Consider the following 72089-nt stretch of genomic DNA (forward strand, 5'->3'; position numbering starts at 1 on the left):
AGCTTCACATTGATGGTAAACTGCTTATAACAATGGATTAAATTCTCACTGTGGTTTGGAAAATGGTAGAAAGAACAAAAAGGCAGCTAGATAGGCTGCTATTCCATGCTTTGAATGTATTTTTGTGATCCAGCTTTCTGGAAGACACTTCCTGACAATTTTATGGGCAAAGAAAAGATCATATCTTTGGCTAATGGTTATTTGTCACAGCAAAGTCAGATGCCTTCCTTCACTAAGAGAGCATTAGGGAAAAGGCTGAACATTCACTTGTCTTGATCCAGTTCAGAATATTTATCCTAGTATACAAGATCTCTGCAGAAATCAGACCTTAAAAATCTTATTCTACTACCCATGGAGTGTGGCTCTATGTGTACTGAAAGTATACGTCTGCTTACAGCTCTCATGCTGCTTCAGAGAAAAAATGAGTCACGCTATTGAGAAATCACATTCTGCATGTCTGAATACAACAACTGAAAGACATTTTTTAAAAAAAGATGCTTATGAATTGGCTTGATAACACATACATTATGGAAAAGGAACATTTGCAGCATGCCCTTAGAATTCCATCAGTAGATTGGGCATAATCTCAACCCTGATTTTCTCCATCATAAGAACATAAGATAGCCCCACTGGATTAGGCCATAGGCCCATCTAGTCCAGCTTCCTGTATCTCACAACAGCCCACCAAATGCCCCAGGGAGCACACCAGATAACAAGACACCTGCATCCTGGTGCCCTCCCTTGCATCTGGCATTCTGACATAGCCCATTTCTAAAATCAGGAGGTTGCACATATACATCATGGCTTGTAACCCATAATGGATTTTTCCTCCAGAAACTTGTCCAATCCCCTTTTAAAGGCGTCCAGGCCAGATGCCATCACCACATCCTGCAGCAAGGAGTTCCACAGACTGACCACACACTGAGTAAAGTAATATTGTCTTTTGTCTGTCCTAATCCTCCAACACTCCAATTTTAGTGGATGTCCCCTGGTTCTGGTGTTATGTGTGAGTGTAAAGAGCATCCCTCTATCCACTTTATCCTTCCCATGCATAATTTTGTATGTCTCAATCATGTCCTCCCTCCTGCATCTCTTTTCTAGGCTGATGAGGCCCAAACACTGTAGCCTTTCCTCATAAGGAAGGTGCCCCAGCCCCGTAATCATCTTAGTCACTCTCTTTTGCACCTTTTCCATTTCCACTATGTCCTTTTTGAGATGTGGCGATCAGGTGTGGCCTTACCATCAATCTGTACAACGGCATAATAATATTAGCCCTTTTGTTCTCAATACCTTTTCTAATGATCCCAAGTGTAGAACTGTCCTTCTTTACTGCCGCTGCACATTGGGTCGACACTTTCATCAACCTGTCCACCACCACTCCAAGATCTCTCTCCTGATCAAAACATGCCTCATGTTGCACAAGTGTAACATGGCAGACAGATAATTCTGCTTGCAAAGATCATGTGATGTATCCCCAAATTGGGTATTTTCAAGTTCACCATATTTGTTATAATTATCTAGCAACCCAAATATAAAATACAATGGAATGGAAACGTTCAAGACACTTCCTTTCTGCAGTCGCTCAGACTGAAACGAACATATTAGCTTTCTGCACAAACTCAAAACACCCACAATAGTGTTTTCATAACAGTGGCTGGAGAGTCTTGTAGCCCACAAGGAGAGGGCAGAGAGGTCACAAGGCTGCTTCAACTACAAAGATTCCTGGGAAAAAAGCTATCTTCCTGAAGGATAAAAATAGATTTGAGGCAGATTTCAAGGCTCTTGGGGAAAGGGAAGCTTGTGTCACAACAGTCCTAGCACAATATTAGTAAGATGGCAGTTTTTTAAAAGAACGATGGTCAGGAAACTTACTGGTTTTCAAGTAACGGGGCTTGATGGAAGCATTCCCCTTCTTTGCCTGGAGCCCAGACATTTTCAAAACTCTTCATCTGGATCGTTTAATCCAGAATTTAATGGTTATCAGGATGTAGCAGACTGACCTGATAGAAATAGTACTGTAAACAGTCTTTGCCCTCAAGAAATGGTTTTGTAATAGAAATATGTGGAGCCCTTTAGCGAAAGGTATTCAGGTGTGATGTTCTAACAATGTGAGATGATAACAGGCAACCTAGTGTCATTTTGTGGCCTTTAATCACTCAAGAGAAGTATGGGTTAGGCAAGGCTGTAAATTGCATCCTAGTGCTCAGGTGGTCTTGGGGGAGAGGGGAGGAGAATGTATATGTGGTGTCTGAGGTGGCAAATGTGCAGAGATCATCACACCTAATCTCTGGCGCAATGATGAAGTTCAGCCACTCAATAACTGGTGTCTATTAGTCAGTGGTATTCTAAGGCTGCTTTCCTATTTGCCCTTACCTGGGAATAAGAGCCATTGTCCTCAGTGAAGCATGCTTCTCAGTAGCCGTGCATAAAAATACTATGTAAATTACATCCTAGTCCTATTCTCCTCTCCTCCTCCAATGCAGTGATGCCAAAATGGATCTGCATCCTGCGGGGGAGGGGGGGAGGCTGGAAAAGTCTCCTCTGGATCTTGATTACAAATATGATGTCCCTTGAACAATCTTTGAGTTTTTGAATGTAAATAACAACTTACACTGCAAAGCAGGAATATTTCAAACTTAGAGCAACATTATGGAAATTCTTCCCCTTTGAGAAGTACTTTCTCAATGAAGACTGGTTATTTAATGCAGGGTGGTTCATGCATGCATCTGTACTACTGAATGCTCCACCATATTAACTGCCTAACGTGCTTTTATGAATAAGAAATTTGATGTCATGCCCATTTCACAGCACAGTGATGGGATAGCGACAATGAGGGCATCTGCAAGTCATGCAGTAAAATATTGAGTGGAAGAAGAGCACGAGCCTTCTCTGGCACAGAACCACATGCCTTCACCTAAGTTGTGTCTTTGATCTTGCAAGGTCAGTTTTAACCAGATTCACATTTTGTGGTGCACATTTTAAGTGCTGCTGTAGACAGACTGTCTAGCCACAGGATCATCTGCAGTGTTCACTCATGACATAGTTGCAACCACTTTTCAAGATTAGATGGTTGCAGAATTTAATGTCCAATAAATCCATATCTGTGCTGAACTGCCGTGGCAAACATATTGCTGCTAGTGTTACAACAACATTGTGCTGTAGCAACAGTTTCATATGACTCTTACTAATGTATTCTTACTCAATAACACAGGCCTACAAAATTGAGGTCAGAAAAGTTTTCCCCAAACTTTATGGTGGTTTGATATGAATTTGGGGTGCTGATTCTAAAAATGACATCCATTTTGCCCTATCACATCTAGTTTTGGAGATATAGCATAGCCTCATTAGTGAATGGTTCAAGCAGCTTTCTCATGAAGAAGCCATGGTGTAGGCTTCCTCATGAGACAGCTGCTTGAACCATTCACTAAAGAGGCTATACTATATCTCCAAAATGTGATAGGACAAAATGGATGCCATTTTTGGAATCAGCACCCCAAATATACCCAGGAATTGGTGTAACGTTTAAGGAAGCAAAATGTGTTTGGCCTGTGTAATCAAAAACACAGATTTATAGGTAGTCAGGATCAAAAGCAGGAAAATATCTTATGATATGTTTTTAAAATGTTATGCCCTTGGATGAAATTAGATTCAACTGCTACTTATTATAGCCTTTGGTCTTAAGTGATGTATTTGGGCATGGATGTATTGCCTGTATCATTGGTTTCAATCCTAGGGAGACATGGCTGATGAGATGTTAGGACACCCTTGTGTGCAATTTATTTTTAATGGAACCTATATATTTGTTCTTTGGGGTGAAAGAGCTGCAACATGAAGCTATATCATGACTTCTAACAGCTGAGTATTTGCTGCAGAGAAAAGGAGAGTCATCTGTATTATAAAACTAGAGGCTTCCAGTCAAAGATTTGGCTGTTAGTGTCAAATCAATACATAAAGCTCTGTCTTCCTCATCTCTCTTGGCTACGAGAAACTCTCACTGCTGGCCATCCTCTCTCCCTGTTTTCCTTCTCCTCCCATTGGCCTTTTTCTTTCCCTCTTCTGACTTTCCATTTGTAATCCATCCATTTCTGTTGGCTTTCATAGGAACTTGCTTCTTTGACCCATTCCTTCCCCAGACCATTCTGCCTCCTCTGCTGCTCAAGGATCAGAAACTCATCCAACTGCAGCCTTTGTACGTTCCTTTCTTCTCTGGTTATAGGGCAGTACAGCTAGTCACTGCACAGCACTTATGAAGGCTAGATGATGGAGAGTTAAAGATATGTCATACTGAGAAATGGAACAAAAAATAGCACACCCATTCATACTATGTATAGATTCTTTAGAATATCATGCACTCCCATGTACCATTCCTTATAACAGCTTCCTCCACCTTAATACCATCTTCCATCTATGATTATGCTTTTCCTACTTACCTTTTTGTGTGTCTCTTAACTTGAAGAGTTTCCAGTGCTGCCTCCTGCTTATTTCATCTTCCTCCATACATTCTTCTCCTGTCAATCCTCTAAGCATCACATTTCCACACGTTATCTGCAGATTTCATGCATTTCCCCCATATTACTGGGATGCCCTCTCTCTAACGTATGTGCCACACTCATCATTACCTTCAGGATGAGATTAACAGCTCAATCCTGTGCTTTCCAGCACCCACAGCTGCAGCAGCACCTAATGGCTACTACTGCATCCCATGGGGCTGGGAACAAGTGCCAGGGCTACTCAGAATAAGGGAGCTTACATTCCCTAACCCTGTTTATTTTTTTTATTATTATTTTTATTATATTTTTCAAAAACAACTATAAACAAATACACAGAACACAAAAAACATAACACACTTCACTACACAAAAAACACAAAGGGTGCAGGAAATCACACATCATTATCATATACCACTAAAACTAATAAATCATTACATATCTTGATCAATTCCTCTTCTAAATTTACCTCTTAATATTCTTTTTGCATTCATCATACATGTATCATATCAAAGATAATATATATGTAATACAGTCATCTAAATGCCCTATCATATATTTCTAAAACTTCATTTTCAACCAAGCGGGGTTTTTTCCCTTGTTCAAATTGTGTCGGTTTTCGTTGTTAATTCAAAACTTCTAAAAGTCTGACCATTTCCGTCACATTCATTATTTTCTCTATTAATTCATTTTTCATTAATATTTTAGAATCCTTTCAATATCTAACATATAAGATCCTCACTATAGTTAAAATCATAATAACTAGGTATACATCGTTTTCTTTATCTTTAATGTCTAAAATAATATAAAATTTATTGCTTATACTTCCAGATCTATTCCCATTGATCTATTGTGATTTTCATCCGACTCCATTTCTGGTCTATATTCTTCTAATTCTTTTCTTCTTGATTTCTCTTCCTCCTTTTCTTCCTTTCTTATCTCATCTTTCATCACTGTACTCAAGACGTTTTCTACTTTCATTGTTGAATTTATATTATATCTCTGTGTCTGATACTGAAAAAACATACCTTCCGGAGAAAGTCATCTGTATGGTATTTGCCTTTTTCTTAAAAATTTTGTCAGGTTTTCTTATTCTTTTCTTCCTTACTCTCTATGGAACATGTCTCAAAATGTTGACTTTGTTATCATCTACTGCCCATTCCTTTTCCTGTGAGTCTTTCAGTAATTTATCTCTGTAAAAGGTTCTGATAAATTTCACATGGATTTCTCTTGGTAATTCGTGTTTTCTCAGATAAGAAATGCTCACTCTTCTCACTGAGTCCAACTCTTTAGATATCTCCTCCATTGGTGTATCAATCCATTCTGATATTAATCTGACAATCTGTCACGATGTATCTTCTCCTTTCTCCTCTGGTTTATTTTGTATCCTCACCACTCGAGCTGCACTATCCATCTGAATTTCCATTAACGTTGTCTCTGCATGGGGCTGATTTTCTTCTGTTTCCAATATTTTAACTTGATCTTTTCTTATCTTTTGTCGCAATCTCTCAATCTTTTGTTTATTTTCTTCTGATGTAATTTTCACCTCCATCAGTTGTCCAGTAAGATCATCTAATCATTTCGTTAAAGCATCCACACTAGCTTGAGTTTGTATAGATTGGTTTGTTAGTTGCTGTACCATCACCAACAGTGTTTCTATGTTGTCTTGCACAGTCTGTTTCCAGTCTTTCCCTTTCGGTTCCTCTTGTACTAATTTTCCAAGTCCTATCTCTGACGCTGGCAAGCCTCAGACTTTCAGTTTTGCCCGCCATCTTCATTCTTCCTTCTTCTGCTCACAATGTTCTTTAAGGTCACTAGATGTCCTCAGTGTATTATCTTCCTTGCTTCAATTATAAACACAAATCCAATTCTTGCAATGTCTTTTAAAATCCATTAGATCTCACTGGTGCACTGTTGTTTTATTTATATTTCTCTTATCTTGTTTAGACTTGTAACCTTGGCAATGCAGGAATGTCCGACCGCAGAAATGTCAAAACATCCAGTGGTCCTTCAGGAAATCCCAAACAATAGTAACAAACCAAGGCAATAAATGCTCCAATACACAAACTTTCCAAGAACAGTTAATTTGTAATCCACCGAAATTCAAAGTTGTAAAGTTATAATTATATTTTCATATATCCATAGCAAGCTTGGTAAATTTCCTCTATGATTTCTCCTCACACTGATAAATAGCGGGGGGGGGAACCTTCCCCCCTCCTCCTCTTCTCACAGCAAAAAAACAAATCAGGCAATCAAATTACTCAGTCCACGCCAGGCATACACAAACGGAGTAACACTTACTAAGTCTTTCAACGTCTTTCCCTGCAGGGGCCTTCAGCTTGATTCAAAATGAATTCTTCACTATTGCTGCCAAGACGGCAGAATCTCCTGGGAAAGCCCCCCTGGCCAGGCTTTATCTCCTCGGGAATCGTGCCATCACATGGAGGAGTTTGTCTCTCCTGACAAACAATCCTCGGATCTCCTCAGATCTGCAGTTTTTGGGGAAAAACAGAATGCCTTTCAAGAGCCCGAGAGGCATTCGGCTGCTGGCTGGTCCCTCCCCCCTTGTTGGAATCTCATTCCCTTACCCTGTTTAATGGCCAGGTGACCCCAATGGGTCTCCTTGGATCTGCACCTGCTATTGAGCAGGTGCAGATTTGAGGAAACCCATGTCGGGCTGGGAGACAGGTTAGGATATGACATCTCTGCCGCCATCTCTGCCACCTCCTGCTCCCACCCGCCTTCCCCCCACCCCAGAACACCTCCCTCTTGCCCAGACTTACCATTCCCCCACCCGGTGCTTGCCAGGAACTCCAGGCAGCGATCCTCTGTCCTCCGCCCAGCACCGGCTCAGCACAGGCTTGCACTAAGCCAGCAAGGGCACCAGGCCGGCAGAAGCCTGATAGGATCGGGCCCTAAAGGCTCTTCTCCACACAGCCTTCTCTCCTCAGGTCTTCCCATATGATTTGCTTCCTCTACCACTTCCATTTCCTTGACCCTTTCTTTCTGAGTCACGTCTGCAGGTGGATACACAGGTATTATTTCTAATCTCTGTTAGGCACTTAACAAAGCCTCTTTTCAGGCCCTGATTAAAAATAAAAATTACCTTTAGTTCATCACTTGTTCTTTATTGTGGCACACTGTACAAATATCACTGAAATGAGGCAAGTTGCAGATGGAAGGGATTTTGCTGCAAAATGCTGTCAGATTGTGAGGTTCTTGTGGTTCACATTTCTTTCCCCTGAGGAGAAAGTTAATAATGCATCCCTACATATTACAGCAATAAAATTCCTACATTACGTAGGTCTATTACAAGCAATTTGTCTCATACATCGTCCGTGTTAATTATAACGTGTAACCCATGTTACAGCGTTTCTGTGTTATGTTAATTATATAGACTGAAAACCTTAAATAAAGAGAGCATTTTTTTTTAAGAATTGTCAAATTAAAAATGGAAAAAGAGAAGGAAGACTGGCACATTAGGGCCACCATATTAAACAGATCTCCCTCTTACACACTAAGAATATGGGGAGGGGGGGACATTAGAACATAAGAAGCTGCCTTATACTGTGTTAGACCCTTTGCCCATCCAGCTCAGTATTGTTGACAATCTGGGGTTTGAGACAGAAAGTTTTCATTACCTAGCCGGAGACGGCATTGGATCTGGAACATTCTGCGCTCTGCCACTGAGTTACAGCTCCTCCTGTCTATGAGCCTGATCATGATCATCATTCCCTGTCATGAGCATCTATTTTGTAGGTACTTGTCTTTACATTGCTGAAAATTCAAAACATTGATGTACCTATCACTCCAGAACTTAATAGCAAAATACATATCTAAAATTCTTCCATCCCTGTAATTAGCAAGCTTTATCATGTATTTCATGACTCTTGATTGTACAGCTGACCTGAATTTACATGCCTAAATTTACATATTTAAAGAGGATGAATTGTTTTTCTGTAGTTTTTTTGTCTACAAATCCTTCACACATACACTAATCATAGCTCTATAATTGCTGTGCAAAAAGTTCCCAAAGGTTTGTTTTTATAATGCTATCCAACTGCAGTCCCTAAACCACACACAGGGAACAACTCAAGGAAACTTTGAGGGAGCTGTGCCATCTCTGAACTTGTTTGCCTAAGGACACAATCCTAACAGTGCCCTTTGCAGGTCCAAGTCCCTTGGGCCAGCCTGGGAGGGTCGCAAACATGCCGTAAAGCACATTTGCGCCTCCTCGGGAGGAAGCAAGGCCGGCGCAAGAAGCAAGAAGCGCCGGCCTGCGGAGGCTGACAGAAGCCTCCACACCAGCTTCCCCCCAGCTCCTTGTGTTGGCTCATCTGAGCCAACACAAGGACTAAATGTAGGCATGGGGGGCGGGTAGGAAGAGAGAGGGAGGTGTTCCTGGCTGGGGAGAGGGAGGGCAATGGGCAGCCCTGGGGGCTGGTGGGTGGGGAGCAGGAGGCGGGGCTGGGATCCAGCAGTTATGTCAGCTCCCAATCCCTGTCCCTGGGGAGAATGGAGCAGCTTTAAACCGCTCTGCTCTCGTCGGACTTGTGCCACCTCAGGAGGTGGCGCAAGTTTGAGGAGACTCATAGGCACCAGCAGCCCTTACCCAGGGGTAAGGGGAAAAGTTTCCCCTTGCCTCTGGCTAAGCTGCTGCTGGCCACAATCTTGCACTGGATACAGTGCAAGCCTCCTGGCTTGCCTGTTCCAGCGCAAGGTAGGATTGCACCCTAAGTTCAGGATAGCTTCCCAACCTGCTAGAGCAAAATCTTATGCCCATTCCTGTAAATCTGCTTTCTTCATCCCAGTGAGTACAGGCAGAGTGGAGCAGGGTTCTTCCCAGTCACATGGATTGGGAGAAAGACTTGCAGATAATATAAAGGGACTTTGCTCATGCACATTTGACTTGAGGAGCTTCATTCAGCTGTCAGAGTCAAGAATTGTATCTCTTTGCTTCCAAATGTGGGAAATGTCCCTGATCTGTTCTGTTCTCTATAGATGTGCAAACCAAATTTGGAGGGCTAAGTACACCTCTTTGGCCTCTAGGACTTAGATAGAAAACTCAAGGAAGCGTGTATGGTTTGTTTTTTTTAGAATAAATAACAAAAGTGAAAATAAAACTTTTAAAAAGAAAAAAAATGTTGCCTTTTAATCTATATCAAACTTCCTTGAGTACAGGGATCTGCCTTTTTTAAATTAGGAAATGTTATACAGAGCCATGTACATTGATTACACAGTATAAATCATCATCATCACCTATAACTCCCTCTGAGATTAATTTGAGCTCTGCAGTCACGAAAAACCATAGTGGGATTGCATCCTAATTACTCACTGAATATTCTGCCCTCCTTACGTGCATCTGATGAACTCTTGCTTCAGATCATTCTGAATAGCTAATGGCCTTCACTGGTTAATGTCTACTCCGTTTACACTTTACCGTAATCATCTAGATTAATTTGTATATGTTTGTTCTCCAAAATTGGAGCAAGGACTACTCTTTAGCAGTTCATGTAAATTATTCTGGCTTTATACTATGTGCTAGAACAGTGATTTTCAATCTTTTTCATCTCATGGCACACTGGCAAGACACTAAAATGGTCAAGGCACACCATCTGTTTTTAGACCACTGACAAGGCACACTGTGCTGTCAGTGGGGGGCTCACATCCCCCAATGGCCCTATTAATAAGTGACCCTCTTCCAAATTCCTGTGGCACACCTAGGGATCATTCGTGGCACACTGGTGTGCCACGGCACAGTGGTTGAAAATGGCTGCGTTAGAATCTTGGTGTGTCCATTTGCTCCTTAACCTGGTTCTTGTAGACCTAATTCATAATCCTACTAGAATGATTACTATTAAGAGCACTGAGCAGCTTGTCCCTATGGCTAGTAATAATGCCAAGTCAGCATTCTATGGCTTGCTACCAAGCTTGGCAGTGCATTCATGCTAAAGCTTGTTATCTCACTAATACAGTGTGTTGAAGCTGCCTGCATACATTTGCAAGTAAATACAGGTGCCAAACATGTCTGTCTACAGAAGGAAAACAATCTACCTTTTATATCTGATAAACTGAAAGGAAATAAGCTGGTCCTTTTGAAGGCTTCTCCAAACTCATTTCCTGTGCCTCATTATAAATCCCTTCTCCCTTTCATATTTTCCTGTGTCTTCACAGAAGCGAGCTTTCCTGCAGCAGCTCAAATGGCAATATGATCCCCTCTCCCTTGTCTCCATGCTATCTGGGTAGCACTGAGACATTCCATCTGTGTAGAGATGATATGTTTAATCATAATTCTTTATGCTTTTAGGCAAAAGCAGCCAAGGTATCTTATTTCAGGAGCATAAGCATCCATCTTTTATGGGCCACTGCTTCCTCATAGTAGTTTGTTCTTGAAACAGCACATCCAGGAGCAATGCTCAGGCTGCAGGACTGCAGTCAGCGATGTGTGCCATCTGCAGTGTTATTAGAGAACGGAGTCACCTGCAGCCAACGAAGGCAGGCATCTCCAGAGCAGTTTTTCCCCACTGCTCTAATGGAGTTCTATTCTACAGCTAAAGCTGCTGACTATCATCCATGGCTTTAAATGTCTTATGGAAGAAATTAACTCTAGTTCCTTTTCCTTCCCCTTTTCGCTTAACTTGGATATTTGTGTTGCCTACAAATGAATCCATTGCACATGCCATCATACAGAAATTTCACCCATCACTTTCTGCAATCAACAACTACTGGTCCAATTGTATATAGACCATAGATCTGGAAGGTAACTGTCAGCCCAATCTTGAGCTGCCCCAGGCCCCCAGGCTCGGCGGCACCAAGAATGGCTGCTGCCAGATCCTGCGCGCCCCAGGCTACCGTGGGAGGTACCTCGGGAGAAGGGGACTTTTGTCTCCTCCCGGGTAAGGTAAGCAGCCCCGCAAAGGGGGTAAAGGCACTTGTGTAGGGCGCGGAGCCCTCCCCGAGTGCCTTGGATCCTGCAGAGCAGAGCTCCACAGACCCAACCTCCCTCCCTCCCCCCGGCACGCCTCCAGCCCCCCCTCCCCATGTCATACCTCCCCATCACGCCTCCCCTGCCCTCTTTCTACCCCAACAGGCTCCCCCCTCCCTGGAACGTCTCTTCTTCTCCCTGTCCCTGCCCCACCTACCATGCCGCAGCTCAGGAGACCGCCGAGCTGTGGAAGCTTGGCGACCGCCCCATGCTAGCCCAGCACCAGTGACAGAGCCATGCCACAGAGCACAAGATTGGGCTCTGTATTAGGTTTTTGGGGCTGCCATACAGGCTGCGTGGATTGGTTTTCATGCTTTAGATACCATGTATACCAGATAACATTGGCTTTCAGGGTAGAATTTATCCACAGTCGATGGGCCACAGCTAATTTGCACATTTAATTGACATAAGTAAAAATATTGACATTATGGAGATTGTGACAAGCCCTGTCTCTTTAGCTGAGTCTTCCAACAGGAGTCTTCTTCCCAGCCCCAAATACTCAAAAAGAGGACTAGTGTGGTGGACTTTGAATTTGACTTCTAGTTTCTGAGTGCTAAGGATTCATTGCCATTATTTTTCAAATCTTTTTATTGCAACGTATGAAAGTTATAGCCATGTTTTCATTAAAATTCAGATTCCCGTCTGAATAAGAGTTCCCAGTCAAGACAAAATTATGCATCAAGCATAATTTCTCACCCTTGCATCAAACAATTCTAAATAATCTCTTACAGATCTGAAGTCCCAACCCCATGTTTGACAATCATTAAAACTACTTCCCAAACAGTTTTATAACATATATGACACTAAGGGCACAATCCTGTCTTGCACTAGAACAGGCAAGCCAAGAGGCTTGGGCTGTATCCAGCACAGGATGGGTGCTCAAAGTGGCTCAGCCAGAGGTAAGGGGAAACTCTTCCCCTCACCTCTGAGTAAGCCACTGCAGCCCCTATGGGTCTCCTTGGAGTTGCACCACTTCCTGAGGTGGCGCAAGTCTGAGGAGAGCGAAGAGGCTTCAAGCCGCTCTGTGCTGCTCAAGAATGGGGGATCCCAACCCCCATTCTCTTCAAGCCGCTCCGTTCTCTTTGGACTTGTGCCATCTCACCTCAACCCCACCTCCCACTCCCCCTGCCCACCCTCTCCCCGCCCCAGAACTCCTCCCTCCCACCTCCTCCCCATCCCCCTGTATCAGCTGAGCTCAGCCAATGCAACTTACCTGGGGAAAGCTGCCACAGAGGCTGGATGCAGCCTCCATGCGCCTGCGCAGCTTCCTCCTGAAGAGGTGCAAATGTGCAAAACCAGCCTAACATGCAGTTAGGATTGTGCTTAGGGCCCAATCGTATCCCCGCCACCCCATAGCAAGTAGAGCTGCTAGTTATTTAGTTAGCATGTCTAAGGAATCTCATAGGGACAGAAGGACGCAGAAAAAAATGTTGCAGCTGCATCATTTCAAAGGAACAGAGCTGATCTCCAGTTTGCAATTTGGTAACTTTTGTCCTAAACCAATGTTTTTCAATGTTTGTCCTCCTCCGTACCACTTCACGTGATCCACCTGTTTGAAGTACCACAGGAAGTAGCTGACATCATCATCATCCTCAGTTACTTCTGGATTGGGAAGCCAGATGTGACAATCAGCAGCAGTAACAGGTTCAGGGTGGATTGGAGGGCTTTTCTGTGTCATGTGGTTTTGCTGCTGGGCAGCAGGTTCCCAGGGATCCTGCAAGTACCACCAGACACCACCTCAAGTACCACTGGTAGTTTCCATGCCAGTGGTTGAGAAACAGTGTCCTAAACCAATATTAGTATATTGAGGCATGTCAGGAAATATGTAGGAAACCACACCCAGAGAGGACAAGAAAAGCATTCAATTGGTGTCTGCCTCCCTTCTTCTCCTCCTTCCCCATTCTTTTGTATTCTGTGCAGCTCATGTAGCCACCCTCCAGCAAGTTCCTTCAATCACATGGACAGATGGCTTGAAATCAAGATGACAGAAAAATTGCTCTGGTCCTGAAAATGGTTGTAAACTGTGGCTGGGTTCTACTTAATCACAGATCTGCTTTTAATTTCTAGTTAAGCTATTAATTGGTTAAACACAATTACTGATGCTAAATGAAACACAGCTGAAACTGAGGAATGACATCCTAAGGCCATTATGTAAATGACAAAACTCTGATTGACAAAGTTTTTCTATCCCCAGGAAACTGGAAGTCATATTTATTTGGGCTGAGGGGTCCCCCTAGATTTGTCAGGCGGATTCATTCACCAGATTCTTAACTGCCAAAGCAAACCTGCCCTGAGTTCAAGGAGATCACATAATACGTAAAGAGAAAAGTTTCATAGATGCTGTGAACATGTTATGATTATATTGCTGAGATTAGATCAAAAGAACATTGAAAGTTATAATTTCATTTGTGACACAAACAGCCCAGTTCTATCCTTTCCTCTCCCCACTTGTGCAGCTGGGCCAAAAACAGGCATGCTGTATCCAGCTTGGGGGGGGGGGGATGGATCGGGAAGCTTCAGAGAGCTAAACCGGTGTAAATCCCCTTCCAACCCCATAAGCCTCCCACTCCAGCAGTTTCACTGGCATAAATCCAAGGAGTGAAGGTTGACGAGAAGGCTGCTGCTGGAGGGAATAGAATCTGGCAAGCACCATCACTGCCAGATCCACCATTCCCGCACCTTCCCTGCCCCCATTCTTCCCCCTGCCTGGTTTCACCTCTTCCCACCCTGTTCTTTCCTCCTCCAGCAGATGGCCAGGAATCCCCTGCTAGTGCTGGGACAGCACACTACTCTGCATACTGCTGGAGCCCCTTTACAGCTGCTTTGCAACAGTCACCACCAGTGGAATGTATGTTCCACTCATGGCTGGGCCAAATAGGATTGGGTCATAAATATTGCTACTGAATGAAAATATGGATCCCTTTCAAAAGCTTATGTGCTTTTCCAGGCATCAGCAATGCTGTGTGTTTTTTTTCTTGTTTTTTTTTTAATTATGAGGAGTAAAATTTAGGCTATTGCTCATGCAGCACTGTGTGCTATAATGTTCTGTTCTGAACTGTATAATGGGAGGAGCTTAGTTTTCCTGTGGCATGATATTCTGCCAGTCATACCTCTTGGGAGAAGTAAGTGCTGTTCTTGGGAACCCCTGTGCATTAGGAATAAAACTTTCCTTCTAATTCTAAGACCTCGTTGTCCAACCTTATCATTGGTAGGTGCAATATATGTCAGTATGGCAGTGTGTCTTGTTTCATCCTGATGTCCTTGCAATAAAAGCCAGCAAAACTGGGAAACATACTTGGGACTCGGTGTTATGAATTATTATCCTTTTCTGCTTCTGGATCGAGGTCACAGTACTGTCTTTACTTTGTGTGGCAAAACAGAATTAACAAATGTCACGCCTTCTTATTTCTCACAGGACTACCCTGGTAGCTGCCGAGGGAATCTTTAGGAACGTCACACAGTAGGTGCTGAGAATACTTGGATGGAAAGACATCAAAAATGGCCGTTCCTATTTGAAAAAAGATTCTCACGCACAGACTTGCAGTAGCCAGCAGCCATGTCAAAAAAAGGACGCAGCAAGGCTGAAAAGCCAGAGGCACTGATTATGTCCTTACAAGCTGCCAATGAAGATCTCAGGACCAAGCTAACAGACATTCAGATTGAACTTCATCAGGAGAAGTCTAAGGTGAGTAGAGAATTGGTGGTAAAGGAGAAGTGATTAAAAAGAAGACAGTCAAATTGCAAATGGCAAAAGATGCCTTTTAGCCCCTCCTGTGGGCTGAAGATTTGCTCCTGATTTAGTCTAAGTCTAAATTTAAAAGAGTATTTAGACAAAGAATTGCAGGTTGCCCCTTTTCTCTTGAATAAATTCCAGGTGTTTTCTCAATATACTCTTTTCACTGTGGCTGGACGTAGCACCCCTCATCTCAAGCTAGATGAGGCAGCTAGTAGTTTTTAAAGAGAGTTGGAAGCAATTTGAGCATTGCTTTTCATGGTGCACACATAGACATTTCTTCTGTTTTGTTGCCTCAGGTCAAATAGGTTTTGCAGGGGTTTGGAAAATACTAAAAGCCCATTGCTGGAGCTGGAAGCAGGCTAGTGTATGCACCCAGAAGAAGCAGTCTTCATCTATCTTCAGCCTACTATATATGCTACTTGCATTGTAAAATTCCACCAACAAGAAAGCTGCATGCCAGATGAAAAGTTTCCAATATATGCAGATATATCCAATATAAACATTTTCTGTACACAACCTTTGGAGGGAAAGATGCCAACATTTATACCACTTATGCCCCAGAAGGATCCTTCATTCTAAAGGATATTTCCAAGATGAGGTCAGTTACTACTAGTGCCTGAGGTGGTGGTGTGCAACTGCCACCTGGCAGCATGGCAGGGGCCTCCTCCACTTTTTCTCCTCCACTCACTCTTTGACTTCACAAAGGGAATACAGTAAAAGAGGAGGGCTGAAGCATTAAAGACACTCAGCACTTTTGGTCTTTCTGGCCTACTCTGTACCAGAATGAGGGAAAGGTGAGTAGATGGAGAGCCCCATTCAGAGATGAGATCTGCCTCCTGCCCTCACTGTGGCTGGGGCACTGCTGCCACTGCCCCTGATGGGTATGTTTGGTTGAAGTGGGAAGCGGGGAGGAGCTTGGGAGATCAGAGGACTGGTGAGAATCAGTTTGGGGACTCGGTGGGTGAGCTGGGACTTATGCCCCAGTTTGGATACAAGTTGGGTTGAAAACCAAACATGTTTTCGCCATGCTATCCCTTTCATGGAGGCAACCATTATGAGCACACAAAGCTTATTTCTCAGTCCAAGCCTGGTGATCTTTGCCAGTATTTCTAGTAATGAGACAAAAGTGGACTGTACCACTTTCGACTTCAGGTGGAGAACCACATTTTTTAGTAGTTCCCTATGTAAAAAACCTTCCTGCATGGAGAAAACTGGCAGAGAGGTGGCTGGGTAGAACCTGTTTCCCAGTTGTGTTGCAATACTTTTCTAAAACTTTTTTTTCTACCTGCAATAATTGTATTTATTGTATGAACAATAAATTGTTCATTTATATGAAGGGAGTATTCAAAAATGGTTTCCCCTGCCTACAATATGAAGGGGCCTCATTCTGCCTTAAGGGTATATGCCACACCAACAGTTTCACAAGGTGGTCCTTCGCCGCCGCCTCCTCCTCCTCCTCTCTCTCTCTCTCTCTCTCTCTCTCTCTCTCTCTCTCTCTCTCTCTCTCCAGATAGCTGTACTTAATGCCTGTGACCCAGACTTTTTAATTCTTCCACTATGAACATTGCCTTGGGCAAAACAAATCTCGGCTGCCACTACATTCCATAATTAAGCAGCCGTGTTTTAATTTACATGCAGTCATTCTTCATGAAAACTTTTCTGGGTTGTCCATACATCAAGGTTTCTATTAACCCCAGAGGACAATCAAATCAACCAACTCTGTGAACATCAGTTTCTTTAATTGCAGGATGGCTGGGATGAAAGAAAGACTTCTGTACTGCGTTATTATCTGGTAGGGTAGCGGACTCTGGAGAGTTTCTCCTCACACACTCCAGTGAGATTTATAGGCATTAAGTTGCAGTCAATCTGAACAGAGAAGAATTTTGAATGAAAGAAAAGCAATGCAGTCTTTCCTTGGCTGCAGTCCTGCCCGCAAGTATTGCACAGAAGTCCTACTCAGGTTAATGGGACTTACCCATGTGTAACGGTAGGCAGAATTCCAGCTTTCATTTTTCAATTCAGCATATGTAGTACTGCCATTTTTCAGTCATGAAAGGCAGCATTTTCTTTTTAAGTGTTTGTCACTGATGCTTAAACACTCAGACAAAAATTAGCAGTTTAGTTCACTTAGGAATTGTGGGCTAATTGCCAAAAACCTGGAAGATAAGGGGAGTTGCCCTGACAATTGCCACTTCATTTTCTCTCTCTCTCTCTTTCTCTCTCTCTCTCTTTCTTTGCTGCAGGCTACTTAAGATTGCGTTGTTAAAGAAAGAACCAAACATATTTTCTTCTCCGGCAAGCTTTGCACATAAGAGGGAGAAATTTCAGGTTTCAGCAGCAGAGGCCAAAGAGATTTTAAGGGAGACAAGATTGACAATCTTTGCTGGCACTACTTTTTATTCTGCATAATAGTGGGAATGTGGTTGCTTCTGGGTAGTAATTGCATGTGGTTGAAAACAGGGGCTGGTGACAGTCCCTCTGTCCTCACTATATGGCACTACTGCATTCTGTAAAATATTTTCATAGCAGAGGCGAGGAGTAGAACATCCTCAAGAACAGAATCCTGGCTAAAGTCACCCATTAAAGGGTTATTACAAAACAGGGGTGCATATAAGGAAATATTATATCCTCTTTTTTCCCCTATTGCTACAGTGCATGAATGTACAATACAACCATTGTCAGTTTAAATGTTTCATTATTACTGTTGTGGATATGCAGCACTCATCAATGGTATGGTGCCATAGTAAATTTTGAAGCTTGTCATGAAATATCCCCACAGATACAGATTATATAACAAAAAAAATTAACAAAATTTCTTTATTAGAGTTTTCTTCTTGCTACTTGTTTCTGCTTTGAAACATATTATACTTCATTGAAGCCATTTCTGCCCAACGTTGCATATTCACAACAGGGATCAAATGTGTACATCTATGGGCCGGGCAGAAATGGATTAAAGATGTTGATCATTTCAATCCAAAATCTTGAAATGGGTTGCAATACCGGGCTTTATGGTTGATTTTATTGTACGCTGCCTTGGGCAGATTTTAACTGGAAAGGTGGGGTATAAAATAAATAATATTTATTAGAGAGAGAGAGAGAGAGAGAGAGAGAGAGAGAGAGAGAGAGAGAGAGAGAGAGAGAATGACCTGTCCAAAGTCACTCTCTGAACTTCATGATTGAGTCAGTGAATTGAACCAAGTTCTCCCCCATTTAAGTCCAGCAATGTATCCACTATACACACTGGTTCACATCATGTACCTGGAATAGGAAGGAAACTGACCACCAATCCTGTTCTTCCCCTCCAGCCCTGCCAATACAGTGATGGCAAAAGACTACCTCTGCATACTGTGGGGAGTTGCAGAGGTCTTTTCTGGAGTATGCCTCTGCTATGCAGGGAGGTCTACTCATACCTGTGCTAGCAAATTCACTGGCACAGGTCTGCATGGACTCATGCTGCAGGATGAGGTCTGGGAAGGGGGCTAGGGTTTGGTTGCTGCCACACCAAATCCACCCCCTTCCCTGACCTGGTTTCATACCCCCTCATCCTCATTACCACCTCATTCTGCTTTTCCCCATCTTGTCCCATCTCCACCACCATCCTACTTGTCTCGGTGGGTCCTCCAAGATCCACTGATGCACATGAGAAAGCTCCAGCCTTCCCAGCAGTGCTCATGCAGTGCGCTATTCTACGCACTTCCAGAGTGCCTTTTAGGACTGCCATAAGGCAGATGCCGCCAGTGGAACATATGTTGGCAGCTGGGCCCAATAAGATTGGGCCCTAAAAGAGGACTTCCATTTGGAAGAATTGCGCTGAGCTCATTTTTAGGATGTATTTTGTCCCCCTGTCCCCAAAAGCCATATGAAATATGAAAATAACTGTGAAAATAACTCTTGCCCAAGGAAAGATACTGATCAATTTTAGTTTTGATGAAAAGGCTTTGAAGACTTTTCCATCTCTTAGCAAGATTCTGGTTTAAAGATATGTTTGATATGCCTTGAGCAAGGGACAAAAACAGGGAGGAAAGATGTTCATTGCTGTAATTTCTATCTTTCCAATGAAGTATGACTGCAAGCCGTAGTAACCTGGCAGCCAAAGTTTGGGCTGGTAAACTGTGGCCAATCCATAGAATTCAGTGCCTGCTCCTATTTCCTAGACTCAAACAATTCTTTGGGTTCCCTAATGCTCCATTTCCAAAATATCCTGAACAGTTCCACCACACCATACTAACCCTAAACCTAAATAATTCTTCCTTTTTCTGCACGTGTACAACGGTGGTTTCCAAACCTTTTAGCATTGGGACCCAAATAGCAGGTTGTTTAACCTTCACACACATAACCTAATCTGCCCTATCAGTTCTGCGAACCACCAAAAATTGGGTCGCAACCCACTGGTGGATCCCAGATTCTGCTGATGTAGGATATTTGCTTTCAGTTTCACTTTCTCACCAGACATCAACATATTGCCTCTTTCATTCAAGCCACATATTTCATTAAGTCCTTTCTTTCACAGTACACAAGAGACTCATATTTTCCACTTTTCGCATTTCAAATACCACAAAACTACACATTGAGGCCTATTTTGTACTACAGGCCAGGACTGTTTCCCTCCAAAGAAAAGGCAATTCCAGGTTTTTCTCGCACCTCCCTTCTTTCTAAGCTATTTGACTTTTTTATTTTTGACAAGTACACACTATAGTATGATTTTTTTTAATGTTAAAAGTGGTGTGGCATTTGAAATATTCCTTTACTCTCAGGTTTTTTTGTTTTTGTAATTTTACTGTAGTTGCCAGTAAAAGAACTGGATAAATAATTTTTGTATGTATTTAATGAAAGCCTCTTCCTAGCCATCACTGAACACTGACATTCCCTAATTTTAACATTAAACCAAAATTGCTTTTTCTATCCAAGTGTTTTCCTTCATTGAATTGCATTAGTTATTGTCAGGTTGCTCTTAAGGTCCGCTATCGTGAGGTTTCTGAAAGCAGCTGATCTTGCGGAAAGACTATTACTGTATTACTCAAGAAACAGTGAAATATTTATAGAGCCAAGTGCTAAGTTCCTTACGTAGCTGATATTCAGAAAAAAAATTCTTATAAAATAAGACAAGGGGGTAATTTAAGTGTTAATTTTAGGAGGTGATTCACACAGATTTCAGGGATTTGATTTCAGGAAAATCACATAGTTTTTGGGTAATAATGCAGATAAATTAAGAGCCCCCCCCCCCACAAACTGGTAAAGCTGTGCCTCAAAAGAGCACACTGTATCCAGTGGGGAGGGGGATGGAACTGAAGGCTTCAGAGGGGAAAGCCTCCGTAAGCCTCCCACTCTGTGATGGGTCTCCTTGGACCTGCATCACCTCTTTAGCTGGTGCAAGTCTGAGAAGAAAAGGGAGGTAGCAAGGTTGCAGAAAAGGGAAATAGGATCCAGCGCCTTCCATTGCCACCAGATCCACCCCTACCTGCAGTCTCCCTGCCCTTATTCCTCCTCCTTTCCCATCAGGTTTTGCCCCTCCCCACTTCTCCTTGCCCATTTCACCCTTTCCCCACCCCTTCCATTCTCCACCTGCAACCAACTTGCAACCGCAGAAGAGTCTTCCACTGTCACCAAACCCTCCTGCACGTATGTGTAGCAATGTACGTACCTTTCAGTTTGCTGGTAGCAGTATGCACAACATTGTGTGTACTGTCCACATGATAAAATACTATATAAATGTTTGCACCCAGAAAAGCAAAAAAGCAGAGTTTTGTTGCTGGCACAAATATGCAAATGACATAATCTACATATATCTACATGTTTCAGACTATTTATTCTATTTCTACTAATCTAGCAGTCTAATCGATATTAGCAGTCTGCTCCCTGCCAAAAGGACATTGGGACCCCACCATCAGGCACTGGAAATTCTGCTTAGCTGGCCCCAGTAGCATAGCTAGAGGGGGGCAAAATGGTATGTACTGCAGGCACCACAATGCGCTGTGTAAGCGGCCCTTCCCACCCGTCGTTAGAGCCATGCCATGCCATGATGGCAACACATGCAGGCACTCGCTGAACCCAATTGTGTCTCCTGTGTGTTGCTGTCACTTCCTGGAATGGCTCTGATGGTGAGTGGGAGAGGCCGCTCACATGGCACATTGTGGCACCTGCAGTACTTCCCATTTTGTCCCCCTCTAGCTATGCTGCTGGCCTCCTACCTTTCTAAATTCCACCAATTGCCTATACATTTCCAATTTTCACAGTCATTGGAACTAAATATTAAGGATGCTTAATATTTCTTAAAGGATGCTGAGATTCTCAGGATAATGAAATTTAGGAAGCTGTTTTATGCTGAGTCAGGCCATTGCTCCATCTGACTCAGCTTTGTCTGCACTGACTGGCAGTGGCTTCCAGGGTTTCAGGCTTTTCTTAGCCCTGCCTGGAGAGATAACAGACAGAACCTTGAATCTCCTGCATGCAAAGAAGGTACTCTAAATTTCATACTTGCTCATCAGGATTGTGGAATCATGGCATAAACTCAGCTCTGAACATACAGGGTACAGGGTTAAATTACCACAGATATTCCTGCCACTAAAATTTATGAGGCATTGCTTCACACTTGACAATTTTCTGCACAGATATTTCTTGCTATTGTGTAAGAAAACTGCAACTCTAACATGCATGAACCATCACCTGTTACAAGCACATGCCACAGGTACGTGTGGTGAGAAATTGGAGTGCTCACAGCTCCCCAATGTTGTGCCTATGTTGTGCTGGGGGTGTGCAAGTGCTTGCAATATATGATTGCATCAAGATGGTCTTCCTGCCTTGAAATTCTATTTGTGTAGGAAAACCACTGTGTGAGAAGGTGCTCTGAAACTCTGAAAAGAATGTCTGTTTTATATATGGAATGTAGGCAAAAGTTCCTCTTTCCACCTGACCAGGTATCTTTGCAATAAATGTTACAGGGGAAAAGTAAAATGGAAGGAGGTCTGACACCTGAGAGGCTAAGGGTGCAATCCTATCTTGCGCTGGAACAGGCAAGCCAGGAGGCTTGTGCTGTATCTAGCACGAGATAGAGCTCCACAGTGGCTCAGCCGAAGGTAAGGGGAAACTCTTCCCCTTACCCCCGGGTAAGCCACTGCAGCCCCTATGGGTCTCCTCAGACTTGTGCCACCTCCTTCTCCCCGCCTCCTCCCCACCCATCCCAAAGCCTTGCATTGGTTGAGTTCAGCCAACACAAGGCTTGCCCCACGAGCTGCCGTGGAAGCTGGATGCAGCCTCCATGTGCCAGTGAACCTCTGTGTGCTGGTGTGATTTGCTTTAGAGGAGGCACAAATGTGCTTTACTTGTAGTTAGGATTGCACTGCATGTGTATTCAAATATACCTCTGGAAGATTATGTCTTGAGCTTACTGGGGTCGAACCTAATAATCTCCTCCCATGTTCCTACCTTTACACAACTTGCTTCTCCTTTGAGCTTGGAAAGGACAGGGAATCTGGTGGTAGCTTCATTAAGCTTTTATTCTTAAACTATGAAGGTACATTAGATTTCTAACCCATACAGCATCAAGTTGTTATTTTCTTGCCAGGAAACTTATAAATGGGCCTCTGATCTGAGGGGGTCTTGGAACGTGGCCCACTTCTAGGTTTGTGTCACCACAAGGTTTGTGGTCGGGCTGGGGCAACAAACTCTTTCCTCTCTCTCTCTTTCCTCTCTTCCTCCTTCTCCCTCATTTGCTGCTATAGATTAGAAGGAGGAGGCAGTAATGTGCTGACTTTCTTAACCAGCAAATCAAGGCAAGAACTTGGGGCTGGGCAATGGACCCTCTGATGGGTCTGAACTTCCAGCAACTACACAGGGGCACCAAGTCCCTCATGTCGGGCCTGCCTGTAACCCAATTTCTCCAGGACCAAATTTTGTAAATGACCTTTTAATCTCAGTTTGATGGAAGAAACAAATTCACCAGACTGAATTCACCAGAGTAACCAGGGTAAAGCAATAGCAATAAACAAAAATGAAACAAAGAAAAAAAACAACACATAAAGAGAGTTCAGGACTGTCCTGGAATCTCAGGAGATAAGAAATGTTCACATGTCAGAGGATGGTGTGTGTCATATCACAATGTTCTTCAGAAACTGTCTGCGTGATGTGAAGCATCCTCTGTTAATTCTCCATCTTTAGCTTTGCTTTGCAGATCTCCATTTCCATTGTCAGGCCTTGATACAAGCAGATTCTTCCTGAGGCAGTTCTGTTGCCTTGGAGAATACTTGGTGAAATGCAGGCATATGGGAGCAAGTGTTTGATTTTCACTCCGGACCAAAAGCCGTGATTTTCTTTTCAACATTTGCCTCTTCTAGATGAATAACTAGAGTTTCACCATTTCCTAACAACGAAATGTCACTTTTTTCCCCACTTTGCCAACAAAGAGACTTGTGCCGACTATCCACCATCTACCATTTACCCTGGTGGGTAGAATCCAGGACATAACTGCCCTGCCATACCAGCCATGGATCCAAAGCACAACTGCCCGGCCATACCATAGTTTAATGATTTATTATTACTTTATAGTAGCAAATTGAAAAATAGAAAATGAAGGACTTTGGGTCGCCAATACATTATGCAAATTACCACAATTATGCAGATGTTGCAATTTGCATAATTTCTGTGCAGGTAGGGCACAATGTCCTTCTAATCTAAATTGAAATACAAAACAAGACCAGCAAGAGTCCTTTCTCCCTTTATTGCTGTGATGGAAAATGAGTGAAAGGCAAGGCTCCAGGAGGAATTTGCCAGTGATAGATATCTGAAGATCAATTTGCATATTTGTAATAAGGTGTGAATGGCTAGTGTTTCAGTGTTCACACCTCAATTAAGATTAGGATTTTGGCAACCTGCTGCTCAGGGCTTAGCCATATCTGTGAACTTTTTTTTTTTAAGCTCTGACAGTCACAGATATTTTGGAATTGTGGGATAATTGCAAATTCTATGGCCATTTTTAGAACTGCAGGATCTAAGTGCTGTATAAGTGCTACATTATTATTATGGTTTGATTGCAACTGATTTTAATTTTCTTATTCTGTAGGCAAATAAACTTGAAAGGGAGAAAACCCAAGAAACAAAGCGGATTCGGGAGCTGGAGCAACGCAAGCAGACTGTGCAGATCACCGAATTGAAAGCGAAGCTCCACGAGGAGAAGATGAAGGAACTCCAGGCCGTGCGGGAAAATCTCATCAAACAGCACGAGCAAGAAATGGCACGGACCATGAAAATCAGAGACAGTGAGATCCAGAGGCTCAAGTCAGCGCTGTACGCATTGCGGGAAGGGAGCAGTGACAAAGTACGGACAGCACTGACCATTGAGGCTCGCGAAGAGGCCAGGAAACAGTTTGACTCTGAGCGCCTTAAACTTTTGCAGGAAATCACTGAACTGAAGTCTGCCAAAAAGCAGGTGGATGAGGCTCTTAACAACATGATCCAGGCTGATAAGATCAAAGCAGGGGATCTCCGGAGTGAGCACCAATCCCACCAGGAAGCTATCTCCAAGATCAAATGGGAGAGTGAAAGAGATATTCGCAGGCTGGTTAGTACTCGACTTAGATGCCAAGCAGCTTATAGAAGCTGATTCACTTAATATTTTAATGTGCTTATCTCAATGAGAAGCCTTCAGTCACAGGTGCATAGTGAAGACATAGGAGTGTATTGGCTGTAAAACCTGGGTACTGTTGCTTAAGATGCCCCCTTCTCCTCCACATGAACCTTGCCTGGAAGTTTGGGCTGTGGTGTCATCAGTATGCTGATGTCACCTAGATATTTCTCCCTTTTGCATCTGATTGTGGGGAAGCTGTGAACAATCCAAACTAGTGTCTGAACTCAAGTGGTGGGACTGTGTGTGGGCTAAGAAAGGGAGACTGAATCCAGACAGGTTGGAAGTATTGCTGGTGAGCAGACAAGCTGACTTGGAGTTGAGTGTACAGCCTGTTCTGGATGGGGCAGCACTCCCCCTGAGAGGTCAGGCTTGCCATTTGGGAGTGCTCCTCGCCACTGCACTTTCACAAATCTTCAACTGATGCACCAACATCCCTTTCTGAGAAAGGCAGAACTGGTCAGTATCACACATACCTTAGTTAAAGCCTGACAGAACTATTGTAATGCACTTTACATGAGGACTACCCTTGCAGAGTGTCTGGAAGCTTCAGCTCATACAGAATGCTGCTGTATGAGTTCTAGTAGCCCATGATTGGGTGCATGTAACTTCCATTTTAGACTACCCTCACTGGTTATAAGTGTGCTTCTAGACTTAATTCAAGGCATTACTTAAAGCTCTTGCTATATTTGAAGGACTATAATCCCTGTATTAATCTACCAACAAGTTATATAGGGAGAAATCCACAGCCATGTCCATGATCATACAATAGCTGGTTAGAAATGCAGCTGTGATCCTGACAATGGCTGTCTATGACTGCTTCCGTATACTGCTTCTTCCCATTTGTACAAACATGTCTCTGTGTTATCATGTATATATGATACATTTATATGATTTATATCAGCACTAGCCAAATCACTACCTGCGGGCTGGATCTGGTACAAAGCTGCATCCCTCCCCCCAGGTGAGCAGCGCTTAATGTTCCAGTGTTCTGTTCCTCCCATCTCTGTTGCATGGCATTCCGGGCAGTTGTGTCTGCCCAGAAATCTGGGCACGACGGCTGCTAGGACAGTGAGCTATAGAAGCAGCTGCCCAAAATGTTGCACAACGAAGATGGAGGGACTCCTGAGCCACCTGCTGAAATGGTAAACACAGGCCTGAACGGATACTGATTTAGCACAGCAATTGTGAGTTTGGCGATCGATGATTGAAATGATTGTATGAAGCGGAGATGACCATTGCTTGCACAAAGCAGCCCTGAGTAACAGTCACAATGGTATGGTTCCCTTACATGGAGAGACCTTTGGGATCACCCCCCAAAGGGATGCAGTGTGTGCTCCAGTGGCAGAGTTGATAGGATCAGGCTGACATACATTTTAAATACTGCCATTCTCTCTTTGGTGAAGCAGCTAAAGACCCAGAGGCAAACCGAACTCTAGGGGGAAATATCAAGGCCAATTCCATCCTCTCACAGTTTTTGTGCACATGTTTGTGTATGCATTACTGAGTGAGTTCAAGAATGGTGGCTGAATGTAGTCCCCAGCAGTGCACTAAATTTGATGAGTAACCCAGAATACAAACATTTTGGGAGCCATATAGAAAGCCAGACCTTTGCATTGTGCATCCTAGCTGAAAGGACATCTCATCAAATACCAATGTAATCAGAACCCACTGCATGGACTTTTACTAAAAGCAGCAGCATCCCGGAGTCTCCTGGCAGCCGGGGTGGGGTGAGGTGGTGACGCATTACCCCCTTCATCATCACATTGCCCCCGCTCCTGTACCCCCCCACCACTGGAAAGGCTGCATTTCTGAGCCAAACGGAGACACAGGTGAGCCCAACATCGCACCACCCGCCGCTTTAAGCAACAAGCATTACCCCACACCACAAAAAGACTGGGAAACACCTGGAGTGCCGTGGAGGGGGGATGAGTCACTCCAGCTGACCCCTTGTACTCCACTGCCCCCCAACACCCCCTGTGGCCTGCTGCCTGGGAGCCCCAGCCCACGTGCTTCATCTACCACTAAAAGTAACACCTATTAATAGAGGTGTTTGTTTCTGGTAAATTAGATAGGATTACAGCGTAGTTAACACAATGGGCTTACCTCTGAGGAAAATAAATAACACCGTTTTCAAACACTTCCACCTATTAAGAGTCCTGGAGCTGCAAAATGTTGCAGATTTTGAACATGGCTTTGTGAATGAAAAATCCTGTATAGTCTGGACTACTGTTTTGCGCAAGTGACTTGTGCATTTTTTCCCAGCTAATGTAATTTTCCCTTCCTTGAGCATTTTGTATCACTGCATTTCTGAACCATTGCTGTCATCTTGTTTCTACCAATCCTGTTTCCAGAGTAAAAGAGCTAAACATTGGTTAACAATTTCAATGCAAGCAGGTAGCAACAAGTGAAGCTTTCCTTGTTACTACAGTCCCATGCTGAAGGGAGCACTGTTGGTTTCTGGCTGTCAGCTGTGTTAGCATCAGAACCATTGTCAATAAACAGCAGCAATCCTAGTTCTAGTCATTCCTGTTACTAGCCTGATTAGCCTACAAATTCAGCCAAATGGACTGAGCTGGAAGGTGGTGAACCACAATCTCAAAATGTGAGGATGTATTAGAAATACATCATGAGGCTAACAGCCTGATCCCATTGGGCACTTACAGCAGTGGAATGTCTGGCCCATAAGTACCGCAGCTGCATCATAAAGCTGCCCTACTGGTGTGCACTTCGGCCTGCATATGCGGCGGCAGCTCCCAGCTGCTATGCTGGAGCAATTAAGGTGCTGGAGGGAACAGGAGGGGAGGAGTGGGACAGGGACCAGGGCAGGCAGGGGAAATTTCAAGGGCAGGAGAGATGGATCTTGGCGGCAGCAGCACAAGTCAGGATGCCCGCAGCTCTCCTGTGACTCATCTGAAAAAACTTTTTATTTAAAAATAGTAAAAATATTTTTATTTTCCTCTCTCATGCTATCTGGTCACACACATCATCATCATCATCATCATCATCACACCATTGTATGCAGCGTGTGCTCAGTTACATGGCAGGAGATAGTGGGGGATATGATTGGGTTCTAAAAGAATTCAATTTTGGGTAGCTCCACCACAAGGCTGCTACCCAGCAAGTTGTCATATGAATGGCCCTTAAATTCTGAGTTTAAAAGTAGATTCAATCCATAATCTTAATCAAGGAAAATATTCCCTTAGCTCTTTAGCATCTCTCCTTCTTCTTCTTCTTTTTTTTTAATATTCTCTCTTTAGTTATTGTATGAAAGGACGGGAAGGGTGCAACCTAGCAGTGTCTAAGAAGTCATGACAGTCAGAAAGTTGATAGCTGCTGTTTTTCCAAACATCATGCTGCAGTAAGGACCGTTTTGTATGCTGAACTTGCATCTGCCATGCAGCTATTCAAGAGACAACTTGAATTCTGCCATCAAATGTGACAAACACAGGGGTGCAAAATGGATGGAGGGAAGCAACTGACTAAATGTTTAAGAGTAGATAGAAATTTGTATTTGAATGTAAACCAGTTTATCTCAGTTTGATCTCAGGTACTTTACTACTGGTATTCTGGAGCATGGGAATTGTCACAATAAATGAACCTTCTACCTAAAGCGATTCTCTTGTAAATGGTATAAAGTAGTGTTCCCAAACAGTGATTTATAACCTGATTGTTGCTGAAACTGACAAGCTAATAGCTGACAAGGAAAAGTGTATTGAGTCCTATGGAAAGTAAGCTGAGCCACATGTGCACAATAATAGCCATGACTATTATCAAAGGCCAGGCGAAGGGGGATGTAGGTGGAGCTCAGCAAATGATCCAGAAGGCTGTCCCCCTCCCACCATAGTAAAAAGGATAAAACAGAGACTTAAGCAACTGGTAAAGTGGCACCTTTTTTCTTTTTTTAAAGTCTCATAAAGCTAGTTGGGCCCTGATAATTGTTGTTTTAAAAAGTGGGTCCTGGTGCTAAAAAGTTTGGGAATCACTGGTATAAAGAATGTCCACTCATTGCTGTGCTCATGAAGTTACATGGTCTTCATATGTCTTGATTCAGATGGATGAAATCAAAGCAAAAGACAGAATCATCTTTTCCTTGGAGAAAGAGCTGGAGACCCAGACTGGCTATGTGCAGAAGCTTCAGCTGCAGAAAGAGGCTTTGGATGAGCAACTTTTTCTCGTCAAGGAGGCCGAATGTAACATGAGCAGTCCCAAAAGAGAGATCCCAGGCAGAGCAGGAGATGGCTCCGAACACTGCAGCAGTCCTGTAAGCAGGAGCTTATATTTCATCACAAAGAGAAACATCGGGCTTTGATAGTACCTGCTTTGCCTACTTATTGCATCATTTTCGTGCTGAAGCATCCACTTGTAATGTATAAAAAGCGCCCTCCTGTGGTGGTTGTAAGGATGCATTTCAGTAAACTAAATTTTGTAATGCTTAGCACAATTCCTTAGTACTACTACTGCTACTACTACTACTATTATTACAGATGAATAATGTTTCTGTGTTGGCATCCTTCAGTCTCGGAAGACTATGGTGTCACGCTCTGGATGGTGGTTCTGGAACAGCATCTAGTGTGGCTGGAAAGGCCGATTCAGGAGTGACAATCCCTTCACACTGAGAGCAAATATAGTCTTCCCTGGTGTGTCTCCCTGGCGACAGGCCTTCCTTCTTTGCCACTTTGTCTCAGTCAGTTGGACAAGTGTCTCTTCAAACTGGGAAAGGCCATGCTGCACAGCCTGCCTCCAAGCGAGATGCTCAATACTGAATAATGCTGAATAATGTTTATGTAGCATAGTGTTCAGATAACTTAGGGCCCAAACCTATCCAACTTTTGAGTGCCAGTGCAGCTGAAATGCAGCCTTGAAGAAAGGGAACAAACATTCCCTAACTTAGAGGAGGCCTCCATGATTGCCCCACACCACGGGATGCCGCGCATGTCCCATTGGCAAAGCTGCACCGACTCTGGTTGCTGCACAGTGCTTAATATGCCAATAGGATTGATTATCTACCTTCTACTTTGCGCAGTCACTCACACATACACACGTATAACATACAAAAACAATACTAAAGCGTTGGTCCATCACATAGCATAGTCAAACATTTAAAGGAAAGAAAGAAGGTACCAAATGCAGGAGTGAAATGAGAGAAGGTGCATATAAGATCATTCAATTGATAATAATCTGAATGGATCACTTACTTGCTTTTACTTGAACATGTGAGTGATAAATGGTCTTCTGTGCACCTGTGGGTGTTGCACCCTCATTGAACTCATCCTGGGGAGAGGTCCACATCAAATGACACTGGGCAGGACATGGGGGGTGAGATGCTCAGATATGAGGCAGGGGCCCAAATATTGCTGCTCAAGAGTTCATTGGAGGGGAAACAGAAGGAATAGAAAGGACAAGATTAATGGCTGGAGGGTTGCATCACCCATAATCTCCATGTCTTTGTTCAGGTCTTGCAGTTTCTTCACACGAGAGGGTCCTTTACCATGCTGATATTCAGTATCTTCAGGTCCTTTGAGGCAAACAAGGGTATCACAGGACCCAGACAACTTGCCCTCTCATTTCCAGACACCAATACTTTGTGGCAGGCTCCTGGGGAGCCCTTGTGGAAGGTAGTCCACAACCCTGTCTCACTTCTTTTCCAAGGCAGATAGGTCCCCCTTGTTTAGGGATTCTTCCCCTTCTGGCTAGGCTCATCCCTCTTTTCCTTCCCCTCCTGGCCTCTTTTGCCTCCTTCCTTACTCTGTTGGTCTTCCCTTCCTTTCTCCAGCACTCCTTTTCTCTCACATGTTCCTTCCTTCAGCTGTCCTCCTCTCTCAGAACTCTTGTCACCTCTCTTTCTCCTTTCTCTGCTCTTTTTTCTCACCTTCTTATCCTTGCCTCTTCCCAGGCAGCCCTTTTCAGGTGCTCCTTCTCAATGCCAATCCACCCTACCCTGACCACTATCAGTAGGAAAGCTGGCATCGTTTTTCAGCTCTTCATTGCCACTCCTCAAGGGACAAAGGGTTGATTGCTGCAGCAGCTGCGTGGCCCCAGCAGGGTTCCATCAGATCATCTAAGCTGACAGCATCTTTGAAATCTTCTTTCCTTTCCTTCCAGTAAAGTTTAGAACCCTGCAACTATGTGGCCTGGGCCAACTGTGGAAAAACTTCACATGAAATCACCTGACCAGAATCAGAGGGGATGATTTCATGTTGAAATGCCATTAGACTTGTCCACTTGCTTGTTGGTCTTTAAGATCACAACCATGCCATGGAAGGAACCTGCAGAAAAGATGCTCCCCTGGCAGAACTACAATTTTTGAAGGGTGTCTCACAGGTAAATATTGTATGTGCCTTGGTAGTAGTTTGCCTGTTTGGCCACTCTGGTATTGAATGATCAAACATTTCTTTCTTTACAGGACCTCCGCAGAAACCAGAAAAGGATGGCAGAGCTCAATGCTACTATACGGAAACTGGAGGACAGGAACACACTACTTGTAGATGAACGGAATGAACTGGTGTGTGCACTTAGCCATGTTGGAATGAGGTTTGAGTGGCTGTATTGCAAAGAAGACAAAGACTTCAAAAGGAAGGGTGCTTTGTATTGGGTGCTCATGTCCACATCCTACTATTGCTGGATTTAAAAGAGGATATTGGGAAAGACTACTTTTTTTCCCTTAAAACTTCAGAGGACAGTGATATAAATTCTATTTCCACATTCAAATGATGTTAACTGCATAAACTGAGTCAACTTTCTCTCTCCAACATGCATTTTATAATTTTATACCATGCATTCTCTAATTCTCACTATGGAATATAAATACAGTCGTGTGTCACTTAACAACAGGGATGCGGACCAGCACCTCCATTGTCAAGCGAGACTTGACATTATGCAAAGCCTCCAAAGGGTGAGGAAAGCTGCACTCCCCTTATCCCTGTGAGGCTTTTCCATGTGCTGCCTCTGCAAGGCCCAGAATGGCTATTTCGGGCCAATAGACGCGACTTCCAGTTTCCTGGGAAACAAAGTCACATGTTTTCAGTCGAAGCAGCCAGTCTGAACCTCACAGAGGTAGTTCATGGAAGCCTGCTGCCTCTGTGAGGCTCAGAAAAGCCTCCAGTGGCAAGGGGACCATGGCTTCCCTTGACATCAGGGGCTTGGGGGGGCATGAACAGGGACCAGCGGCAACCTTCACATATGCAGGCTGTCACTGGTCAAATGTTGCTAAGCAACGTTCATCTGTATTTTAAATTAATTTCTTGTTTTTAAGAGAGTTGAAAGTAGTTGGAGGGGGCATCATTTTCCATGTACACACGTTTGTTTGCTTCCACTGCTGCCTCTGATCAAACAGGTTTTGCAAATTAATGAAACAATAAATGTATATAAACCCTGCAGACCAGAGGCAAAAGTGGGCTGTGTGCATGCACTGTAAGCAGTGAACCCTATTTCAAACCATCTCTAGTGGTCTGAAGGAGCAAAACAAAACTATTGTTTGTCTCCAGCTAAAGATAATCTAGAAATACCATTATTAGTGTCATAATAATAATGGAGACTTCATTGGACAATAACCAAGAGTGATGGGAAAATGCAGAAGTAAAGAAAGGCATTTATATAACTATAATAATTATTAATTTTTTAATTACAGTTGAAACGTGTTCGGGAAGCTGAAAAGCAATGCAAACCTCTCCTGGAAAGAAATAAGTGCCTCTCCAAGAGAAATGATGAACTCATGCAATCACTGCAGCGCATGGAGGACAAACTCAAAGCAATCGCGAAAGAAAATCTAGAAATGGTTTGTACTGAGTATTGTAGAAGGGTACTTATAGACAACAGTACCCACCAACATACACATGATTTCTATTGTGCAATGATGGGAAGGCATCATTCCTAGAATGGCTCCCACATGCCACACCACATGTAGGAGATTACTGACCCACTAACACCAGAACCAGCCTTAAGTGAAGCCCTCCATTTTTAAAGGCATACTGCCTTACTTCCACTTTTTAAATTATATTTGTGTAAGTGGAAATTGAGAAGCAAGAGCATGGGAACAAAACAAGATATAAATCACCCAGATTTTCTCCCTATCATCTCTCACACTCCACAGCATTTTTCTTAAATTAAGAAAACTAAAGAAAACTTGGTTTCAGCATACAGTGAAAGATTTATTCAGTCAATTCTAGTCTGCCAGTAAATGAGCTGGGATTCATTTTCATTCCTTCATGCAAGCAAAGCTGGATGACTAATTCTCCAGAGATTGAAGTTTATAGGAGTAATCTGTTTTAACATAAATACACCATTTAGAAGACAGGCCAAATTGGAGTATGCAACGCTAAGATGCACACTAAGATGCAGGCTTTTTCAACTCCAGAAAGATAGTTTTACATGCTTTTCTGGACGTAAAGTCACACACTGAATCCAAGGGTGACCTGACTTTCAAAACCAAAAATGGGGACACAGACCACAATGGGGTGGGAGGGGGATGGAGCAGCAGCAACATGCATTTTTATGTTTAAATCCTTCAAGAGAAAGAGGGGCAGACAGAGATTTTAATTTTTTTAATCTAGTAGTTGGCATCCTTCAGTCTCGGAAGACTATGGTGTCACGCTCTGAATGGAGGTTCTGGAACAGAGTGTCCTCTCCAGTGCGCGAAGCCTGGGTAAAGTAGGTATGGAGGATAGGCTGTTACCCATGCAGCAAATCCCCCCTCTCCACGTCGCTGAAATGGTCCAATGGAAAGGCAGAGGCAAATACGGTTGGTTCCAGCGACGTCGCAGGAGTTGCCAGAACGTGACTGTGTTCAGCCATGAACTGCCTCAGGGACTCCGGCTCCGGATTTTGCCTCGAGGTTGACTCCTGAAGCCTTTTCCATGACTGGATGTAGCCACAAGGCAGTGGAGGTTTGGGATCAGAGTTTTCCTTCTCTCAGATGAGCTGCCTTCCCAGGCTGACGAGCCCCATCTACCCGGTGGCTGTTTAGTCGCCTCTTACGACAAGTACAGCCAAACTGAGGGCCTATTCTTATCCCCAGCCCCCTATCTATCCTATGAGCCACTACTATCTCAGTAGTGGCACCAATCTTATAGAGCAGGGGTCTCCAAACTTTTTGGCCAGAGGGCCACATCAAATATCTGGCACAGTGTAGAGGGTCAGAAAAAAATTTAAATGTAAAATTTATATAAATAAGAGATGGAATTTAGATGAGTGAATGAACGGGCTCATTCATTCAATCTCTCTGGCCCTTAGAACACCCTCCAGATGCATCCAGAGCACAGCTCCAATCATGTTTTTAATCTAATTAAGGGCAAATTACCTAATCTTGATGTAGGAGCCTGGGCTTGTATTTCCTCCTGCATGTACCTGTTGTCACATGGCCTGCTGCTTAATGATTTGCCGCCATGACTCTCCTCTGCTCTAGACCAGTCCTCCAGTCCTGCCTGTGCAGGGGCTCCTGTTCTGCCACCATGTGTTTCATGGGAAAGGCATGCTGGGAAGGGGAATGGGACAGACCTCTGTTTGTTCCTAATCTTGTAATGGGTTTGATGAGATGGCATCATCTGAACATGCCCAAAGTACTATTTGCTCTGGAAAACAGAGGACTAACGCATTTACATATATACATTCTGCATCCTATCAATTTGATCTGCAATCCTGGTTCCCACTGACCTGGGAAGATCACAGTGTTCCAGATTGAGAGAGCATGTAACAGTGTGAAACTTATGTCTCTGACTTTCAAACTGCGAGTCCCAGAGTTTCCTGTGCAATCTCTCTTTCTCTCTCATGGGCATACCTGGGATGATGGGGGGGGGGTGATTCTCTGAATGGCACCCCACAGGGGGGTGTCAGTGCTTTCCAGCACTGACAAGAGGGCAATGCAGCTCTGAGGTAAGAGAACAAACCTCCCTTACTTTGAGGAGGCCTCCGTGAGTGACACCCAACTGCAGGATTTAGCACATGTCCCATTGGCACCGCTATGCCAGTGCTGGAAAGCACTGACATAAGGGGTTAGGATTGCACCCTAAAATGCCAAAAAAGGAACTTCTTCTGGTTTTTGGTGAAATCCAAAAGTGACATTTTTGGGGCAGGAAGCCGGGCAGGGGGTGGCATTTTGCAGTCCTGGCCTCGGGCAGCATCCGGCCCAGGTCTCTCTCAATCTGTTCTGGAAGAAAACCAGGGCTGCCAGCTCACTGTTTAGAACAGTGTGCATTATGTTCAGGTACCTCTTGTTCTACACATGTTGCTTTACACATGTTTTTGAAATAGCTCACTTTGAAAATGAATACTGAAACTACAAGTGCTAATTGTCAAGATAATACAGTAAAACTTCCCGGTGCTCTTGCATGCTCAACTGGCCTTGTGCTTGCTCTCTTTTATTTTGAATTTACAGCTTTTGAAATACCCACTGATTTTCAACAATGTAACCCCTGTGTAAAATGAGAGGTGCTTGTACTTAGGTGGCTTCTGCAAATCTAAAGAAATCTAGGTACTCCAGAGAAATACAGGGAAATGGGTTTGCATAAGCACCCTCCAGCATGATCTATAATTGAGCTTCATTTTTTCCCTCATGGTAATGGGCTTGCAGCCTACCCTGGGCCCCAGAACCTACATGTCTGGGTAAAGTGTTCCCTTTTGTTCCCCAAAAATGTCTGAGCCCCAAAGATACCGGTTAGAAACATTAAAAAAAAAAAAATATGGAAAAACGGCAGCCTCTTTGATAACCATAACAATCTGCTAACATTTAAGGTAGGAAGTAAAAATAAATAAATTGAAAAGTAATAACAATCCAGGACACTAAATCAGTAGTTCCCAACCTGTGGTCCGGGGCCTGTCTGGATGGTCCAGGGACCGCAGGTGGTCCATGAAACCCTAAGAAGTGGTTCACAAGGCCTTGGGGGGGGGGGGGGAAGATGATTATCTTGGATCACTTCCAGTGTCTCTCCAAGTGAGTGCTCCCCCATGGATCACTGAAGTGTCAGTTGTGGCTGTAGGTGGACAACCTCTCTGGTGGTCCGGTGCTTGCTGAAGTGCCAGCTGTAAGAGGGTCCATCCTCCACCCTTTCTGGTAGTCTGCGGAAGAGTGTTCACTCGGTGAGATGCTTCCCCATTGACCACCAGAAAGGATGAAGAATGGACCCCCTCCTGCAGTTGGCATTTCTATTGTCTCACCAAGTGCTCCCCTATGGGTTACCAAATTGAATTGTGTTTTTTTGTGTAGTAGGGATGGAGGGGGTTGCATGTGGTCCACGACAATTCCAATTTTTGCCTCAGTGGTCTGCAGGCTCCTAAAGGTTGGGAGCCATTGCACTAAATGAATGTAATGTTAAAGAGTGATTAGTTACTATATTTAGTATCTGTCATTTTATTTATATCACGGTTTGCTGCACAGAAAGAAAAAATGACCTCGCATCCTCCTCTGAAGAAATTAAAATCTCTCAATGACCTGGATCAAGCTAATGAAGAGCAAGAAACTGAATTTTTGAAGCTTCAGGTTATAGAGCAACAGAACATAATTGATGAGCTGACAAGGGTAGGTGGCAGTCTATAAAGAATGAAAAACAAAGCAGTAGCTAATGGAATGCCTCATCATAAAGCAAGCAGGATGTGAATGGCCAACAATTAATAGATAAAGAAACATGTCTCATATCCTGATCAAAACCCCAAGTGCTGGGCTCTCAAGAGCACATAGAATCAAGTATCACAATCTTAACTCTGGTCACCTAGAGTTACCCATAGTGATGGTTTCTCGGTTTGCTATTGTGCTAAGTTATACACTTGTATTTGCCATTATTAAAGTGGTTCTGTAAGCAGTGCATGCTCCATTGGCGTGGGTGCATCCATGGGAGGAATTTAGGTAGGTTTGGGCTGTTAGGGCACAATCCTAACGAGGTTTACTCAGAAGTAAGTCCTATTTTGTTCAATGGGGCTTATCTCAGGAAAGTGTGGTTAGGACTGCAGTCTTAGTCAATCTTGATCTCTGAAAATGTCTGCTGTAACTGTTACTTGATCTTTTTTGTGCAGGACAGAGAGAAACTTATTAGGCGCAGGAAGCATAAAAGAAGTTCAAAGCCAATTAAGGTAAGGATGCAAAGGTTTGGGATGCCCATTTTGTTCTGTCTATTCTAATCTCAATTCCAGTTGAAATTCCTTGTTCAGCACTCCAAATCCCAGCCATTTCAATAGGAAAGGCACTAGGTTTTGCAGTGATTGTGTAACAAAGAAGCAGTGCATTTGCACACATGGCAGTAAATCCAGGATGCAGCTGTGGGTATGTAGAGCCAAGTAAAAATAGCAGTGACTTGTGAATCTGCTGCTCTGCTTCCTGAGCAGAATCTGGTCTGGAGTTTATGTTTGTGGGAAGGGGGAGCTGCAAAATTCCTGCAAAAAAATTAGGCTGTCAGCTGACCATGGACATCCCATCTGTTTTCCACTCCTGTGATCTCTTACCCTTTATGTGGGAATACAAATACTGGAATATGCCTTAAATTCTCATTGATCTGCCTGTCTGCATGATTATTTCAATTTCTTTGGCAAGTATTAAATGCTGAAATCAGTGCTTTGTTAGCCAAACATGCTGATTAAGCAGCTGTGTCATCTTAGGGCATGACTCATATTTTTGTGTGATTTTATTTTAATTCCATTAAGAAGTTTGAAGACACAAAACCAGTGGTTCTCAAACTGTGGGTCCAGGACCCACCAGTGGGTCATGACCCAATTTTTGGTGGTTTGTGAAACTGGCAAGGCATTAGACTATGTGCATCAAGGGTTAAGCAAGCTGCTACTTGAGAGGGGGAATACTGCTGCCCAATCACCATTATAGCCATAACCCTTGGAATTTATAAATCAGGCAGCAGTCTCTAGGGCTTCTAAAAGGTTTGGGAACCACTGCATCAAACGATTAAAAAACTGAGTTTGAATGACAGTTAGGTGGCAAACTGGAACCCAATGTTTTCCTGCACTAATTTTAGTGATATTTCTTCCCATTGTACAGCAGACCATGGAGCTGTATCGGTATCAACAATTGTCACACTTTTGGCAGAGTGGGGAGTGGGAAAGCCATTGTGGGGCACGCTGTGTTTGTAAAGCCAGAAGACCCACTAGTGACATCACCCTGTCCACTGCAGTCCCTGGCACAATAATCACACAAGTTCACTGACTTGATTCTGTGGCTTCACTGCCCATCCGAATACAATCAATGCACAAATACACAGTCAAACTATATTTGTGTTCCCAAAGATACAACACAATGGCTAGGCTTGTACCCGCAACTGAATAGTACCTTGCCATGTAGTAGTCTTTCATGTTATTTTGTTTTACTTTCTTTAGAGGCATATATTGGATACAGTTTATGGTGGCGACGATGACTCCATGGACTCTGAAACCTCATCCATGGCTTCATTCAGGACGGACAGAACACCAGCAACTCCAGATGAAGACCTGGATGAAGTAAGATCTTGTGCATGGAAACTTTAGAATGTGAAAAGGTAGAACCGGGATTGCTGTACAGGTATCATAACAGTTAAAACAATTCTTCAGTTGCTGCAATATTTTTAAAAGAAACAATTGGGAACATGACACAAATCAGCACAGACCCACCTGTCTTACAATGTTTTTACATGGTCATCATGATTGTTCTGTGCTTTTATTGTTAACTGCCTTTAGAAACTTGTTGAAAGGCCATATACAGATACCGTCTGAAGGGTTTCAATCAATGATTTGTGCTTTTTTAACTGTGATTTTATATTTTTTTTATTTCTGAAATTGTTGTAAGCTACCAGGGATTGCTTTGGGGAAAATGGCTGGGGTAGAAATACAGTAAGTAAGTAAGTGTGTGCGTGTGTGTGTGTGTGTGTGTGTGTGTGTGTGTGTGTGTGTGTGTGTGTGTGTGTCATGGAAGAGGAAGAGGCTATGTGAAACAGAAAGCCTCTTCTGTCTTCCTTTAGAACATGGAGAGGTGAGAAATGGCTGTGGTGACAAAGGCATCCATTCAGCTAAGGTGAACACGTTTGCTATTACTTAACCCTCAAAATATAGATGTTGAGGGCCCAATCCTATCCAGCTTTCCAGTGCTGATGCAACCATGCCAACAGGGCACATGGTGCATCCTGTGGTGGTGGGGGCAGTCATGGAGGCCTTCTCAAGATAAGGGAACATCTGTCCCCTTATCTTGGGGCTACGCTGTCATTGCATCAGCTCTGGAAAGTGAATAGGATTGGGCCCTGAGTTGTGTATAAATGATGTGGGGAAAAAATACATTTGGAATTCTGGTTTGTCTGTCTCTTGTATCTGAGTTTTAGGTACACTGTCATAGCATGCTTTAATGAGGCTTTAAAAAATCAAGAAAATAACACATGCTGCAAAAATGTTCCTTGTGGCTTACACGCATCTTGCTAAATTTGCAACGCCTTCCTTTAATTTAAACAATGTCTAGGAAGCTAAGGATGACCTTTCTTTAAAACTGTTTTTTGATGGCTGGGTTTGGAAGCAGTCACTCCTTTGTAATTAAAATCTGCAAAGGTTTCCAAACACCCCACACACAAAATTATGTGGCTTCAGACATGGTACTAAGCCACACATAGGCATTCCACATTTTTTACACATTCCTGCATCCTATACGCACCCAAAACTTTATTTCTTCTCTTGCAGAGCTTAGCAGCTGAAGAATCAGAGCTCCGATTTCGACAACTAACAAAGGAGTATCAGGCCCTGCAAAGAGCATATGCATTACTGCAAGAGCAAACAGGGGGTATTATAGATGCTGAACGGGAAGCCAAGGTCAGTATTTGCCAAGGGCACTATAGCTGTGACACAAACCAAATTCCCAAACTTATAAATAATAGTGGAGTGCAGGAGGCTTAGTTGGGAGAAATGCATTGCTATGTAGCTAAATTAACAGTGCAATCCTATGCATGTCTTCTCAGACTTAAGTCCAATTCTGTTCAGTGGAGTTTGCTCCCAGGAAAGTGTGTATAGGACTGCACTCTTATGCTACACTTACACACTCACCTTGAACTCATTAGGACTTACTTCTGAGTAGAAATGCATAGCACTGAGCTGTTAAAGTGGTTTTCACAGAGCACCATCAATGAACATGCTGATTTACAGTTAGGCAGAAAGCAGAAAGACAAGTCTTTGCTCCAAAGAGTTGTAATCTACATTGACAGTGGAGGAAACAAGAGAGAGAGAGGAGATTGAAAGGGACAAATGAGAGAGACAAGATCACCAAAGGAAGAATATGAGAAAGTGCTTAGGCTTTGTACATTTTTCGAAAAGCAGTTTTGAACACAAGCACTACAGAGGACCACATCTCACTTGATAGTCTGACAGCCTAATCCTATCCAGAATTGGGCTGCTAGGCAGAGAGTTATGACTGCAGAAGTCACTTCTGCTGCTGAAAAATGACTGCTGATACAGCACACCCACAGCAGCCATTCTGCGTGCCCTACCGCAAGAGGCAGCGCCACAGCTCCACTGTTGGACCTAGCCACACCTGCCAGAGCTGGAAAGTCAGAGCTGGGGAGGGAATGGACAGAGTAAATGGGTAGGAAAGGGGAAGGAACCAGAGCTGGGGAGAAGGGGGAAGGGGTGAATCTGGCAGCAATGGCATGCGCTGGATCTTACCCCCATTCTAATGATTCCCACCCTTTTCCTCTCCTTGAACATCCTCCACTAAAAGTGGTGGGATATGTCCCATAGGCAGTTCCAGGGCTTACTGGGAGATAAGTAAAATAATGTTTACTTACCTCCTGTTTGCTCTTGAGATGCCCCTCCCCCACCGCTAGATGTAGTGCATGCCTTTTTGGCATGACTGCATCCATGCAGCTGGCAGGGGATAGGACTGGGCCTGTTTTCTTGTTATCTGTGTCTCAGTTGAACCTTGATAGGGAATTCTTTGTTTGTTTGTTTGTTTGTTTGTTTGTTTGTTTGTTTGTTTGTTTGTTTGTTTGTTTGTTTGTTTGTTTGTTTGTTTGTTAAATTTATAGCCTGTCTTTTCACCACAGTTGGTAACTTGGCTCAGAACTTGGATCCCTGGCAGAGCTTTTAATAAAGACCTGCAGAAAGATTTCTTCTAGAGCAGGGGAAGACAGGGAAAGGGCAGTCTAGAGTCTGAGTTGTGCTTATGAGGACAGTGCATAGAGAATTTGGTGTGCCTGAATACAATGTGCAGCACAATTCTATCTTGCGCTGGAACAGGCAGGCCCAGGAGGCCTGCGCTGTATCCACTTGAAGATAGGGGGCCAAAGTGGCTCAGCCAGAGGTAAGGGAAAACATTTCCCCTTACCCCCTGGTAAGCCACAGCAGCCCCAATGGGTCTCCTCGAATTTGTGCCACCTCCAGAGGTGCTTGGGAATGGGGGCTAGGATCTGGTATATCCACCCTGGAATACCTCCCTCCCGCCTCCTTCCCACCCACCCCAGACCCTTGCGTCATCAAGATCGGCCAATGCAACCCTCCCCATCAGAGTCGGCACGGAGGCTGGATTCAGCGTCCCTGTGCCGGCCCAGCCAACTCTAGATGAGGCGCAAACGTGCTTTATGGTGAACCTCCTGGGCTGGTGCAAGGGGCTTGCGCTGACCCAAGGTGCACTTAGGATTGTGCCCTTACATGCATAACTCGACAACGCTGAACAGACTGGCAGAGAAGCCCACTTTCATTTTGAGTGCATGAATGCAGGTTTGCAAAACAATAACAAATGTCTCATGTTTTCTGGGTTTAGGCATCCCCATCTTAAGCTCATGTCTGCACATGTTTAACATGTGGATGTAGTCATTCAGAATCAAATCATCAAAGTATAGGTGGCAGAAAATCATTCCAGTTACCTTCAGGGCATACTGGACATGATATTGTGCCAAAGGTATGTTCTTTTGGCACTAAATAAATGTTAAACGATATCAGTACCTTGATAGCAGCACTTGCATTATCTCATTGTTCTGCCTTTTCTGTTCTAAAGTAATCTCTTCAGGAGAACAGATAGTGCTTTGTTGAGTCACAAATAAATGTGGAACCCAGAGTGGTTTGGAAGGTTACTGGCACTAGGGGAGAATTTTCCATTCCCAAGCTATGAAAATACATGGTGTGGCTCAACCCTGTAGTATAAACACAGAGAAACTCTAAAATTGGGGAGGAAGCTCTTCATCTTGCAAATATGAGTGCAGAATCCACCTAAAATTTCACCAAATACTTCACAAACTCTGATATTCAGACCTGCTCAGTAAGGTACAGGCACCAACTGGAGAGAAAATTAAAATTAAATACATTTTGACATTAACTTGAAATCTAGGCAGCTGTGAACTGAAAAATAATTTTTTTAAAATTATGGTATGACTATTACTTTAACAGGCACAGGAGCAGCTCCAAGCCGAAGTCCAGCGGTATAAAGCTAAAATAGAAGATCTGGAAAAAACATTGGCCCAAAAAGGACAGGTAGATGCTTTACTAAGGATGTTTCATCTTTTGCCTTGACCAATAGAGAATATTTATGGAAGTTGTTCATGGCAATGAATAAATGGACATTTTGTATGAATGAATCAACTAGGTAAAGGGTAAAACTAGGTAAAATCAACTAGGTTCTTCTGTGAAGAACACAGAAAAATATGACAAGTTCTCAGCTTTATGGGCAAACAAGTCCCATCCATAGACCCACCCATGTCTGTATAATGGATATTTCATTTCCTACAACATAGCAAAATAATAGCACAGTTGTGAAGTCTGCAACCAAATTCATAAATGTCTTTTAGTTGTTGGAAATGCCAGCAGCACTGTAGTGTTTCATGACTAGAATTACTGGTGCTACAAGTGGAAGAGGCAGAAGTAAAATGGGAATTTAGATACACCCTTAGGTACACAAACCAATCACCACTGCACTCTGAAACTACTTTTGATTTTAATGTTGGGTTGCTTTTATTCCCCTCCCCCCATCAAACAGGACTCCCACTGGGTTGAAGATAAGCAGCTATTTATTAAAAGAAATCAGGAGCTTTTGGATAAGGTATGTTCCAAACTTGAATGCCTGGATTGTATGTCAGTGTGAGGCATTTGGGGCTTCAAAATGGAATTGTACATGACTCAATCCCAGGTTTCTATTACATGATTAGAAGCTGTTTGTTTCTCGGTAAATCTAGGAAATGGTGTGATCAACACAAGGAAAAGTTTGACAAACTGTGCTGAAGTTTGCATATGAAGAAAACAAAACACTCCAACATTCAAGAAATCAGGAATGAATGAATGACAGTAGCTAAGATTAAATTTAATTATAGAAAGACAGACGTTACAATTTAAAATCAGAAAACAAGAGGCCCTTACTACATAGGCTGGAAGAGTGAAAGAAATGTTTTTATTACTACAGAAGGGCCCCTTCTGAGCAGCTTTCCCTGTTTTGCTCCAAAATTGTTCTTGTAAGATGTATGAATATTACAGCATGAAAACGGGAAAGTCATCAAAAACAAATCTGCAGGAATCATCAAAAGTATCTTTTTGTAATTTTTTTTCTTTACCACAAAGAATGAAGAATTCCCCAAAAGTCCCATATCAGCACATATACGTATGTCTTGTTTTATATGCCAAGTTGCTTTTGATATCTCCCCTTCAATTTTTAAAGGCAATCTGTGCTTACAGCACATGACTTATAACTTTTGTAGGATTTGTTCTGTTTCCCATTATCATAATGACAACAAAGTTAAAATAGCAGGATATGTTTCCCCCTCCCCCCAGGAGTGAGGGGTCTGCAAGAGAGAGGGGAGAAGATGGTGGTGATGAAACTCCAAATGAAGCTTTTTCATTTGGAAAACTCTCCCAGAAATTAACACATTTGCAACTTCTTTCTAGATAGAAAAACTGGACATAGACAATAATCGACTGCAACAGGAACTGCAAGATGCCAGAGATCAGAATGAACTGCTGGAGTTCCGAAATCTAGAGCTTGAAGTAAGCCATTAACCCTTTACTGTAGAACCCGGAATGATTAGAGGGGAGCAGGCAACTAAGGGCCCAAGTCTATCCAAGTTTCCAGTGCCTATGCAGCCACAGTGCAGCCATGAGGAAATGGAACAAACATTCTCTTACCTGGATTGGCTCCCAACCACAGGATGCAGCACATACCCCACTGGCGTGGCTGCACCTGTGCTGGAAAGTTGGATAGGCCCAAAATGAACCAGATTCATCTTGAATTGTATCTTTGAGCATGCTTGGTGGGCAAAGATAAATGAAATGGAAGGAGGAACGTGGTGAAACTAGTCCAATATATTTGATTTTCAAGTGCACCTGAAATCGTTAAATCAGTGATCTTCAACCATTGTGCTGCAAACTGGGTCACAGGTGTGCTGTGATAATTTAGGGGAAGGGTTATTTATTAATATGGCCATTGGAGGATGTAAGCTCCCAGCTGGCAGTGCAGTGTGCCTCATCAATTGTTAAAAAACCATTGGTGTGCTCTGACAATTTTAGCGCCACGTCAGTGTGCGGTGAGATGACAAAGGTTAAAATGGCCTGAGTTCGATGGATTCACCAGCAAGGTCTACATACCATCTCTAGCTATAAAAAGTATGCTTATAAAAGCACTACCCATGCTTGAAGGACCCTTTCAGAGGGTCCTTCTGGAGAGTATTCATGAAAACATACCCTTTGAACACTGTGGAGAGGGAAAGTCACAGGAGAGCATCTGGATATACTGTGCACACCAGGTCATATCTTTGTAGCACCACCTTGGGCAGGGGAAGAACTTTGGCAGGCCTGATAATGTTGATTTGAAACACAATTGCTTTGTTTGAAATGTATTCCCAAAATTGTTAATAGTGGATAGGGTAATGACAGTCCAGCGTATCAGGAAATGAAAAGAATGGTTTAAAAAAGTGTTTTCACCAGCCTTTCTGCACATATTTATGGGAAAATACTTAACAGTTGTGTGCTAATCCACAGATTTTTATTTCAGATTTATTAATATTTGATTTGATTTATTAATATTCACGATGACAAAAGTATATTATCCTCCATTCCGCCAAGTCTATTGCATTTTAGAAGTATAAAATAGTCCATCTGTTTAGGGTGTTTTTTAATCCCCTGTGAATGAAAATAAGTTTAAAGAATGACAGAATTGACTTGAAGTCATCTTGCAAAGCCTCCTAAAGTGTCAGAGCCAAGATGAGTGAAACATTCCCTCCCCCTCCATCTGTGAGGATGCAGAATAGTGGTTTTTAATAACACAGGCCTACAAAATTGAGAGTCAGAAAAGTTTTTCCCAAACTTTATGGTGGTTTGATATGAATTTGGGGTGCTGATTCCAAAAATGGCATCTGTTTTGCCCTATCACGTCAAGTTTTGGAGATATAGTATAGCCTAATTAGTGAATGGTTCAAGCAGCTTCCGCATGAAGAAGCCATGGTGTAGGCTTCCTCATGAGGAAGCTGCTTGAACCATTCACTAAAGAAGCTATGCCATGTCTCCAAAACTAGACGCGAAAGGGCAAAACGGATGCCATTTTTGGAATCAGCACCCCAAATATACCCAAGAATTGGTGTAACGTTTAAGAAAGCAAAATGTGTGTTGACCTGCGTAACCCTCTGAATCAAGGTTATTATGGCTATTTCTGCACTGGCAGTTTTGGCCAGTACTATTGCACCCTGACTTTATTCCAGTATATAACCACCTCATGTGATTCAGTCAGAAAATCTGTACAGCAGACAAGTACAACCAGTGGTGCTATTGTACTGGATCATACACACCTGCAGGAGTTTGTCAGCACTGGGCTTGCCCATACCATATCCGTCTAGCTTTTCAGGGTACTGGGCAGCCATCTCCCCCCCCCCCAAGCATGACAATACAGCGGTGCCAATGTGGTGTCTGCCATATCCCATGGGGAACTTTTGGCATGTTGATGCCTACTTGGGGTAAGGGAATATTTGTTGCCTTGCCATGGGGAAAATCCATACCAGCCTGATGGGTCTACTTGGATCTGCACCAGCAATATCACTTTAATAAGGATATTATTAAAATATAAGGATAAGGCAGTGGTTCTCAAACTGGGGTGTCACAGTGTCCCAGCATGAGGGCCCTGGACTCTGCCCCTGAAGAGGCAGGGGCAGGGGGAAGGCAGCAATGCGATCCCCTGGATCGCGTCACTAAGGGGGGTGCAGGGGTTTGCATGTACTTACCAGTCCCTGCAGCAGCCTCCCGGGAATGCAGGAAGCCCTGCATGACCCTCCATAGGGCTTCCCGAACATTTGAAATTGAAAGTGAAGTGATCGCTCCCCACTTCCTGTTTGCAAACCAGAGGTGGAGTGTGATCACTCCACTTTCATTTTCTGAAGGTTTGGGAGCCCTGAAGAGGGTTGCGCAGAGCTTCCCGCACACCCGGAAGGCTGCTGCAGGGACTGGTAAGTACATACTGGCCCCTACGTCCTCCTTAGCGATGTGATCCTGGGGATCGCGTCACTGCCTTCCCCCGCCCCCACTGCCTTCCTCGCTCCCTGCACGCACTTACAGCAGTGCTCAAGCTCCCTGGGAGTTTGAGAACCCCCGGGATAAGGATTCGGTAGTCACTGCTGCCGCTGAATTCACCCCCGGTGAGGACCCAATCTGCCATCCCCTGCCCATCTCCTCCCCACTCTGCTCCCTTCCCACCTCCTTCCTGGCCCCTGCACAGTCTTAAGTGACGTGGTGGGTGTCCACCTGCCATCGCCACACAGACTTGGATTCTGGCAGCAGTCAGGCCACGTTCTCCAGTGCTGTCACATTTGTATCAGCTGGAAAGCATGCTATGCCAGGTGAACATGAGTTCTGCCAGCAAGACAGAAGGTGCACATATTCAGAAAAGAAACAAAGGCCACAATCCTAACCAACTTTCCAGCGCTGACCTAGCCACAATGCAGCCCCAAAGTAATAAACATGGCCTTACTTTGAGGAGGCCCCCTTGACTACCTCCCCACTGCAGGCTGTGGCACATTGGCACAGCTAAATCAATGCTGGAAAGTTGGTTAGGATTGCACCCAAAATCTATCAGACATACCTTGTGCTTCAGATTAGAAAAGCTTCAGGATTCAGAATCACTTTGAGTGTAAGAAAAACTGTGGTGCAGCTTTCTTTGTCTCTTCCTAAAGGATTTTAAAAAACACATCAATATTATTATTATTATTATTATTATTATTATTATTAGTAGTAGTAGTAGTAGTAGTAGTAGTATAGAGAACTAAATTGGGGCACAGATGTTATCCTTTGATTAGCAGACATTGTAGAATGTGCTTCCAAATCCTACACAGTACCTCATGTCTTTACTTTTGGTTCAAGGAAAGAGAAAGAAGGTCTCCACCATTTAATCTCCAAATCCACCCATTCTCTGATGGTGTAAGTGCTCTACAGATCTACTGCATGAAGGAAGGTGTCAAGGTATGTTCACTGAAAAGGGATAGATTCTGCCAGGCTAACCTGCCTTCCTCCTTTGAAAACTGATTTTAGCTTTGTTCAGAGCCCAATCCTGAGCTCAGCATGCCAGCTTCCCACCAGCGCGCACTGTCGCAAATGTGCCATAAAGCACATTTGCGAGGCTTACCACTTGCCCAATGCCTGTGCTAGCTCAATGCTGGCCAGTGCTGGGTTAGTGCTGGCGCCCATGAGACTGGGTTAGTGCTGGGTTAGTGCTGGGTTAGTGAGGGCGCCCATCCTCCACCGCTCAGTGGTCGCACGGACCACCAAGCCGTGGCACAGTAAGCGGTGGTGGGGAGGGGGACGGGGAGGAGGCATTCCAGGGAGAACATAAGAACAGCTGCACTGGATCAGGCCATAGGCCCATCTAGTCCAGCTTCCTGTATCTCACAGCGGCCCACCAAATGCCCCAGGGAGCACACCAGATAACAAGAGACCTGCATCCTGGTGCCCTCCCTTGCATGTGACATAGCCTATTTCTAAATCAGGGGGTTGCACATACACATCATGGCTTGTAACTCGTAATGGATTTTTCCTCCAGAAACTTGTACAATACCCTTTTAAAGGCATCCAGGCCAGATGCCGTCACCACATCCTGCGGCAAGGAGTTCCACAGACTGACCACACGCTGAGTAAAGAAATATTTTCTTTTGTCTGTCCTAACCTTTCCAACACTCAGTTTTAGTGAATGTCCCCTGGTTCTGGTGTTATGTGAGAGTGTAAAGAGCATCTCTCTATCCTTCCCATGCGTAATTTTGTATGTCTCAATCATGTCCCCCCTCAGGCATCTCTTTTCTAGGCTGAAGAGGCCCAAACGCCGCAGCCTTTCCTCATAAGGAAGGTGCCCCAGCCCAGTAATCATCTTAGTCGCTCTCTTTCGCACCTTTTCCATTTCCACTATGTTCTTTTTGAGATGTGGCGACCAGAACTGGACACAATACTCCAGGTGTGGCCTTACCATCAGTTTGTACAACGGCATTATAATATTAGCAGTTTTGTTCTCAATACCTTTTCTAATGACCCCAAGCATATAATTGGCCTTCTTCACTGCTGCTGCACATTGGGTTGACACTTTCATCGAGTTGTCCACCACCACCCCAAGATTTTTTGCCCCAATGTGCATGACTTTACACTTACTGACATTGAAGCGCATCTGCCATTTTGCTGCCCATTCTGCCAGTCTGGAGAGATCCTTTTGGAGCTCCTCACAATCACTTCTGGTCTTCACCACTCGGAAAAGTTTGGTATCGTCTGCAAACTTAGCCACTTCACTGCTCAACCCTATCTCCAGGTCATTTATGAAGAGGTTGAAGAGCGCCAGTCCCAGGATAGATCCTTGGGGCACACTGCTTTTCACCTCTCTCCATTGTGAAAATTGCCCATTGACACCCACTCGCTTTTTCCTGGTCTTCAACCAGTTCTCAATCCATGAGAGGACCTGCCCTCTAATTCCCTGACTATGAGGTTTTTTTCAGTAGCCTTTGGTGAGGGACTGTGTCAAACGCCTTATGAAAGTCCAGATATATAATGTCTACGGGTTCTCCCGCATCCACATGCCTGTTGACCTTTTCAAAGAATTCTAAAAGGTTCGTGAGGCAAGACTTACCCTTACAGAAGCCATGCTGATTCTCCCTCAGTAAGGCTTGTTCGTCTATGTGTTTGGAGATTCTGTCTTTGATGAGGCATTCCACCATCTTCCCTGGAATAGATGTTAGGCTGACTGGCCTATAGTTTCCCGGGTCCCCCCTCTTTCCCTTTTTAAAAATAGGCGTGACATTTGCTATCCTCCAATCTTCTGGCACCGTGGCCGTTTTGAGGGACAAGTTGCATACCTTAGTCAAGAGATCTGCAACTTCATTCTTCAATTCCTTAATAACCCTTGGGTGGATGCCATCAGGGCCCGGTGACTTATTGATCTTTAATTTATCAATGAGGTCTGAAACATCTTCTCTTTTAACCTCTATCTGACTTAACTCCTCAGTCAGGAGGGGCCGTTCGGGCAGCGGTATCTGCCCGAGGTCTTCTGCCGTGAAGACAGATGCAAAAAACTCATTTAATTTCTCTGCCATCTCTAAGTCTCCTTTTATCTCCCCTTTCCCTCCCTCACCATCCAGAGGGCCAACTGCTTCTCTGGCAGGTTTCCTGCTTCTAACATATTTGAAGAAGCTTTTATTATTCCCCTTAATGTTGCTGGCCATGCGTTCCTCATAGTCTCGCTTGGCCTCCAGTATCACCTTCTTACATTTCTTTTGCCACAGTTTATGTTCCTTTTTATTCTCCTCATTAGGGCGAGACTTCCATTTACGGAAAGAAGCTTCCTTGCCCTTCACAGCCTCTCTAACTTGGCTGGTTAGCCATGCAGGCACCCTCCTGGACTTAGTCGAGCCCTTCTTACTTTGCGGTATACACTTCCGCTGGGCCTCTGTTACTGTTGTTTTAAGCAGCCTCCATGCACTCTGGAGAGATTGGACTCTTTTTACCTTCCCTTTCAACCTCCTTCTAACCAGCCTCCTCATTTGAGAGAAGTTCGCCCATAGGAAGTCAAGGGTTTTTGTGAGAGATTTGCCTGGTACTCTTCCCCCGACACGCACATCAAAACGAATCGCAGCATGGTCACTGTTCCTCAATGGCTCAGTAACATTGACATCTCTAACCAGGTCCTGAGTACCGCACATTATTAAATGCAGAAGAAAGGCCAGGGAACAAGAAGTATATAGTATGATAATAAATCTCTAATTAAAGGGAAGACAGAGGGTTTTATAAGGCAAACTTTCAAATTGGAAATAACCAATGCAGTTCTGCAAGGATCAGTCTCCAAGCTTCATGGGCCTCTGCTCCCACTCCACCAAGTGCTCCATTTTGGGAATCACTGCAGCCTAGTCCTGCTGTATGCACCTAGTGGGTCTCATCCCTTCTTCCCACTTCATCCAAATATGGATGATGGTGGTATGTTCATTTCATCCTTCCAGTTATTTGTGGTTGGGGGCTTGGTTGATACAGTTCTTTTCCCCATTCAACAGCAGTGGGAACCATCAGGCGCATAAACTGACACTGACATCAATGACTGTGAAAAGTCTTAATCCCCCTAATCTTACATGTGCCTTTGTTTTCCATAGGATGTTAGCATTCCAGACCTCATAAAGCAGTTAGACATCCTGGGTGACAATGGGGTAAGTGATGTGCATATCTCACCAGTTATGTACGCTACAACAAGGAAAAAATGTGGCATCATATTAAGAGCAAAGGGCCATGCAGCAGAATTTTATTAATAATGCTCCCACCATAAACCTTTGTATATAAAATTTTGTTTATTTAGATGCCTTTCCATGATTTATAGAGTACTAGCATAATGTTTGTGAAACTTTATAAAGAGATTGTTTCATAAATTAAAGTTAAAGGACATTGAAATGTAATTATTGATGGGCTAGATTACCTGCCCTGGCTAAATCAAATATATTCGCTCTAAATGTTAATAATGTTCCTTTGCTTAGTGTTAGGTTCAGGCCCAAATCCTAACCAACTTTCCAGCACTGGCATAGCTGTGCCAATGGGCGTGTGCTGCATCCTGCAGTAAGGGGGCAGTCACAGAGGCCTTCTCAAAGTAAGGGAGTGTTTGTTTCCTCACCTCAGAGCTGCATTGTCCTTATGTCCATGTTGGAAAGTAGATTAGGATTGTACCCTCAATCACATAATATTTTTGCCAGTTAACAAAAATTAGCCTCTTGATGATAGGCTTGTTTTTGTCATTGATCCAGAGCCCTATGGACTCTGTGACTTGCACATAGAACTCCTGGGTATGCAGGCGTTCCCATTCATTTGAACAAAGGAGGCAGCCATGCACATGTGGTTTCTTTACATATGCAAAGCTGCTTCCTCACTGAAGTGAATAGTGAACTCTTTGTGGGTTATGGGAGCTCTAAGAACATATCAGAATCTTTGCATCCATTACAGAACCTTTAAATTAAAATTAGATGACCTCTAAAGTTGCTGCACCTTTCTTAACGTGATGTTATGGCTTTTAAATTTTCAGAATTTAAGAAATGAAGAACAAGTGGCCATAATTCAAGCTAGCACTGTACTGTCCCTGGCAGAAAAGGTACTTTTTGTGCAATTGGTGTCTCAAATGTATCTGTTTATGAATCTAAAAGTGTATATAGCAAATTCTACAGAATGGAATCAAGGGCTGTAAACGTTTGTCTGTTTGTTTGTTTGTTTGTTTGTTTGTTTGTTATCACCCTTCCTCCAAGGAGCTCAGTGTTACTGTCCAAGCACTGACCAGTGATTATCTTTAGCAAAGTAGCTGTATCACGTGCTCTCAGACCATTAATGCTGTGTTATTTACCACTTTCCAATTGGCTATGGCACTGCTTTCTTTAGCACTATGGCTTCAGTGATGGTTCATTACAACTAAAAATAAAAGCCATTAACTCATTAAGGCATACCTAAATTATTAGCTATAAAATTGGTTTGATCAGAGAGCTCTTCCTGTGGGAATTATAGTACATTACTATACTCTGCATGCTACTAATACAAAGTTTCTATTTTAAATGGGAAACTGAAGAGAAGTAACCCAGCATGATGCACAGACTACCATGCACACTAATTAGGCAAGTCTAAATGGAAAACAGACCATGAATAATACTTGGTTGGTGCAGATTCTGCTTATCCTGTAAATGGGAAACTGATGAGCACTGAGCTGTAGCCCAGCACAAAGTGAAATAGCTGTTCAGTGCTTTGAATGGGTCTTGAACATACAGTGCCAGGCTTTGGAAAGAGGAATATTCTCAAGAATGAAGGATTTGCAAAATCCATTACAGATAGGGTTCACCTGAACTTAGTCCTAGAACATTCTTGCAATGCAGCAGTAATAATAAATGGCACTTAAGCATGTGCAAGGTACTTCTCTCCCACCAGATATCTTGAGCCATGGTCTTTCTCTTTTGACAAATTAACCACAGATGGCAAGCAACTACAGGCCAAATGGCACTATTGATTGATTGATTGATTGATTGATTGATTCATTCATTCATTCATTCATTCATTTGATGCATACCCTGTATTTCTCCTGAACGGGCATCCAAAGTGGCTGATTGCTGAAACAGAAAGAAGTTTAGAAGATTTCTATTTCATTCATTTGTTGTTTTGATAATTTTATTGATGAAAAATGATGTAAATAATGCGCTCTCATTCTTTGTCTTCTAGTGGATACAGCAGATTGAAGGGGCTGAAGCAGCTCTGCACCAGAAGATGATGGAGCTGGAGAGTGACATGGTAGGCCAAAACATATACTGTTTTTTCCCATGGTTATTATCTTATGAATTGCTTTGAATACTGAATGGGGGGAGATGTTTTGTATATGCCTAAAAGTTAAACATCTCTGGAATATCTAATTAATTTTTCTCCAAAACTTATCATTCATTGTAGGAGCAGTTCTGTAAAATAAAAGGTTACCTAGAGGAAGAACTTGACTATAGGAAACAAGCTCTTGACCAAGCCTACATGGTAAGTTGAAAGCAAGTGCAAGACACCAAAAAAACATATACACTTTCTCACAACATAGATCAATTCCATTCTGATACTATACACATATACTTGGAGGTACATTCTCATTATTTCAGTGACCTCAAAGTAAGTGTAATTTTTGTGTTTGTAGGTTTTAGGAAGGTGCAACGGTTTCCTGGGGTCTACAAAGGAAAACAATTCATGGCACAATCCTAACCAGGTCTACTCAGAAGTAAGTCCTATTGTGTTCAATGGGACTTACTCCCAGGAAAGTGAGGTTAGGATTGCAGCCTCAGTCATATTTCCAGGTTTCTTATATACTTAAGATCCCTAATACATAGGTGGACCTCCAACACTCCCTGGCAGTCCTGGAGGTTAGGGGGCACAAAAGCCCTTGGGTGCCATGCCTGTGGGGGTGACACCACTGTGCCAGCTACACCGTTGCCCACCCTCTGGATCTCTTCTGAGGGCTGGTAAGGCCCTGCATGGCATCTCCTGGCCCCCCAAAAGCCTTTTAGTTGGAAAACCGGAAGTACTGTTTAACAGCCCTCTGGAGGCCTTAGAAGGCTCTCGGAGGGCCAAGGGATGTCTCACAAGGCTATGGAGCCAACCAGTAAGTCTCCTCTTGGGAGGGGTGGCATTTTCTGGTCCTGAGCCCCTGGCAGCACAGGGGCCTTGTCCACAACTGCCGAAACTTACAGGGGCTTTTCTGTTCACTCCAGAGAGGTGATACATATTCTCCTTGTTTGTGCCCCTGCTCCTCCACCTCCTCCCATGAGGTAACTCTATATTCAAGAAGTAAGGTACGTTGTGTGGGAATCCATTGCTTCCTCCAAGGAAAACATGCGACACTGCAAATCGCTGCAGGGCAGATTTATTTCAATAACAATTCACAACCACTGGTCCACGCTGGCTCAGTTCAACTCTTGGTGCCCCAAGTTGCAATTACTGGGGCCCCAGTTCCAAGTTGTCCACACTGACCCTCTCCAAGGTAGGAATTGGGGGTTGCCCAGGAGAAAAGGCCAGGCCCTTTCAATATGGCAAAGAAAGGCCTAGAAATGTGAGAGACCCCTTGCAAGTGTAGGGTGTGGCTAGAGCCAGGCTCTAAGGAGGCCTGGGTCCAAAGGGAGCCCAGGAGGCAAAGCACCCCAAAATTTCCTAAGATGTTTTCCTATCTCATCTGGAAGTGTGGAGTGCTGGGTACACTGCTGCTTCTCCTACAGAAAGCCATGTGTGCTGGGCCAAGGAATGCATACATGACACTCCTTAACACCATGTCAGATTTGGGAGGAAACTACTCTGCTACAGTAGCTGTTTGGCATGTAGATCCGCTTGCCATGAAGGAGTGTATAGGAGCTCAGGGACACAGCTGCAAAACTACAGCTGCTGCAGAAGTATGTTTTGGTGCAAACAGAACACTTTCCATTCTAGTGTGAGCCTAAATAAGATGATGCTAATTTTCTGCAATGATTTGCTGTATTTAAAATATTATAGAGAGGAGTGTATTTGGTTTTTCATATTACTGTTATCTAACTACTGATGCTGCATGGGCAGGTAGACCTGGGCTCTGCATTGGGAAGCCCAGTGGATTTTTCCTGCTGTTGCCAGCTTCCCCCTGCCCTGTTTTGTCCTCTCCCAACCTCTGTTCTGCCCACCCTTGTCACCACCCTCCCCTGCTGTTTCATCACCCCCTTTCAGATGGGACCCAAAATAAACTTTATGCCCCCTAATAAAATTCCTCGGACGCCCTGGGGATAGAAGCAGAGGCATGTATTGAGTGCTGGCTGATATATTGTGCACAGTGATTAATTTGGTCAGTGGGTTGCAGCAGTGAGACCCCAACTTCAGTTCTTGGGAATCATCCTTGAAAAAAAACCAGGGTTGGAAAATGCATCCAATGAAAATCCCCTGTTAGGGGAACTCCGCTTCCTTGGTTGAAAACCAGAGGTGCAGAACATGGGGAAGAACTTCCCTGTGAAATTTGGAGTGGGGAATCATATGATATGGGCACATCAGTTGGCTTCCTGCCCACAGAGGGGCAAAGCCTCTGAGGAAAGCTCCTGCACTGCTTGCTACAAAGGCTCCTGGGATTCCTACAGAGCCAGGAAGTCTGCCAGGCGTTGACTGGCAGCGCAGGAAAAGGGACTAGCATTGCTTCCAGTATGACAAAAGCCTGTGCACAGTATGAAAAAAAGATGTGCACAGCTGTGACCAGGGACAGTGCGATCATTAGGATAACTAGGCAGCTGTCTAGGGCGCAGGCCTCAAGGGGCACAGTACTGACCTTTGAGGGGCACTGTTTTATAAAGATTTGTTTTTTAATTCATGTATAAAATACAACTGCAATAAATGCAACTGCCCCAGAGCTCTACACCCTGTACATGGAGAGCATCTCCACTATTGAAGTGAATGGGAAAACTAAATGTGATTGTCTGCATTTACTAATGTACAACTGATATATAAATAACAGCATCATTATATATACTATATTTAGATACACATTCCTATGCACAGATATAAAATGATCACATTTTCATTTTCATTTGGACCTATCAACATAATTGTTAAAAAAAACATATGCGCGGTGAATAGAATGAGACTCCCACAGGTTCTGCTGTCTGAAGTTATAATCACTTTTCGCTCTTCCCTTTGCATAGAGAATCCAGGAACTTGAAGCGACTTTATACAATGCTTTGCAGCAAGAAACAGTGATAAAGTTTGGAGAACTGCTCAGTGAGAAACAGCAGGAAGAACTTAGGACTGCTGTAGAAAAATTAAGGCGGCAGATGCTGAGAAAAAGCAGAGAATATGACTGCCAGATCCTACAGGAGAGAATGGAGTTGCTTCAGCAGGCACATCAAGTGAGATTCCAATTGCAGTTCATGTCCATTCTTATACAATAAAGCTGATCCATACTATTCAGCTTTATTGTATAAGAATGGACATTGTTATCCACTATCCATGTTTACGGTTAAACTATACAACTTGCAAACTGAACTAAGCAGACTGAGAGCCCAATCCTGAGCTCGGCGCAGCAGCTTCATGCTGCCGTGCACTGTCACAAACATGCCGTAAGGCACATCTGCGACACTTACCGCCGGGCTACCGCCCATGCTAGCCCATCGCAGGGCAGACGCCCAGCCTCCACTGCTCGGCAGTCTCATGCACCGCTGAGCCACGGCACAGTAAGCAGGGACGGGAGGGGGGCGGGGAGGAGGTGTTCCAGGGAGGGGGGAGGTGAGGGGAGGGTGGAGAGAGGGTGTACAGGAAGCGTGCTGGGGGGAGGGAGCGGGGAGGCAGGAGGTGGGTCCAGTGGACCTCCACTCCACCATAACCTGTCTGTTCATGCAGGGCTCAGTGCCCTACACAAACATCTATACCACTGACCTTTTGGTCAGTGGTAAAGTGAGTAGCCCCATTGCGGGGCTGCTTCCTGTACCCAGGGGAAGGGGACACAAATCCCCTTCTCTTGAGGCGCCACCCACAGCAAGCTGAGGTGCTCAGGATGCGGCGGCAGCCGTTCTCGGCGCCACTGAAGCTGCGTGGCCCGGGCAGCTCAGGATTGGGCTGTTAATTCCCCCACATAAATCAAAAAGGACCAAAAGTGTTTTAACTTTGGTTGGATCACATTTATGCCACAAGAATCATAACCGCTCTTTATGTGTGTGAATTCTTAATTGGGAAACCTTGCATGCAAATTCATCCAACCTTTCCCCCCAATTTATGTATTTATTTATGATCAATATATTCTATTTCTAGAGGATTCGAGATTTAGAAGATAAAACTGACATCCAGAAGAGACAGATCAAGGATTTAGAAGAAAAGGTTGGTTGCTTTGCATATTTCAAAAGCATCAGATCAACACAGTTGAGGAAAATTCAGGACTTCCAGTTAGTTTTGTTAGCATAACTGATGAGAATGAATCTCTCCATCATTTTTCATTTTTCACTCTACAGATTCTAATTCAAACACTGTTTACTTTTCTATAAATGTTTTCTTTCCATCAGGAAATAAGCTATTTCTAATGGAGCTGAGCAAAACCTGTGCACCCTCACCCTGGGCATTTTGCCACCTCATGTACAGACTGTAAAGTTGGTGATGGAGTAGGAAGGCAAAGAGGAATGAAGTGTTTGCCCCAGTTACCAGCAGCAGGAGTCACATGCTACTGCTGGGCAGAATTTTTCTGCAAATTTCTTCCTACCTAGAAGACACTGATGAGGGCAGGAAGCATTGCTTCCTCTTACATTCACTTGGATTTGGCTTCAGGACAGTGCCATTAGGGGAGGGAAGGATCAGGAAACTGCCCTCACTCCAAGTGTCTCCTGGGCAGAAAGGAACTGAAGGAAAACTGCACCCAGCAACAGGGGAGCAAAGTAGGTGGGGAAATGTTGCACACTCCCAGCACCCACAAATTTGAGCCTGAATTTAAGAACATTAACTGCAGCTCTAATTTCTATCAAATTATCATGATTGGTATTAGTATGATTATCTTGTTATGATCATCAAAGTAAAAGGCAATGGCCTAAGATGGCAATCCTATACTCACTTACCTGGAAGTAAGTTGCTGTCCTCACTGGAACTTACATCTGAGTAGACATGTATAGGGTTGTACTGCAAGGGCACAATCCTATGCATGCCTACTTAGAAGTAAGCCCTATTGTGTTTGATGGAACTTACTCTCAGGAAAGTGTGGATAGGATTGCAGCCTAAGGGCCCACAATGCAGCCCTGTGGAAAGGGAACAAATGTTCCCTTACCTGGAGGAGGCTTCTGTGACTGCTCCCCTGCTGCAGATGGCACGGCTGCAGCAGCACTGGAAAACTGGATAGGACTGGGCCCTAAGGGCTCAATCCTATCCAATTTTTCAGTGCTGGTCCTGCTGTGCCTATGGTGTATGCACTGCTTTCCCAGCAGGAGGAGAAGGCAGACTTGGAGGGGGAGGCATTCTTGGAGGCCTCCTCAAGGTATGGGAACATGTTCCCTTACCTTGGGGCTGCATTATGGCTGCCTCGGTGCAGGAAAGTTGGATAGGATTGGGCCCTAAGGGCTCAAGCCTAACCAGGTCTACTCAGAAGTAAGTCCTATTTTGTTCAATGGGGCTTACTCTCAGGAAAGTGTGGTTAGGATTGCGACCTAAGTCTTGTAACTTTACTTGCAGTCTAGACCTTCAGGCTTTTCTATATTTGTCTCTTTGACTCAGAATGAAACAAATGGTGGGCAACATGCTTCATTGCAGCAAATAGATTTTAACTGAATAATTCATGAGACCTTTCATCTCTGTAAAAATCAAAGCCAAACCTTGACACTTTCCACTTAAGATCAGCCTGCTGGAAATTTTATCAGAGAAAGGGGCTCAACCCAACAGACTTTCCATTCCAGTTAAACATGAGTGGTTGATGTTCATAGTGCAAAAGCTATACTTAAGGGCTTTTATGCCTTATCAAGATGTCTCATCATCCGATCACTTTGACAGTATGCATTTCTAAAAGCTCAGCTGTAGAAACTTCAAGTTCTTCATTCAAGTCCAGTACTGTGCTCCAGGTGTGGAAACTCCAATGCATGCAAGGAGAATTCCCATTAATTTCAAAGGAGCCTCAATTCTTATACACACAGTTTGGGTCCTTTGAGTAAAGCGAGTGGAGCGCCCAGCATGTGTACTTCATGAGTACACATGCCTCTTGGGCACACTGCACCAACTTAAAGTCAGCTTAAACATTCCACTGAAATTTACCAAACCACTCATTAATAAGGAGGCATGATGGTGTCACTTGAAATTAACCAGTAGAATGCAATCATATTGTTTCAGTCATTCATGACTTTTAGGAGAAGGTCTGCAAGATGTGTAATTATTTAATCACACAGCCAGAGGTAGATCCTTATCACATGGATTACAATAAAAACAAACCGATCTCTTAAAAATGTCTGCTTTCTTTCTTCTGCAGTTTCTCTTTCTGTTCTTGTTCTTCTCTCTTGCCTTTATTCTTTGGCCTTGATGTCAATGTGCCTCTTGGGAAGGTAAGGCTACTTCCTTTATATTCCCTTAAAATGAGACCACATTTATACAATTTTTCACGATCACATTCAAAGCAGCACAGTTTACTCAGTGACCGTCTGACAGCCCAATCCTATCCACACTTTCCTGGGAGTAAGCCCCATTGACTCTACTGGAGTAGACATGCATAGGATTGGGCTGTGAACTGATACAGAAATCGAGAAATAAATTCTGACCTTTTATAATAGCAATTTCACACTTTGCATCTACTGAATATACATTCAACAGAGTTGCAGCTTACCTCAGCTCCCTTATGAGTATATCTGCATGATATAGGTGGATATATCTTCTATTTTGGATATATACTTAAAGACAACTTGGGTTTATATCTAAAAAACGTAATGAATGAAGTGGCTCTAAGGGCAGACTATATGGTTATTTCTAACCCCCTGCCCTATAGGCAATAATCTTCCCCTCTTTCTTCTGCTGTATTGTCCCTAACACAGACAAGAGTTCCAACTAATTGTAAACCATCATTTGGAGTGATTGGTTAAAGGCAGTGGTTCCCAACCTCCTGCCCCTTTAAGGTAGGGTTGGGAAACTTCTGTGGACCCTCATTTTACAAGATAGCTTTGAGAATTTATCAACGTAATGCATGCATAATGCATGTATGTGCAGACTCAAAAAATAATATACAAATGTGAAATATTAACCTAACCAGTGGCTTCTTCTTTTGTGTCGATTCATGAATTTCTGCATTAAATACCAGCAAGCACTTGGTGATTTCACTGGAATCATAGATAAGATAGTGGCTGTAGGCCCATGCTAATTCTCATTTGGTATGGTCTAGTTCAGTGGTTCCCAAACTACTGGGTTGTGACCCTCTAGCCAGGGAAGCACTTGTCCCTGCTTTTTTAAGCGGCGGGAAGAGGGGGAAGGCAGCAACGCAATCCCCAGGATTGCACTGTTGCCAGGGATGTGAGGCGGGTTTTCACTTAACTGAGGAATTGCCAGCCTCTAGGGGGTGTGGGGAGCTCTGCAGACACCTCTGCAGGGCTCCTCAAGCCTCCTAATATGTGATTTTTAAAAAATGAGATCAAAACCACTTTCGTTTTCAATTGGAAACAGGAAGTGGTTTTCAATCTTATTTTTTTTACTGTTTTGGAGGCTTGGGGAGCTCTGCAGAGGCTGGCAGTCCCTCAGGTAAGTGAAAACATTCCCTTCCCCCCCCCAGCAGCAGCATGATCTTGGGGATCACATTGCTGCCATAGCCCTTCCCTCACACACATTTACAGTGCTCCCAACTCCCTTGCAGGAGTTTGGGAAGTACTGGTCTAGTTTTCAGACCATACTGATTCTCATTTGGCGACCCATATTATCTACATTGGGATTAGCAAATCTCAAGGGCTATCCAAAATATTTCCATTTATTGCCTAAGAAAATTCTTTTGAAGCAGTTTAATCCTGAGGTACATGCAGTATAAAGTAAGTAGGTAATTGAAACCTGATTAATTTAATCTTCTTTGACCTTTCATGATTTTCTTTTGTTTCCAGAGAGTTCGACTACACAGAAGAGTTCTCAGAAGGGCAGATGCTTCCAAACCCATGAAGAAGAGAACACTGTTTACAACCATCGCATAACAAAGCAACACTCTGTAGCCAATACCACACCCACCATGTAGTTTAAAGCCATTATCCAAGATTTGTTACTTGACAGTTCCTGTCTCAAGCTACAATATATGCTGCATTTAATGAAATTCTCTAAGGAGGACAAGAGTATCCCATCAGCATCTACCACACTAGGATTCATTTTTTAAGGGAAAGAATCAGCAAGAAGCCACATTCAGCAGATTGAGTGAAAGTATGTCAGGCAAGGAACCAAAGTTACTATGAACAATCTATCCCTGCTGTGCAGGGGGATAATTTTAAACATCACCAACTTCCCATGAAAGTCTTCGGTAATAAAGGGATCTGAGCAGAAGAAATGTATTCAGAACTCCAAGGGGGACAATGACAATAAATAGTTAATTTGGAAAGTCTGGCTTTCTTAATACAGGGATTCTTTTTTTCTCTGATTTTAAACTCAGGAACAATGACAGCTGCAATGTGAACAAAAGGAAAAATGTACTCTTGTTTCATAATGGGTAGAACTTGGCAATGGGATAGATACAGTTGGAACATTGACCTACTGCTGCCTACAGTAGCAAGGCAAGGAAAAATATGGATGACTGATGTAGTGAGGACTGCTGGCGATGCTCTTGAGGATTCCTAACAATGCTGTAGCCTTAACTGTCGTCAGGATCCTTCCACGAAGGACGGCGTGTTAGAGCTGTTTGTTACATCGAAAGAAGAGCTTCAAGAACACAACGCTCATGTCACTTACTGTTTTATGTACCTTCAGTAGCTTGATTGGGGTGGAAATGTCTTCTGACTCAGAAATAGTTGTGTCCGAGAGGAAGCAAATGCCTGTTCATCCAGCCTCGGCCTCCAGAAGAGTTTCTGCCTCCACTCATCTGTTAATGTACAAGTGAAATACGTACAAACATATTTTTTTTTCCCCTTGTCATTGTCTTCTTCTCAGTTGGCTGCATGAACCAAAATGGGGAAATCTAGGGAACAGCTCTGTGTTACCTTACCCATCCGGCTCAAAGGCATGTCGTGCTGCTGAGGGTAGACTTGAGTTCATAGTTAAGGTCTGCCTTCACACAGCATTTAACTTCTGGTTTGTAATACTTGTCACTCCCTTTTGCAAGGTTTCTTTGAGGAAGCAGCCCTTGCTCATGCTGATTCCTGTTTAGGGTCCTTGGTTTGTATTCAGAGAAGTTCTGATCACTGGCAACTTCACTGAGGGCAAACTTCACCCCTGAGTTGAAGGCAGTGGTCAAGCGTGGTTCCATGTCTTTGCCCTAGAAGAATGTCTGCTCTGTTTCCTCAGGTCCCCCAGGAACCTGCTCTTCCATTTCCCTGTTTTATGCCTCTTTCCCCTTGTAGACAGCAGGGACTTTTCTTACCCTTCTGCACTTGCATACGTTAATACGTTCTAGACAGTTCAATAAAACAAGCATAGGATGCCTTGTCTGCTCCTGAAGTAACATAAATAACAGTGACCAGCATAAAAACTTGTACTATGCATTGCTTCCAATTCACAGTGAGACTTTGTGCAGACTTACAGCAAAGCCTCTGGTTTTTGAATGTAGGAATGCTGCAAGAGCACTTTGAGCATCCACTGCTTCTTCACCACTTCACTTTTAACTTTCTGACACCATTCATATCCCATTGCCCTCAGTCTATGTTCATCTCAGTTCCTTGAAAAACCAAGGCCCTCCTCTCAGTTCCTCAGACAGTCCAGACAATCTGTTCTAAAGGGATGAACAACATTCTCGTGTGCCATGGATGCCTGCCCCCTCTTTTTGTCTCACATCATGGTGATGGTGGGTGACTTCACAGCACTGGAAGGCAGTGCCTGTTTCAGTGATGGGGCCCCCTGGGTTCCATGCCCAACCTGGCCAACTATCACTGCCATCCCTGCTGTGAGGAATCATTCCACTAAGCAATCTCTTCTCTTGTATATATCCCATAGACTAGAGTTACTTCAGCAAGAATTTTTAGACACTTCAGACTTTAGCCCAACAAGGCAAGCCATACAAGACAGACTCCTGTCTGCTTCCTGTCATCTCACTACATCTCCAAACATGCATTGTTCTAATCCTATGGCTGATTACAGTATCTAAGAGCCCACAGCAATATAGAAAGACAAAATTTTCACAGGTGTCTATTTTCTCTTCACAGTGCTGGACTGAAGGGGTAATTTCACCCTGCTGGAATTTGACAGACATTTATTTTCAGACATCTAGTTTCAGGGAAATCTATTCATGTCCCAGAAAAAAAAACCCTGCCTGTCTGCTATGGAACCCCAACATGTTGCACAGTGTTCTGGGAAGTGCCTACTCTAGAAGTACTACTTCTCTGGGAAGTGCTACTCTAGAGGCCATTGGCCAAGATTGTTGGGTTTTGCAGGAACGTCATAAAAACTCAGAATACCCCCTGGCCCTGGTACACCCCAGAGCTGCCCTGTGACTGCAGTTCTGTAGAACAATCAGTAGTGGTGAAGTTTCTCTGCCAATCACTAGTGAAGCTTGTCTGCAATTCCTGATCTTATTCCTGAGGAACATAGTTTTTGAAAATTAGAATCCTAAGGGTACAGCAGCCTTGTCCCTTTTGTGTGTATTTATCATGTGATAATCATTAGGATTGCCAGAGTGCAAGCTAGAAATCTGTGCTATACCACACTGTAACTACTGCAGGTGTGGACTGAGCTATTGAAGTAGGTCTCATGTTTCTGTTTATTTTTGAGCAAAATCTGTGAAATCTCAGCTTTTTAATGTGGATCTATCCTTGATTTGCTGTCAACTAGTGAAAAGTCAGGATAAAAATTGCTTCTAAGTCAGTGGTTCCCAAACTTTTAAACACCAGGACCCACTTTTTGAAATAAGACTCTGTTGGGATCCACCTAGGTTTATTAGCCTTTTTAAAAAAAAAAAAAAAAAGCATTTTCATTTTACCAGCTGCTCAAGCCTGTTTTTTTCCTTTTTACTATGGGGGGGATGACAGCTGCAAAATGGCATGTCACCATTTGTGACATCCATAAAGGACCTTGCAGAGCCTGAATGCTAGTGCTGGTAGCACAAGGCCCCAGAACGATTGGGCCCAAGATATATCTACCACATTAGTTCTGGACAAGATGAAAATGTACCTAAAAACAAGTATTATAGCCCTTAAAGGAATATAATCCCTGTCAAAAATAAAATCTAACAACAATAGTAGAGAGTGTTCTGAAATCTAGCAAAATACACATATCACTGGTGATAACGGAGCAATGCAGCCAGATAAATTTTGTCCTTGTTTTTCAGAACTTAATGGGGAGGAAGAGAATGGGGTTGCATTGCAACTCTGACACTTTTATTATGATATCTGTTACTTCTTTGAGCTGCCATGATCTGAGAGTGGCATTCAACTTGTGGCATTAGCATCTTATAGATTTAGATTTAAAGACCTTTATTGGCATTAATGCATCTTATACTGATTGCTTCCATTGCACATGTTCAAGTTATTTGTGGCACTAATTACTGTGGAAGCAATCTTCAGCGTACAAAATATTACCTATTTTATATGAGAGTGATGTTGTTCACCCCATTGGTCCAGATTTCCATTGCCAAAATACTCAAACATGAGCTTCAGTTACCGTTTTGTTTTTCCCCTTCACAGTGGTGATGCAACATTTGCAGTGTAATGCAGGAGTGACTCTTGGACTCTTTCTACTACATCCCCAGAACCTACAATTAAGAAATGATTGTGGAAGTCATACAAGGGTACAAATTACGCAGTTGGCATGCTATTCAGTTAACAATGTTTATGAAAGGTGGGATGACTCATTCTTTGGCATAGGAAATTGTGAACACTCATCCACGCAAGCACCCTACAACGGCAGCCAAGACTCCTACAGTATGACTTCCTTTGAACTCCTGCTTCCATTTTTGCCATCCCTTTCTTTTTCAAAGTGCTCAGCTCTGCACATTAAAGCACAGTTAGCATTTCAAAATGTGTCTTCTGAGGCCATGTACCAGTTATCACAGGTAGTGCCAATGATGTCTGAGCACTGCATGAAACCAAGTCCAATCCAAATATTAGGAGCTTTCTGGGGGATAAGACTGCCTAATACTATTGATATGTTTACTCATGTCTATGCCTACCATTGGGGAGCTCTGTTCTGCTCTTGCACAGTCATCTGCAGATAACTTCTAGTTTATATACCCACGTCATTCAGTTTAATGTGTTTTTGCCACTTGAGACTTGCAGTAATTGAGTACTAAGTAACTCAGATTTGGTCCTGATGAAAACCAATGGAAAGACGTCTTTGCTTTGGCCCAGACGGTTGCTGTGACTCCCTGTCTTTTATTTTTATCACACTGTTCTTGTTATAACAAGCATTTCTCTTCCCACAGAAATGAATGGCTAAATTCTCATGGCTTCCAACTGTATTTTTTTCCAGCCCTTGAATAGTATGGGAAGATGGGGCTGATTAAGATGATGTTCCACAACATTCTTAGCATGCTGAAGAAGCTTACATGTTCTCCTCGCCACTGTGTCTTTGGTATTGCAATATGTTCTTTGTGTATGCATGTTCATCCCGCTTTATCTAACACATCAATCAATACATTAAGGCGTTGGAGAAGGACAGATTATCCCTAGCCTCTTTGTGAAAATTCTACTGCTCATAGCATAGAATGAACTTGGTCGATTTGCTCCAGTGACTTCAGAAAGGAGGGAAGCTGGAGGGGAGGATCATCTGTTTTTCTCTCTCCTCAGTACAACACAACCTGTGCCTAATATCTATTTCTTGACACTGACTCTGCAAATCCTCTACAGATCAAAATGAGTTAACCTTTAAAATATGTATGTATGAGTTCATATATACATATACTGTTGTATATATCTATCTATCTCCAGTGTATATAGTAGGATGCTGTTAGATTTTATAAAAGTGTACTTCCATCTCTACAAATGAAGATGTGAGGCCAAGGGTGGTTCAGAGGCGACATGGCTAGTAATTCCTGATGAATTTGGCAGCAAACCTGCAATTCCATGTTGGGTGAAACTTGTGTCATTTCATCCTGCCTTCACAGGAGGCTTCTGTGCATGTTTCACTCTAAAACATCACAGAAGTCTACACAGGTAGCCAGAACTCTGTTAAGTTCTGAGGGACCCGCAGATGTCAAAATGGATCCTAGGACGTTCAGATGAAACATTTGGGTCCAGTGAACCTTTCCCTGAAGTGGACCCAGATGTTTCCACCTGTCTCTGTTAGCTCCTCATGTTTCAATTTGGCACCTCACTGACAAAAGTGTTTTCTTTTCGCATTAGTTCCCTATGGCTCTGACTCTCTTTATCCACATGATTCTTCAGTTTCATTGACACAAAGTATTGTGAAAGACCTCTCAGATCAGCCTTGTGCAGTGAAAGTAAGGCAAGCACCAAGCAAAAGATAGCCTCACACTCAATCCAGCAGTATTACTGTCCACATGGATCACACATTTACAAAATGTCTCTTTTGACGTCCCAAAAGAGCATATTACATTAGATTACTGCAAGCATGATTTAAAAAATTCAAATTTCTCAGCTTAAGGGCAGTGCGAACACACGCTGAACCACCGAAGTGTTTCTTCAAGTCTATCCCATTTGGGCTGAACTAGCCAGACCCCTTTTAACTCACTGAGTTTAGACGCAACAAATTACTCATGTGCTCAATACAGTTCCACTTTCTGATCACTGCATCTCCCTGTATATAACTTGTTCCCAGTTTTGTGTCTATAATTCCAAAAGAAAACTGTACATTATTTGGCAGAATGACCCTTTGATAAACACCGCTGGCCATGTATATGTACTGTATGTATTAACGTGTAGATGAGAATCCTTATTGTATGTAAAGTTTTATGAATGGTTATTTTTTAATTTATGTATTTAATATAGGATTCAATGACCTCTGGTGTTTTAGTTTGTATAAAAGAAAATAAAACAGCAGCATTTTGTAAAACTTCACTTTACACTGATGGGTTATTATCCACAGCCTATTTGAAATTGTTTTAAAATAATATACAGAGGACAAGAGAGCAATAAAATAAACTGCTTCCTTCCATGTACTAAACTATCACAGGAAACGGAGTAGAATATGATGAAATAATTTTCTGGGGTTTAATTGGTGCCTAAGACCACCCGCCAAGGCTCATCCATAACATCTGTTTTCAGTACCAGGACTAGATCCTGGAATATATGAATACTAATAAAAATGTGCCTCTGAACATGTGCAGAGTGAATTTTTTCTCCACTCTCCACTCTCAAAAGCAGGTCCATACAATTTTGAGCCCTATCTATTTTATTTTATTAGAAATTAGGCATTAGAGTCTCTTCACAACAAGACTTTCAAAGGCACAAAAATAAACCAAGTACTTTGGAAAGATATGAGATGTTTCATGGATAAATAGACCAACAGATTAGAACACAGTATGGAAGAGAGAAAACATCACAAATCAATTCAGAATAAAAAAAATAAATTATGCAGTTTTATAAATGCCGGGATAGAAAACTAATCAATGCAAAGCCTGCTGAAACAAATTGGAGGAGTGTGAACCACCTGTGCATTTCATCCTTCCTCCTTTACCTAGCCAGGTAAACTGGCTGCCCAATCAGTGGGATGTGCCAATTGTAGCAGGGGGAGGTGGATCTCCTGGAGAACTCCAGATATGAAGACAGGGGATCCACATGTGACTCATTTGAGATGCCATGTGACCCTTTTAGAATGGTGCTGAAGTCAGGGCCTCTGAGAGGAATTTTATCAGGGGGTACAAAATTTCTTTTGGGCCCCTTTGCAAAGGGGGAGGAGTGAAACAGAGCAGGGGAGTAGCCAGAATGGGGGTAAAATAAGCAGGGGGAAGTAGCAACAGCTGGATAGTCTTTGGAGCCCAGGTCTATCAGTCTTCCCAATGCAGAGCTCAGGTCTACCTGCCTGCCCAGCGCTGGCAGCTAGATACAGTAATATGGAAAACCAACACACTCCTAAGTCTCTCTAAAATCTTCCAAATATAGAAAATCATTGCAGGAGATGAGTATCATTGTATTTAGGCTCACACTAGAATGGAAAGTTTCCTTTGTACACCAAAACTTGCTTCTGCAACAGCTGTAGTCCCACAGCTGTGTCGCTGAACTCCTCTACACTCCTTCATGGTAAGCGGATTCATAAGCCAAAGAGCTACTGTAGCAGGTCAGTTTCCTCCCACAAGTGACACTGTTAAGGAATGTATGCATTCCTGGGCCTAGAGTGTAAGATCCCCCAAAATTTCTGGGCCCCCTCCTTTGGCTCCTGGGCCCACTTTCTGACCCTGGGAATGGGTACAAATTTACCCCCCTCTCCTAGGACCTGGCTGAAGTCAAAAGGGCAGGGTACTACTGGAAGATGTTCCAACAATTTTCAAAGGCTGAGGGCCAAATCCTATTCAATTTTCCAGTGCCGGTGCTGCTGTGCCAATGGGGCATGTGCTGCATCCTGTGGTGGGGAGGCAATCACAGAGGCCTCCTCAAGGTAAGGGAACTTTTGTTTCCTTACCTTGGTACTGCATTGTGGCTACACCGGTGCTGAAAAGTTGGATAGGATTGGGCCCTGAGACATTACAGAAATTTTGGGGCAGGGGAAGTTAGTAAGGTCCAAAAATAAGGGAAAATATGCAGGAGGAAAAAAAGGATAAATCAGAAGTTTTTACCACATGGTCCTTCAAATATTTAAATCCCAAACCATTAAAGGCTTTCTAGATAATCACCACCGTGATTTTGAATTGGGCCCAGAAATGTGCAGACAGCAAATAAAGATGGTACAATAGGGATGTGACTGGGAAGAGGAGACAACCCTGAGCTTGGTGGACCAGTAGCAGTTGGTGGATAATTGAGGCTAACTTTCTATGTCTGAAATATGCAATTATTATATATATTAACTAGCCTAGGCAGTGTAATATGATGAGAATAACTAAGGGACCACATAATGTTGAATAAGTAAAGTTATACTGAGAGAGAGAGAGAAATGACAGAACTTCTTCTTTAATCAATTAAGGGCATGATCTAGCCAAAGTTAAGCACTTTGAAGTACAGATCCATCCTTCAAATCGAGAATTTGGAACCTGCAGATTTAAGTCACCACAGGTTCTGAACACAGGTGGACAGCTGAACCTGAGCTTCTGAATGTGATGCGAAGTTTTCTCTGGTAACATCTGGGAGACTTTCTGAGGTCTCTCTGGCACCTCCAAATACCTTTTTAAGGCCTGCAAAGGCTGCATGCGGCCTCTCCGGGCCTCCTAACACATCTGGACATGACCAGAGAACATCTCTGGTCACGTCCAGAGGTCCTATGGACTGGATCCAAGAATTTGCTTATCCATGGGTTTCGGTACCCATGGGAGTCCAGCAACAGATTCCCTGTGGATACTGAGGTCCAACTGTACCTGAGGTTTTTGGATCATAATGTGTATGTAAAAGTACAATGATTTATGTACTTTTAATGAATTTGTACCAAAAATCCTTTGCTTTTGAGTGAAAATTGTAAGAATAGTAAGCCATGTTCATGGTTGGGCATATGGAACCAGAGGGTGGTAATTAGGATTAACAAACAATGTGCCAGTGTGCTATCTTGATTTGTGTGGCATCAACATCATCCCAGAATGTATTGGTATAGAGCTATAGTACATGGGGCTGAATATAATGGAATGAAATTATTCAATTATACACACTTTTTATAATACAATCCTATAACACCTTCCAGAGAGTAAGCCCCATTGAATACAATGGGACTTACATCTGAGTAGGCATGCATAGGGCACTATAAGCAACAGCTCCTTGCCCATTTTCTCTCCAGCTGGAGGAGAACTGAAGCACTGATGAGAACGGCCCCATTGGCTGCCTGAAGGGGGACTTCCCCCTTCCTCTTCCTCCCCATTTCAACCAGATTAACACAATAAAAGATCAAGCATAAGTTACTTTTGCTGCTGTTACCCCTACTTGCTACAAGCAAAAGAACAGAAAACATGGAAAAGATAAGCTGTGGCGAAGGAGTGCTCTTTTTAGGAGTTGTCTAAGGTGCCATCTCAACTGCTCTGAGGACATGAAGCCCATGGACATTAAAAAACAGAGGAGTTTTCCTGTCACACATTCAAAAAACATATGGAAGATACAGAACTCATGGAATAAAAACTGAACATAGGTACTTGGAAATTCTGTGGCAAAAAAACTCATGGGTGTCTCATGCATAAGGAAAATCACGTGGGTTTTCTGACCAGTTGTTGTTGTTGTTGTTGGCAACCTTCAGTCTCGAAAGACTCTGGTATCGCACTCTGAAAGGTGGTTCTGGAACAGCGTCTAGTGTGGCTGAAAAGGCTGATTCGGGAGTGACAATCCCTTCCACACTGGAAGCAAGTGCAGTCTGTCCCTGGTCTGTCTCCCTGGCTATGGGCCTTCCTTCTTTGCCTCTTAGCCTCAGACTGTTGGCCAAGTGTCTCTTCAAACTGGGAAAGGCCATGTTGCACAGCCTGCCTCCAAGCGGGCCGCTCAGAGGCCAGGGTTTCCCACTTGTTGAGGTCCACTCCTAAGGCCTTCAGATCCCTCTTGCAGATGTCCTTGTATCGCAGCTGTGGTCTACCTGTAGGGCGCTTTCCTTGCATGAGTTCTCCATAGAGGAGATCCTTTGGGATCCAGCCATCATCCATTCTCACGACATGACCGAGCTAACGCAGGTGTCTCTGTTTCAGCAGTGCATACATGCTAGGGATTCCAGCACGTTCCAGGACTGTGTTGTTTGGAACTTTGTCCTGCCAGGTGATGCCGAGAGAATACGTCAGAGGCAGCGCATGTGGAAAGCATTCAGTTTCCTCTCCTGTTGTGAGTGAAGAGTCCATGACTCGCTGCAGTACAGAAGTGTACTCAGGACGCAAGCTCTGTAGACCTGGATCTTGGTATGTTCCGTCAGCTTCTTGTTGGACCAGACTCTCTTTGTGAGTCTGGAAAACGTGGGTTTTCTGACCAAACATGCAATAATTCCATGGCAAATGCTCATTTCCATGTGAATGTTCCATGTAAGCACAATCAGTCTGGGTCTCAGTATAAACATTTCTTATTGCCACTGGTCAAATTCTTGATTTGTTCCACAAGATGGCAGGCTTTTGCTGTTATCAATGGAAGATTGTTGGGAGCGAGGGATGGTCTAAGGAGGGATGGAAAACTGAAGACTAGTTTTTTTTTTACTGTGAGTATTAAGTAGTACAGTATTCTATTTTCCTACAGTACTTATCTCTCTCCATCCTGAGATTATGTTCTCCTAAACACAAATTAGTCACAAATCTTAAACAATGTGATGTTTTGTACTGAGTTTGCACCCTGTAGCCTTGTGCACAAATGGCACAAAGGGGGGGGGGCGGAAAGTATATATAAATCTTAGGCCATAGATTTGTCTTTCCAACCACTCTTCACTTCTCTGCCTAAGGACTGGAGCTGGCTGTGTGCTGACAGATGCAGTAAATTAACTTACAGATCCGAGACATGCTGTGTTCACAAAGAGCCTTGGAACCAATTAATTGCACACACAGCAATTCAGCCTTGCTCTTCTGCCAGACAAGAAAAGGCTAAAGGTTAGTGTGAGTCATTCTCTAATTTTCAGTTCTGGGGGGCTCAAATCCTTTGCTTCTGTTTTAAGAGAGGGGTGTGTGTGTGTGCATGTGTGTGAGAGAGAGAGAGAGAGTGTGTGTGTTTAGAGGCCTTCTAGGATTGTTTGTGATGTTTTGAGCATAATCTGGTTTACAATTTCTAATTATTTTTGAGACTTACTTGTTTGCTTCCTGTGCTCAGGGTTTATATTTTTACTCTGGTTATCTCATAGGAAGCTATATTTTATCCAGTATTGTGCATGTGCAGGAATGGGCTGTGACATAAACATTTTCCCTAGACTAAAAAGTCTTATCCAGGAACTGGGGCATCACAAGGACAGGCCCAATCAAAATGAGCGTCTAGAGCAGGGGTGTCAAACATAAGGCCTGGGGGCCTCATGCGGCCCATGGAAGCTTTTCATCTGGCCCTTAGGCTCTCAGCTGCTGAGCGGTGCTGGGGTGTTACTGCTGAAAGGGCACCCCACATGAAAATGGGGCTCTCCCATATTTTGAAAGATTATCAAGATCTGTGTATTTTCTCTTCTGTCATTTCCAACTAATGAGTTCCTAATTGAGAAAAAATGGTGCATATTTTTGGTTATGACCAGTTTAATGACATCACTTCTTGCCTAATGACATCACTTCTGGCCCCCAGAAGGCATCATGAATGCTATATGAAACGAGTTTGACACCCCTGGTTTAGAGGACCAGTCAACCCCATCAGAACTGCAGAAGACTCAGAAATAAATCCCACTAAGTGCTTTATAGTGAGTAAAAATCAGTGGGTCATGAGAAGCTTGGTACTGGCAGTGGCCTGACAGACAAGAGTCTTTCCCAACCTTACCTGGAGATGCCAGTGATGGAACCTGATGGCATGCACTGAACTTCTGCATGCAGAAGATGTGCCCTATTACTGAGCTAAAAGTGTAGTACCCACTTTTTAAAGGCAGTCTCTGCAGATGCATAGATGTCTAGATACAGTGAGGCACACATGAAAATACAGAAATCCGTTTAACCACCCTGCAAATTTCAGAAAGTGAGGCATTGGTACTAAATATTGCAGATGTGGCTGTGCTGCATGTAGAATGGGCTCAGAACCCCATGGCTATTCAAAAGGGATGCAGGCTCTGACTCACCTTGATAAT

General features: G+C 43.4%; 1 protein-coding gene across 1 annotated transcript; it reads left to right on the top strand.

Moving 5' to 3' along the window:
• The first annotated feature begins 15028 nt into the window (after nucleotides 1–15028).
• JAKMIP2 (janus kinase and microtubule interacting protein 2) lies at nucleotides 15029–60398 on the top strand. Its single transcript, XM_066613541.1, has 21 exons — nucleotides 15029–15157; nucleotides 24264–24761; nucleotides 28879–29088; nucleotides 31231–31329; nucleotides 32455–32601; nucleotides 36196–36336; nucleotides 36828–36884; nucleotides 38133–38252; nucleotides 39453–39581; nucleotides 42147–42230; nucleotides 42733–42795; nucleotides 43632–43730; nucleotides 47085–47183; nucleotides 50336–50389; nucleotides 51250–51315; nucleotides 52422–52490; nucleotides 52644–52721; nucleotides 55379–55582; nucleotides 56481–56546; nucleotides 58663–58735; nucleotides 60266–60398. Exons 1-20 carry the CDS (start codon nucleotides 15029–15031, stop codon nucleotides 58711–58713), a joined length of 2463 nt encoding a protein of 820 aa, XP_066469638.1. The 3' UTR covers nucleotides 58714–58735; nucleotides 60266–60398.
• The last annotated feature ends 11691 nt before the right edge of the window (nucleotides 60399–72089 follow it).

The sequence above is a fragment of the Tiliqua scincoides genome, chromosome 2, assembly GCF_035046505.1.
Source record: "Tiliqua scincoides isolate rTilSci1 chromosome 2, rTilSci1.hap2, whole genome shotgun sequence".
Taxonomy (NCBI): Eukaryota; Metazoa; Chordata; class Lepidosauria; order Squamata; family Scincidae; genus Tiliqua; species Tiliqua scincoides.

Bases quoted from the DNA above. Each gene is read 5' to 3' on its own strand.
- JAKMIP2 (XM_066613541.1), top strand. From the start codon at position 15,029: ATGTCAAAAAAAGGACGCAGCAAGGCTGAAAAGCCAGAGGCACTGATT. The intron at 36,885-38,132 runs GTAAGGATGCAA...TACTTTCTTTAG, and splicing joins GAAGTTCAAAGCCAATTAAG to AGGCATATATTGGATACAGT. The intron at 51,316-52,421 runs GTACTTTTTGTG...TTTGTCTTCTAG, and splicing joins TACTGTCCCTGGCAGAAAAG to TGGATACAGCAGATTGAAGG.